The following is a 72,089-nucleotide window of genomic DNA, read 5'->3' on the forward strand; positions in this document are numbered from 1 at the left end:
ACAAATCAAATTACTGATTAGACTATTAAAATTTAATCCTCGTGAAATTTATTTATATATTTTCAAATAATATATATTAGTTAATAATAATTTAATGAATTCTAAGGATGTAATATTAGTTAGTAATTATTTAAATATATGAATTAATATTAATAAATTAAAATTTTATCTACCAAGGTATGGTTAAAAGATAAAGGGGTATCGTTAAAAGATAAATAAATTATATTAATTATAAAAATAATAATGAACAATTTAAAAAATACTCACTCCGATATTAGTTAATGATAATTTAATGAATTCTAAGGATGTAGTATTAGTTAATAATTATTTAAATATATGAATTAATATTAATAATTTAAAATTTTATCTATTGGGGATATGGTTAAAAGATAAACGGGTATAGTTAAAAGATAAATAAATAATATTAATTATAAAAATAATAATGAATAATTTAAAAAATACTCAATTCGCGGATTCAATCCGATCCGTTATCACACGGATCTAATCTGATCTATAAGATAATGGATCGGTGACGGATTATGATTTGTCTAATTCGTTGGAAGCGGATCAAATTAGGATTGATACCTAATCTGATCCAATCCATGGCGATCTCTAAGTAAAACTATCCGTCTGCTAGTCAGTGTGATTGATTTTAGTAAGAGATTCATTACACATACTATATAAATTTTAAAAATAATATAACTGACGACCTTTTCTACTCGACTCTATCTGATGTGGTAATTAATTGTTGACCTAAATACACTACTAGAAATTATGTTATGGGCACAATGCAATAAATTTTTTTGAGGTAGGGCAATTTTAATTTTTTTGAAGAATTATACATATATAAGTGACTTTTTTTTTTTTTTTTTTTTTTTTTTTAAGTTGAGGGGGTAATTTTAAAAGTTTAAAGAATTATACATAAAAAGTGAAAATTTTTGAAGTTGGGGTTGGGGCAATTTTAAAACTTTAAAGAATTATGCATACAAAAATAATTTTTTTTAAAGTTGAGGAGGAGCAATTTTAAAATATGAAAAAATAATATATACAAAAATACAATATCTAAAAAGTTAAGGGGGCACATGCCCCTCTTAGCCTTAACCGGCTCCGTCCTTGCCTAAATATTGAGGAAAGAGTTTCTATTTTTTTTTCCTTAAAGCTAACAATAATTTTTTTGTTTTTTTTTTAATCTATATCACTATAAAAATATTAATTGTATTTTATAATATTATTCATATAAATATGTACATATTTGATGTAATTTTAGTGGAAAGTATATTTTCAATTACCGACGCTTCTGGATTCCTAAAACCTTGCAATGATTTACTAGCTCTAGAATCTATACACCAAGTATCCATAAATTCAACCACGCTCAATTATGAATATACATATTTCTTTGCCATGTGTTTGCTTAAAGAGCTATTGCTTCAGTGCCTTGATTGATATACATATTTCTTTGACATGTGTTGGCTTAAACAGTTCTTCCTTCAGTGCTTTGATTGGCGGCAAAGAAAGTAAAGAAAACAGTTTCCTCCGTCCTCAAAATTACAAATAGTTTTCTTCACCCTCAAAATACATTGTCCATGTTGATACAACCATCGACCAAATATTATTGTCAATCTAAACGAATCAATTTACTCTCTCTGAAGTTTTACTGTTGATGTTTTTGTTTTCCTTCTTCGATCTGTCATTTCTAGGACACTTTTTTTGTTTTTTGTTTTTGTTTTGTGATTCGCTTCGTATTTGTCTTCATTTGTGTATGACAATTGAAAAAGTATCAACAAATTATTTGAACAACGAGAAGCTGATTTTGCATTCAAATTCCTAAGCACTCCTTAAATTGTGAAAAGATATAGAGTTACAAGAAGAATCCATAATTACTGATCGAGAGAAGGGAAAAAAAAAAAAGTTGCAGAGCTTTGCGATGGAACATGAAAGAGCAAGAGAGAAGTTGGATAAGAATGGGAGTACGAGGTGATAGAAATCCATTAAAACACAACAATGATCTTATTGAGTAACGAAATTTACACCGTTTATTTTAATTTATTTGTCTAACTAAAATGTTTTTTTATCTATTTGATAGTGTAAATAAGTTTAAACACGAGTTCCATTCAATTCATCAAAAGAATAGAAACCTGTTTGATTAGATAAATAGGTTTGAAATTTTGGTGCAAGAATCATGAGTATTTGTTGTTATATGGTGGAAGTAGAGGGAGGAATTATTTGTTTGTCTTTTTTGTGAGTTCTACCGACAACATAAAATAGAAAGCAAGGTGAGTAATTACTGAGAGTTTTGTTTGGTAACTGTTCAAATTTTCATTTAATTAACTTTTGACTGGGAGAATTATTTTATAAAAACTAAGGAATCATTTGGGCTTATTCTATTCGGGTTGCCTCTATGTTTCTTTCTAATGTGGTTTTTTGCAGAAGTTGCAGAGGCAATGATTGTTAGAGAAAGTAAGTAGTTGTTGAGACAATGGGGCTATGATGTGCATGTGAAAAAAAATTTCTTTGCTCTTGTTGCACTGAGCAACAGACACATTCAATCGTTCCTTGTCATATATAATATATGCGCAAGCATGTTATTACATGAATGATTCAATCACTGGTTATGTTTCAACGTGTTCATTTTCTTTTTATCCCAATTTTGGAAGATGTGAAAATGTTGCTAATGGATAATTGAGGGTTTCTAAAACTAGAAATAAGGTTGCTCATAGAAGATCTCTAATGGGATGCTTGGCCCGTGTGGTTATTGAATGTATTTCAGGTGGATTATTCTTCTATTTTTTGATTACTGAAATTTTGTTTTGGTAAAAAAAAAATAATAATGAGGAGGTTAAATGTCTTTATTTTTTGTTTTAATATATTTTTTTATACAATATTTCTCTTAAAACTAAAATAGACATTAATGTCATTTTACCACTACTGACAAAAGAGGGTAATGTGCCATTGTTTTGGTTATTCAAAAATTATTTGGCAGAGTTATGTGTCACAAAATGATAACGCGGAGGATTAAGTGTAATTAATCCTAATCATTCCGTAAAGTTGAATTCCAAATCTTAAAGTGTTACTTGCTCTGTTTAAAAAAGAATGTTATAATTGGAGTATTTTGAAACAGAGGTAGTAGTATATATGAGTGTCAATTTAGTAAATTCACACTCATATATACTGCTACTGTACTGCCTCTTTTCCACATTTATGGGGGATGGGCAAATTGACAAGCCTAGTCAGAGTAGCCCAGCCCAATTGAGAGGGCTTTTTCCCAAGGCAAAGTGACAGCCAGAGTGGGCCCAGCCCAATCTGATTTGGTCGCCCACTTTGTTTATTTGATTAGTTTATGCTGCGTTGGATTATTATAGAATATTGTAAGGGTATAAAACAAACAATATTTGAGAATAATGTAGAGTTGTAGATATTTTAAAATAGATATTAAACTCTTGATTATAATGTATGATAGCCATTCATTCAAGAGGAGGGTGTCTATAAATAAAGTGATAAGTTAGGAACTTAATTCATGAAAAACAAGTATTTCTTGTTATGTGGGCAATGATAGAAAAATAAAATTAGTGGAAACAATGAGATAATGGAAGATTCACAATTACAAATCATATTATAGAGAGTCAAATACGTAGAAATGTTCAATAGAAATTGGTTTTTAGTAAATTCTAGTTGGGTTTGGGAATTAGGGTTAGGTTTTAGGATAAATTACACTCACACCCCTTGATGTTAGGTCATATTTCAGTTAGATGAAAATTTTGGTTTTAACTTTCACTTACGCTCAAATTTATTTTTTTGCCTGTGAATTGACACTTTTACCCTGAATTTTTTAATACAAAATATATATAATCTTAAATGACAAAAAGACCTCTCCGTGTGTATATATATACAGTATATTATTTGTACACATAATCCCAAGACCACCACATCATTTATGGTCCCTAGCAATCCTAATCGTTCAAACACACACATTAGCACCCCTCTCCCTGCATGCCAATCCTCTTCAGATTCCTCATCAACGATTTCACCCACCCACATTTTGGATTGAAATTTTGGTAAAATTCAATCAATGAATTATACAAAACATATAATTAAATCTATTTTTGTGAGATTCAAAGGACAGTACTGCTGATGGCCAGTCATTTTGATAGCCATTTGATTTCATTTCATCTTTATCTGAGTTATCTCTAAATTATCATGTTATGTCCTCACTTTCACACCGACCGCATCCCTACCTCACTATCTGAATGGTGGCAGGGAAGCGGCGGCGGCGGCATAGAGCTCTGAAGAAACCACCGGCGATGATAATGAACTTGGAAGACGCCGGTGAGTTGGGCGAATTTTTCGTGTTTGGGCTAATTTTCCGGCAATAATGAACTTACCGCCTATGGACAAAGAGCTGACGGGCTACTACCCGGTGAGCCGTCGGAGGACTTAGCGAAGTCAACGATTTTGCGGAGAGAAATCAAGCAATCATCGGCATGGTTGTTGATTTTTCTGATCGATTGAACTACTGTTTGCATTGAGATTGGAAGAGGTAGTTTGGAGGGAGGAGAGGTCAGATTCCGGCGGCTGATCGGATCAGAGGTGGATGAGACGGCGGAGGGTGAGGTTGGGGACGAAGTCGGCGGTGTTGAGGATCTGCATGGTGGCGAGACAGGTGTTGTGGCCGGAGTTTGGTTGATGGGTTGGGTTCGTAGGTGACGCCGGTAACGATGAAGAATTTGGTTAATGGGTTGGCTTCTTTGGATATCTGTAGTTTGGCTGATAGGTTGGGTTCTTTGGAGCTGTTGATGGACAGGTGTTGTGGCCGGAGTTTGGTTAATGAGAGCTTGCTGCCGGAATTTGGTTGATGGGTTAGGTCTGCAGGTAACGTCGGTAAGGATGAAGAAGTTTGGTTGATGGGTTGGGTCTGTAGGTGACGCTGGTTAGGATGCGATCTAAGGAGTCTGGGTTGTTGTTGTTGTTGATGTGGGTTTTCTTGGGTTTGTGGTTGTTGTCTCTGGTTTGCTAGGCTAGAGGTGAAGAAAATGGTGCCGATCATAACGTTGATGGTGACAAAGGGTGATCGGTAACACCGGATGGGTCTGTGTAGAGAGAGATTGGAGGAGAGAGAAGATGGCTTATGTGTAAAGTATTTAGCTGATATGGATATTGCTTTGTATGTTGGGGGTAGTTTGGTCACAAAAATAGTCAACACCTGATCAAATGATAATATAGTCATTTAAAAGTACTCTCACCCAACCAAAAATTGACATTTGGAATGTGAGTGAAATGCTAAACCACTGATTCAAATATAAGTGAAATTTAAATTTAAAATTTTTATTTAGCTAAAATATGACCTAACCTTAAAAGGTGTGGGTGTAATTTACCTAGATTTTATTAAATACATTAAACTTTTCACAACCCACCAACCAGTCATTGGAATTATTATTATTATTATTTTCCTAAATATCATTGGAATTATTTAATTTGTTTAAAATAGAAGAAAAGCAAAATTAAAAGAGATATGTACTTATATTCATGTAAACAAACATAAATATTAAATAATGAAAAATTAACAGATACAATCCATAAATTCCTCCCAAATTCTTAGCCATGTGTTTGCTTAAAGAGCCATTGCTTGAGTGCCTTGATTGAATATACATATTTCTTGGACAGGTGTTTGCTTAAACAGTTCTTCCTTCAGTGCCTTGATTGGCGGCAAAGAAAACAGTTTCTTTCGCCCTCAAAATTGCAAAGAAAACAGTTTCCGGTTTCCTTCCCTTCCTGGCTCCTTGCTTTCTCAACTCAACGACGAATTCTCAAAATCATCCACCAAGACATATAGACAATTAACCTGATGAACAAGAAAGGTTTGCAACATAACTATATATACCAAATGGTCTATCCATTGAACCCAAATTGAAGACGTTGTCTTTGTTGATACAACCATTAACCAAATATTATTGTCAATCTAAACAAATCAATTTATTCTCTCTAAAGTTTTAGTGTTGATGTTTTTGTTTTTCTTCTCCAATTTGTCATTTCTAGGACCCTTTTTTTTTTTTCTTTTTTTTTTTTTAATGTTTTGTGATTGGCTTCGTATTTGTCTTCATTTGTGTATGACAATTGAAAATGTATCAATCAGCATTCAAATTTATAAGCACTCCTTAAGATATGGAGTTATAGGAAGAATCCATAATTACTAATCTCGAAAAAAAAAAAAAAAAAGAAGGAAGAAAGATTGCATAAGAATGGAAGTATGAGATGATAGAAACCCATTAAAACACAACAATGGTGGTCATTCTTTTATTTTATTTTATTGATAATGGTAGTTGAACATTAGAATAATATTTTATTGAGTAATGATAATTACACCGATTATTTTAATTTATTTGTCTAATTGAAGTGGTTTTTATTTATTTGATGATGTAGATACGGTTAAACAAAGGTTCCATTCACCATCAAATGGATAGAAATCGGAAAAACTTAAAAACAGATTCCCACATGTAATACTCAGAGAAGCTGAAGAAAAAAGAAATGATTGTCTTTTTTGTGAGTTCTACCGATAACACATAAATTCGTTTGTTATGAAAAAATAGAAAACAAGATGAGTAATTAGTGAGGGTTTTGTTTGGTAAATGTTCAAATTTTCTTTTAATTAACTTTTGACTGGGAGAATTATTTTCTAAAAAAAAAAAAAAAACAAGGGAGGAGGAGGAAGGTTAAGATATTTTTTTGCTATTTATCGAAATATATTTTGGCAATAATTTTCCTGGGTGAACATTTGGGTTGCAACAAATTATTCAGTTATATTATATACATTTCAATTTCTTTTCTTGCATATAATTATAGTTATCTTTTATAATGATTTTCAAGTAACGCTGTCATGTTCCACAGCCGACGATGGACAATTTTAATCACTATATCATAAAATAAAAAAATAAAAAACTCAATTGTTATTTTGTCATTAGTTGTCCTTTAAATAAGGAGGTGAATACGCTTAAACTCAATTGTGATGCATCATTTTGTTCTTCTTCCAACAGTTGTGGTGGGGCTTTTATTTTAAGGAATCATTTGGGCTATTCTATTCAGGTTGTATGTTTCTTTCTAATGTGGTTTGTGCCGAAGTTGCAGAAGCATTGATTGTTAGAGAAAGTATGTAGTTCTTGAGACAATGGGGCTATCACGTTGGAGAAAAATTTATCTACGCTCATTGCATCGTGCAACAGGTATATTCATTGTTCATTATCTTAGGCGTTATTACATTTACACTTACTTTACGGTGCAACGAGTATAAAAAAAAAAAAAATTCTCATCAATGTGGAGACTGACTTGTCAATCACTGGTCAAGTTTCAACCTGCTCATTTTCTTTCCATCCCGATTTTGGAAGATGTGAAACGGCTGCTAAAGAATAATTAAGGGTTTCTAAAAATAGAAATAGCAGGTTGCTCATAAGGTGAGTAAATTTGCTTTGGCAAGAAAAACTGGAGATCTCTAATGGGATGTTTGGCCTGTGTGGTTATTGAATGTATTTTAGGAGCTATTTCTTGATTAATGAAATTATATTTTGGTCAAAAAATAATAATAATAGGGAGAAGGAGGTGAAATGTCTTTATTATTTGTTTTAACATTTTTTTTTTTAGGGTAAAGTACATAAAACCCCTCCTGAATTTTACTCTCTTTCTCTAGAAACCCTCCTGAACTTTTATTTTGACAGAAAATCCCCTAAATTATTTTATTTTTTTGCAAAAAACACCAAGTGACACTATTCCGATTGGAAATTGGCATGTGACCTATGCTACACTTTCAAAATGACAATTTTGCCCTTATTACCCATACCCTATAAAACCCCAATTGAAAACCCAATATGTCAGTTGTTAACCCTAACTCGTATTATAGCTTCATTCTCTCTTTACTCTATGGAGGTCATTCTCTGCAAATCTTTTTTTTCTTCTTAATTGCCATTCTTGCAAATCACTAAATCAAGATAAAGTTTTACAATTTAAGAGCTAACATATGATGGATATGTATATATACATATATATGTATGTATCATATATGAATATGTTGGGCATAATGTAAAAAAAAAAAACCCTCAAATTTGTTGCTCAATAACAAACCATCTTTTTTTGGAATGGTAATAACAAACCATCTTGCTGGATATATATATAAACAAACAATACAATTTCTTTAAAAAACTGAAGCCGATGGATATATAGTAATAAGCAATAAAATTTCTTTCAATTATTCTTTTACTCATTTTTTAGAAGATGAGAATGGCCAAATCACTAATTATTGGAGAAAAAAAAAAAAATCTAACATTTTTAGGCTACCAAGAGCATAATCTTACACAAAATAGAGCAAACCAAAACCTGAAAATTGTCGTCAAGTCAATGAACAACTCTGGCGGATGGAATATCCCGAACCAACAAATGTGCAAACTCATCAACATACAAAGAAAAGTAAAATGTAGACCACACCAACCCATCATCACTACCCATTCTCCTAACAAAGGTTTTTTTTTGCCTAAATTTTTAAACCCAAAAACGGTTGACAGCTCAATCATGGCCGGCGTCAGATTCCGAAGATTCCTACAAAAAAAATAAAATAAAATAGCCATGGCAACCGAGAGAGGACAAGCAACAACGACAACAGCAAAATCCAAAGCTTCACTTCGTCTCCGTTAATTAGTTAATTGAGTAATTTCATGATTAATTTGGGTTGATTAGCCAAATTGGGTCCCTAATCAAAATATCAGGAATCAAGCGGGGTTGTCGTCGGTGGTAGTCGTGGATTGAAATGCGGTGCCTGAGGTTGCTATTGATCGGCGATGTTGTTGGCCGCTGGAGAACGAGAGCGTGGAGAGAGAGTGTTCTGCTAGGGTTTGGCGGGTTTTGTACAGACAGTTTTGGTACTAAAAATAAGGAAGGTAAAGTGGTGTTTAGCAGTTGGTGGATTGTGATAAGGTGAGAGCTGTGACAATCCTATTGGCTGCTAAGATTGTATTTAACACATCAGTAAGAACATGTACTAAAATGATACAACGGCGTCGTTCCACTAAAGGACAATATGGTAATCTTCTAACTCCGGCTATTTCCCGTGCCGGCCACTTTTGGTTTTGTCCTCAAAGTTCACTTTTTAAAAAGTTCAGGGGGACAATTGTTAGTTTAGAGGGTTTTCTGAAATTGGCTGATAATCCAAGGGGGTTTTATGCCCTTTACACTATTTTTTTATACAATATTTCTCCTAAAATAGACATTAGTGTCATTTTACCTCATTTAAGGCGACAACTAATGACAAAAGAGGGTAATGTGCAATTGTTTTGGTTATTTATCTGGCAGAATTATGTGTCACAAAATGATAATGAGGATTAAGTGCCAATTAATCCTAATCACACTACGATAAGGTTGAATTCCAAATCCTAAAATGTTACTATTTCTGTCTCAAAAAAATGTCCTTTTGGGACCGGGGGATTAGTGTTTTTTTATTATTTTTTTCTTCTTATAGCACTTGTATCGGTCCCATAACATATTTACCATCTAAATTAAGAGTGTGATTTGAAAGCGTGAATTCAAAAACTTACCTGAATCTTACCAACACCGCTATACCCCGGGACCGAGTGTGATTGTGGACTGAAATTTAGTTACGGTGTCTTTAACTATTAAATGACCCGATCATAATTCTCTTCTATTTCTCACATTGATGGGATAGGCAAATTGACAAGCCTAACCAGGGTAGCCCAGCCCAATTGATAGGGCTTTTTCCAAAGCAAAGTGACAGCCAGAGTGGGCCCAGCCCGGCTGAGAGGGCCTTTCCTCTACATGACCCATATGTTGATAGATGGAGGCTGACAAAAAAATTTTCTGGGGTCCAATGAATTTTAAGGCTCATCACAGATGTAGTATTTGATCTGATTTGGTCGCCCACTTTGTTTTTTTGATTTGTTTAAGCTGAGTTGGATTATTATAGAATATTGTAGGTGTGTAAAACAAAGAATATTTGACAATAATGTAGAGTTGTAGATATTTTAAAATAGATGTTAACTCTTGATTATAATGTATCCTAGCCCTCCATTCAAGAGGAGGGTGTCTATAAATAAAGTAACAATGAAATAATGGAAGATTCACAATTATAAATAAAATTATAGAGTCAAATATGAAGAAATGTTCAATAGAAAAAAATTATTATTTTTTCTTAAATTTGGATTGTGAATGTTGACTGACTTCAGTCTCTTATACTCACTTGAATACAAGTAAAATATGAAAATCATTAACTTTTTCCTTTTATTGATTGAAAAATAAAAAATAAAAAAGATAAAACAAACGAAATATATTAAAATTATGATCTCTTACTTACTACCCAAACACATATCTAATATTTAATAATTAAGTCATTTTAATATAAACTTTAATTATGTTTTATGATTTTTACTTAAACATTTGCATTCTATTAAAAAAAAAAAATGAAATATATCAAAATTATGATCTCTTACTTAGTAGCCCAAACACATATATAATATTTAATAATTAAGTCATTTTAATATAAACTTTAATTATGTTTTATGATTTTTACTTAAACATTTGTATTCTATCTACTTGGCTATGAGGTGTTTGATGTTTTTCGTGTTATTTGAATATTTGAATTAATTGAAGGGAATTGATATTGACGCTCCAAAATCTCTCTCTCTCTGAATAAAATTTTAAAAAAGTTTTTATAACACACTATGTTTGGTTATTATAATTTTAATATCAAATTTGTCCTTCCCTAGTAAGGTTAGGATTCTATCACCAAATGCAAATTACTTCCTAACCTCTCTTTCACATTCACCCTCTCTCTCTCTAAAAAAGGACTAACAGGATAAGTATAGATAAACAAAAAAAATTAATTATATAAAAAAAATTAATTAACATTTTACAATTGCTTGTTTATGAATACACACCTTTTTACTCACTCACAACCATACCCAACTATTAAAATAAGTATGTAAAAAGATTATATATACATTTGAATCTTTATCCGAGCGAATGGATGCTAAAATATTAAAATGAAACCTTAAGATAAGCTTTTACATCAAATTGTTATAATGTGAGAGAAAACATTAATCATTCTATGATAGGAAAAAAAAGAGTTGAAATTCTAAAAGACTCTCACAGAGAGAATAATATAAAATTCTGGAACAAATTAGAATCTTGGAAAGGTTAAAAAGAATTAGACAGTCATATAATGAGGGTAATTACAGTATTGAAAGTATAAGAACTAGACATGATGTGATGTAAGGATTCTTTTATAATTTCAATGCAAGAAGAAATGGGATGGAGCCCAGAGAAGAATTGTGGAACACGAATATCAACTCCCTAATTGCAACTTATATATATATATATATATTTTACTATTTATTGATCGATTGATTATTAAATTTCTTATACATGATTATTAAATGGATCGTATTTGTGTTTACTTATTTAATAGAATACTCATAAATCGACACGACATAATTATGACTTTCGAATACAAATTGCAACCCTATTTCTAATAGGTATTTTACATGACCTGTATCTCGCCATTGGGATTATAAATAACAAATATTTTTTAGGGTACAAAAAAAAAAAAAAAAAAAAAAAGCCCTAAACTTTACTCTCCCTAAATTAAGAACTGCTCCCTAGATTATAAAAAAAATTGCATTCTAAGGATAAAAGATCACCGGAGTTGCTTAAGTACCAAATTACCCTTTAATGGAACCACATAGGTTTTGGACATTACCCGTAGCCTAGTTGATAAAGTGCCCAACTTCTCAAGTGGGTGAGTTTGTATTCGAGCACCCCTCCCATTAATTTGTCCGAATAAAATATATATATATATATATATATATATATATATATATATATATATATTGAAGGCTTCAGCTGTGTTTTATTTATTTATTTTTTTAATCAATCTAACAGTCTCAACTTTGAGTTTAAGAATGTGTTGAAGGACTAAAATGAGTCAAGCTTGAAGACCAATTTTTTTTTACTCAACTAAAGATTTTGATTAAACAAGTCAAATGAGTTGACCTTGAATACCAATATTTTGAATCGACTCAATTATAAGTTAAATAAGTTGAATGTGAATGCCAATATTTTGAATCGACTTAGGCTCAAGTCAAACTAAAATTATCACAAACTTTTTTCTCGTTGAATTTACAGAAATAACTCCAACTACTTTGCTAGACTAAGTTCAATTAACAAGTGCAAGACATGGCTAAAGCATACTTTGTAGATGGGTTGTCGAATTTAACGATATTTAGGTTGTGAGTTATTAGAAACTTAGGATACGTTAGTGAATTAATGAGTGAGATTATTGAGCACTGGGGCTCCAATATATAATATAGTATCTCATCCGATAAAAATGATTAAATTTTTTTTTTTTTTTTCCTGAATAAAAAAATGATTAATTTCTATAAACAAGCCAAAATGGTGGATGGCTATGGGTTATTGAGAAGGCTTGGACAATGTGAGGTTGTTCCAAATTGGGTAAGGGGCTTTTTTTTGATTGAGAATAGATACAAAAATACAGGTAGATTCTGGTTGGACTTGGCTTTGCATCAAATTTAGAAAATTAGGTTTGCAGATTTGGCCACCACCCAAACAAACCAGCAATATGTGTGTGTGTGACTCTGTGTGAAATGAGTATTGCAAAGACCTGCATGGCATGTTATGATGAGCTGACACATTGATTGAATCGTGCTGGGGTGTCAGATGGTTGATATGGTCACCACTATTACTCGTGTGGGGGACCCAAATCAAGTAATTGTGGTTTCTGTTGCCGTCAAATTTATATATATATTCACAATAAAACACAACCAACATGGTCTAACCGTGTTTGGGTTGTGACGCGTCACATCATTTCCACCTGTAATCACCCACTCTCATATCTACAACTTTCACCCTCTCCTCTACCTGTAAGCTCATATTCATTTTATTTATTTTTTTATAAAATTTGGACCATTTAAATGAAGATAAGTTTTTTAAAAAAGAAAGAGAAAAAAGAGAGGTAAATTTAGTGGCCTTTTGAGGTAAAGTATAATAATAAAATTGTACGAGTTCAGGTGTAAAGCGGATAATATCATAACATATAGTGGAATGGACAAAAAAATTTAACACGATTTACAATTTTTTTTTTTTTTTCGTCTGTGCATTGGACCATTAATGCATAAGAAATGATTCGATTTCTAAATAATAGTAATTCAAATTCAGTTTTAAACAAAATTTCAACTAACAATAGGTTAATGTCAGTTTAACCTACTTAAATTGACTTTAAAAAAATTACTAGTTTACACTAGTCAACTTTTTTTTTAAAAAAATAAAATCTAAATGGTTTCATTTTAACTATTTTGCCAAAATATAACTTCAAATTACATAAATGAATTAGTAATTTATAGCGCGTGTAACACACAGCGCGTGATGTTTGCACATATGACATCTCTGACACTATTTAGCAACTCTCGGTTCCACACACATTAATAACGCACTTGCCTAACCCCCTCTTTCTTCTCCTCCTCCTCTTCTGCTCTGTGTCTGTACCTTTTGCGTTACTAAACTTGCTGAATCTGGAGATTCGATCATCAGAAAGAAAGTCTTTTTCTCTCTATATATCTATACATATATATATATATATATGGATTCGGATGAAGAAGGAGAGGAGTACCTTTTCAAGGTGGTGATAATCGGAGATTCAGCAGTGGGAAAGTCGAATCTGTTGTCACGGTACGCTCGGAACGAGTTCAACATGCACTCCAAGGCCACGATCGGAGTTGAATTTCAGACGCAGAGCATGGACATCGACGGCAAGGAGGTCAAGGCCCAGATTTGGGACACCGCCGGACAAGAACGCTTCCGCGCCGTCACCTCCGCCTACTACCGCGGCGCCGTCGGTGCGCTCATTGTCTACGACATCAGCCGTCGCACCACCTTCGATAGCGTCTCCCGCTGGCTTGATGAGCTCAACAGTAACCATTTTTACTCTTAATTAACTACTCCATTTTACTACTACTAATTTTTTTTTTACTGTTTGGTTGCTGAGGAAATGCAGGAAAATAGAATGAAAGTCCAGATTTTAATTCCATGTTTGTGTTGCTTTTACTCGTTGAAATGAGAAAAATCAAGGCAAATAGGTCAATGAATTGCTTGCTTAGGTTTGAAAAGAATGAATTAGTACAATTTAAGATTGAACTAAATTTGCTATGTGTTCTTTCATAATATAGACATATTCGATTCTGCAATATATATATATATATATATATAAGAGCTTTAAATTGATTCTGTATAACTTTATGGGATTCGGCATTATTTGATTACTTTGGCCTTTGAATTTTGGATCTGATTGGGTATTTTTAATGCTCTGGTCTGTTGTTTGATTGATTGATAGGGATGAATTTAATGATTTCTGGTAGGTAGATCTACATTTGTTTTTAGAACATTAGAATTGGAAATTTATTTATTTATTAAATAATAATTAAGGCAAAAAAGATTTAAGCTATAATTACCTCTTCTTTTTCTCTTTCTTTTTGAATGTGCTTTGGAGAAAAAAGCACTTTTGGATGAATTATCGAGACCACTTTTAAGCTTAATTAAATGCAACTTTTGACCCTGGTCCAACTCTGGATTTCAATGAACTAATGAATTATAGAGATCACTATTGGAAAAAAGTTGATTTATTAAAATATTTATGTATAGTATATAAAGTTGTACAATGTAATAAAGATGGGATCTTAATATAGATCAATCTACAATATTCTCCATATAAGTAGTGGATGCCAATCCCACGTATGGAATTGGAATGTACCCATTGCTTGGAGTACATTTTCCGAAAGATCATTTATAGGCATTATAAAATTCATGTGAACTGATTTTTCCGAAAACGGGAAGAATTGGAAACCTTTTCCTGCAAAAAAGGTCAGAATTGACTTGACAGTTACCTTGAAACCGTGCTTACTTTGAGCGAAACCTGGTCTAAAACCCGCGCATCAGATAAAGAGACAGTCGCATTTGAGTCATCTTCCCCCATCTCCATCCCTATTGGAACCGCTTCTCAAAGCAAATCTTCTTCTGTGAGCCATTCTTGCGTCGATGATCCGGTAAAGCTTTCGTTAGCATTTATCACAGAGAACAAGGTTGGCCAGATCTTCTACAATGTGTTTGAACTTTACATAATGAACCAAGTTTTCGGAATTATTTTTTGATTCTATTTCTTTCGAATTGATCTGGTTTTTCTGTATGGGATCTTAATTGACTCCCTTAGTAGATTTCGGGAAATGGATGGAAGTTTTGCCATATGTTAAACCTAATTCATTTGCAGTCTTTTGTTTCTAATGATTATTTAAAATGCTCCTTTTCTTATGGAATTTGCAAGATTATACATGTAGCCCGTGTTATGTATGTACAGTGTGTTGTATTCTGTGTTTTCTGCTAAATTCAGCGATTACAACCAAATTTTGAGATCATATGACGAGTTTGTTCAGGGTCCGGGTTGAGGCATGAGTGGACTTCGTTTGTAAGTTTTTCTTTAAAGAAGAGAGAATGAGAGATGTATAATATGATATATCCTTAAGCATTATGTCCTTATTGTGACTATATTGTTTCCATTAGAGATACTCTGATATGAATTTAACATGATCATTATTGTATTTTCTTTGTTTGGAGAGATTTAAAGCTATGATGAACAATACTGCAGCTCATTCCGACACAACCGTGGCACGGATGTTGGTGGGGAACAAATGTGATTTGGAGAACATCAGGGATGTGAGTATAGAAGAAGGCAAGAACCTTGCAGAAGCAGAAGGATTGTTCTTTATGGAGACATCTGCCCTGGATTCTACAAATGTTAAAAAGGCTTTCGAGATCGTTATTCAGGAGATCTATAACAACGTGAGCCGGAAAGTCTTGAATTCCGATTCATACAAAGCTGAATTGTCTGTCAATAGGGTAAGCCTAGTGAACAATGGGGCTGACAAGTCGAAGCAAAGTTGGAGCAGTTATTCATGTTGTTCAAGGTGAGTGTTTTTCTACTAATTTTACAAGTGGTTGCTATGGTCTTTTACTCGCCAAATAAGATTATTCGAGTCTTTTTAGTTAGAGATCAAATTTTTTGTGTTGTGTAATAAACTTATGTATAATAAACTGATATAGTGAAAGCTTGTGAATGCCCATTATTTAGTGAAATCACCCTTTTTGGTGTTCCTTGTCTAGTATTTTCTTTCAAAGGTAGCTATAAGCCTATAATGTACTCAGCATCGAACATTTGCTGACATGGTGTTGTCCCCCAAATGTAATGAAGGGGGTTTATCCTAATGCGGCAATGGTTAACTTGCACAATACTTTGGGCTTGTTTGGTTTGTAATTCTAAAAATAACAATTATTAAGAACTTAAAATAGAAATATGTGTAAACCGAATTAAACGGTGTGTTTTTTTATGGTATAAAAATAAAAAAACTGCTCTTAGAATGACAAACTAAGTATGCCTTTTTAAAACATTAATAAAAAACACAAACAATGCATGTACTTTTTAAAATATTAGTGAAAAACACATAAAATACATATGATTAAAAATATTATTGTCCATTGATTGCTATTCTAATCAAATGTACAAAACCATGTAAATTTTTTAACTGAACCAGAGAGTAACAAAATCAGCTAAAATTATGTCCCTATATCTTTTGTGTGACCAAACATGAAAAGCTTCATCCCCAAGGGCATAGCAGAGTTGACAGGGATCTAGGAAGTAAGTTTTTTAAGTCTCGCTTTTGAATCGCACTCTTAATTTGAATGATGCGTATGTTGTGAGATCGATACACATGCTCTAAGAAATATATATATATATATATATATATATATATGAAAAACATCCACCAATGATTTTAATTCATAGATTTCAAGAACAGATCGGATAGATTGTTGTGAAAATTGCAATTGTCCAATACATTTCAGTCACGATATTAATTAAAAAGGTTAGTAACGATAATTGTATTACATTAATAAATAATAATATATTTAAGAATAAAATAAATCAAATTTGACACTGTATATATAGAAGAAAAATAATATAATACAAGCCAAAAGTAAAAGATGTATATGTTCAAATATAATATATATTTTTTGTTTAAAAATTTGAATCAACATATACTATTCATTTTAATATATATACGTGTGTGTGTATATATATATACATATATAGTTTTATCATTCATTTCAATAATATAAAAGACTAAATAATAAGTTAAGTATGGAGTATTGCAAGGATGAGGATTCTAAAATATTGAAGACCGAGTCGAATTTGATAAATCAGATTCTAGAAGCATTCAGATTTTGTATATATTTATATATTTAGGTGGAGTGATCTGGAAAACTAAATATTAATGTGAAAGGATGTCTATATATATAAGTAGGAGTAAAATTTATAATGGCATATCCCAAACACCTGGTAAAAGTGAGAAGTTTAAGAGATGGAAACTAGATATGTTTGTTTGAGAGAGAGTGTACCTAGATAACTAGATATATTTTTGTACCTAGATAACTAGATATATTTTTCACCTACAAACTTTATCCACATGTGGTGCAAAACAACTTTCGAGGTTTTCATCTGATAGGGAGTCCCTCACTTTATTGATGGGACATTTGGATCCCCTTTTCCGATCACCCTCCCCCGGTTATGGTTCAGGAAAGGCGGTCCGAGATGGTACCATAAAAAGTGGTTTGCCAGGTCATGACACACTGTTATAATAACAAATATAAAAGTAAGGGTAAACACAAAGAAGTGAAATTTTAATTTGGAAAATCCACGTGAGATTACAATGTAATAGTGCGTGGTCGAACTCAAATCAATCTTCTAGGCACTAATCGATTATGACTAATTGATAATTTTCTTCGTCTTCGGATTGTAAAAAGTATGACTAATTGATAATTTTCCCTTTGAAAATTCACATATCTTTTGTTAAAATTGATTAACAAGAGCTCACCCACCCAGTTCCAAAAAAATGGCAAATAAAGTCATTCAAAGTAGGCAGAATGGCAAGTTCCACATCTTGAAAAGCCAAATGTATAGGAGTAAAAATTTTACATTTCAAAAATCTCGGAAACTCATTTTCGGGTCTTCCAATTTCCTGCCACCTCGTCCCCTTCCTCTTCCCCTTCCCCTCCCTCTGCCTCCCATGCGTTTGAAAAACGATTTTCCATGCTTCATCTCTACAAGTGAATGTAGCAGATCATCGCAAAGAACGCATCCAACATGCAACGTAGCTCCATCCTTCAAAGGAGTAGTTTTCTTGTTGAAGTCCACTTCTATTATGGTAGAATCACATTCTGGACACCGTTCTTTAGTTGTCGAAATCTTGTGAGCACCTTGAGGAAGGAAAACAAGGCAGTTGCACATGTTGCAATAAAGCCTCCATTTGGGAGCACTGACAGGGTCAAGGACAAGTGTCCCGTTGCATTCTGGGCAGGCGCAAACTCCTTGGGCTATCAGAGAATGCCGGCATGTGGGGTGTGGACAGAGGAAGCATGGCATGCCAGCTCCCTTTCCCAACTTGCCAGAACTGGTGGTCTTGTTAGCACCGAAGAGTGTGTCTATACCTTCAAATGGAGGACTATTATAGCAGTAAGGGCAGAGAGGAAACGACTTGCCTTCTGGGCCAGCCAAGGAGAAGATCAACAGCTCAAAGTTGTCCAAGGGGCAAGTCAGTTCCTTGTACAGCTGCAAGAGGATAAACTCGGTTATCATTCTTAAAAACAAGAGCAACAGTCATGGGTTATTTGGCACCAAAGCCAAACAACTTCTTAAATGGGAAAATGAGAGCACATCGCTATGCAAGTAGTGAAGACTGATGCACTTTGTACAAATAACTTCAAACTAACTCTCTTTTCAGGTAACAAAAGTAACATTTATTCACCATAAAAATTAAATATCACTCAATGAGAAGAATAGCAAAATCTAACAATCCCTTTTCTTTTTCTTTTTTGCTCAGTTTAACATTCATACTACTAAATTTGGTTCATGGCAACAACTTTTCAAACCTTAAACCCTGTGAAGACCAAGAAAACCCCATAAATTTCAGGCATAACTTGAAATGATAGTAGATACAGGCTACCCTTATACTAGATTAGTTAGTGCATAGATTCCATGTGTTTGTTCGTGACAATAGATTTTCAACACATGCAAACCAGATTGCTGAACATGTACGTTTACCCAAGAATTACTTGGATCTTGTATCATATTATATCTTAGCATCTCTTTAAGACTGAATAAGAGCAAAATTTTAATTGATACGGTTGCATCAGCATTTTTGTGCAAAAAAACCTTGACTTCGTTTGCATTGGAAAACAGAGGAAGAAAAATATTCTAGAAAAAATCATTAAAGTCCAGCTGATTGTTTTACTTAAAATTTATTACTCAAGTTTAAAAAAACAAAACCCTTATCCCAGCTATTTGGGGTAGACTTTTCACTTAAAAATTTCCAACACAATCATTTGTATGATATAAGCACACACACCATAACTAAAATACAGGGCAACCAAACATAACTAACAACTAAGTCCAGTACAATAGGCACTAATATGTGTCAGAAAAAAGAAGGCTATCTCGATTAAAATGACATCTCAAAGCTACAGCATCCCCCATATCTGACTACATATAATAAAGACCTATTAAAAGAATCTATGTCTAACTTACCAAACAATATAAACACTCTAAGAATGAAAAAACTTATATAACAATATAAAAGCTCAGTTTACAAGTATACAGACTTCATAATCTTTTGGGAATAAAGTCACAGAAAGAGTAAGAAAAATTACTGAAATAGGTCCAGATGTATTGTTGCATGAGGAGACTCATGGTATTTTGGTAGAGAGCACCATTTGGGTCTGAAATAGAAAATGCAAACCCCACAGGGACAAAGAGTGCCAGGTATGGGGGAGGGAGGGATGAGAGTAATGAAGTAAAAACATCTGTAACTTCCAAGATTCAACCGAACAGCCAATACAAGTTTCTTTGTCTTGAAGAGAAAATAGATCAAAATTGCATTGAACCTTCTTTCAATGGCTCATGTCACCAGAGAGAGAATGGTTAGCTTCAGCTTAAAGAAAAGATCCTAATAAATCAAAATCAAAATCAATATGCTCTTGCAGTTGTTCTCATCAAGATATGTCTAGGGTCAAGGTTATAGGGATACAAGCAAGAGATGAGAGCACAAGAATGATGCGATGCAGAAGAGAAATCTCACACCACTGCATTTTATTCAACTACTAGGTTTGACTAAAACATCAGTACAAGCAAAAACTATGGCATAACAATTAAACATGCTTTAAATTCTAGATATTCGTCACAATAAACAGGATAAGACAGTATAAGCATGCTGAAGATTATGCTGCAATGCACATTCAAAGTGCATGATGTACATTTTGACTTCGGTACCAATTCATGCCATGATATTATAAGCAAGATACCAATATAATCTTGTAAAAGAATAAAAGCTGACATGCATTGTTGGTTTACATTACCTTGATTGTGCCCTTCTGAGGAACGTAATAAACTTCCTCACATGTACCACAATACAACCGTGAGGGCTGCATAGAGATGTATTTCATGTACCGCAGGCATTTGCCGCATTTACTAAGCAAACGTCCAGAATCTGAAAGTGGAGAAAATTGTGCCTCAAACAATGCATCCATGTTATCAATCTGCACCGAAGAAAGCAGATCGATAAGTGAAAGAAAGCTTCATTTTGTGCATATCTTAGTCTAGATGTGATGATAAACACAAATAACAATATCAATTTAGTCTGGAGCATACGTGGAAGGAATATAGTGCAGTGCAAGAAATTACACACTTTTCCATTTTATTTATTATTATTTTTATTATTTGTGAACCCCCAAAAGACTGCAAATCCATGAGCCGGCAGGATTGAACCAATTGTCACCTGCAACCAAATGATCTTACAAACAATAAACAAAAACTCTTGCCTTTCCATTTCACAAGTCCTTCAAATGACATGCCCTCATACTTACAGTATGATGACAGCTGCAATGACAGGGTGGACACACATGAATTAAAGCTATCATGACTATATATGAAATAAGAAAACAAAGCCAAGTTTGAGCATTTTCTAATTTAAGTATGAAACAATTTCATTTAAGTTTTTCTGTGTCTAACTTGAAGACATCACAACCCTGCTCTATGCTTGTAAGCTTTTCAACCTCTAATCTATCTTGATCTTTAACCTTTTCTATTATTTTCAATTTTGCTCTTTACTTTCTTTCTTTCTTTTTCTCTTTAAGAAAATCACTAATTTTTTTAATCTCAACTCATCAAGTTCTGAATCAGTGTCACAGTAGCATTGTCACAATTAGTATTAATATGTCACAAGTTTTTAGATTTTGAACTAACAGAACTACTGTCAGATCCAACAGGGTGAGTGACAATTCAGATTTAGAACACATAGATTCATCAAATATATGTGCAAGGCCCTAAATAGATCTAGAGGGAGGGGAATATATCTTTTCAAATTTTAATTAACAATAACTAATTTTCAATTTCTAACAATTGTTGACTTTAAGATATAATCAAAACAAGAGTAAAGTAGAAGAAAATGAAGAAGAGAAGGTAGAGCAGAAGAGAAAAAGAGAGAGATGGGGAAAAGAGAGAAATGATGAAAGAATAGTTTCATCCTTCCACCACATTCTATTTAGAATGAATTAGTTAAAATATAGAGAGCAGTAATAGGTAAGCAAGCAATCACGCAAGAATACACGATTTTAATGTGAAAACCCCCAACAGAAAAAACAATGGGACCTAGTTCAGGCGGATCAAAATTCACTATCTGAGAAAGAGGTTACACACTAAGTTACTAGACTCTAACCCAAGAATCCCTTAGTCCTTCCTGACCAGCCTTGCACATCAACCCAGATCCTCCAACTGGTGATCAATACACAAATTAGTTCCTCGTGCAATTTGCTTCTTCATGAACTTTTGATCTCCAATGACGTCGGGTTGTCTTTTGTTTGTGTGATTTGGTGTTGATGACAATTTAAGTCCCACAAGCTAATTACGCGTTGAATAATAACTCAATGATAAAAAGAAAAAATATGCTCTAACTAAAAATAAAAAAAAAAAACTATATTATCTCTCTATATGCTCTCAATAATGTGTGTAGAGATCTTTGTAGATATGTATGTGTATTATGAGAGCCTATAAGTGGTGCTTATATAGTGCTTCTAAGTACAAAGAAATTAGGGCTTCTTAGTTAAAATAAAAAATAGGGTAAAGTGCATTAAACCCCCCTGAACTATTGGGGTATGTGCAAGAAACCCCCCTGAACTATAAAAATTGCAAAAAAAACCCCTGAACTATTGGGGTATGTGCAAGAAACCCCCCTGAACTATAAAAGTTGCAAAAAACCCCCATGAACTATATATTTTTTTGCAATTTACCCCATCCACGCGAATTGATTAACTGAAAGGGACGATGAAGCCGAAGAATTTGTTGCTAGGATCGGTGGGTCTCCTGTCATAGCTCCATCATAGCCGCTGCACCACTCGCCAGATCCGTCGGCCAAATATATCGCACTTCTCTGCACCATTGCGTCAGCCCATCGCCGTCACCGCCTTGCTCGCCGTTCAGCTCACCTTGCTCACCGGTCCATTCCACCGTCCATTCCAATCTCGCCGGCCCATTCCACCATCTCCATAGCCGAGCACATCGCCGTCCGTGTTTTGAGCACACAGCTGTCCACAATTCACCACCGATCCCCCTTGAGCTCGCCGCCGCCGCCTCCACAGTTCACGGTCGAGTCAACCGAGCTCTCATCACAGCCGAGTCCTCCGCGCACAAGCCGCCATCATCCGAGACCGAGCCATCCCGCCGACCTCGGATTTCTTTGGTCTCTTCTCTCTCTCTGTAGCTCTCAGTTTTGGGTTGTGTTGGGTGAAAGGCATCTTTTGGCAGAAAAAAAAGTAAGAAGTGTATAAGTTAAAACGACGCAGTGTACGTGTTATAAGGGTAAACTGGTCTTTCAAAATTTTCGGTACCGGAAACTGATGTCATGGGGGTAAATTGCAACAAAATCATAGTTCAGGGGGTAAATTGCAACAAAATCATAGTTCAGGGGGGTTTTTTGTAGTTCAGGGAGGTTTCTTGCAAATGACCAATAGTTCAAGGGGGTAAATTGCAACAAAATCATAGTTCAGGGGGGTTTTTTGTAGTTCAGGGGGGTTTCTTGCAAATGACCAATAGTTCACGGGAGTTTAATGCACTTTACCCTAAAAAATAAAATAAAAAAGTGTCCTAAACCTTCTTAAAATTTTGATTCAAAGTAGTATCCAAATCTGTTCATGCACAAGTATATTGATCGAGCCATCAATCGGTATCTACTGGCACTGCTTATTAGACCAATTAAGGCTTCAATGGAAGCATTCTGGACTGTGATAAACCTTTTATGGAGATTGTCAATCAATCGGCACATCAATTGAGCCATTCTATTATTGTAAAAAAATTCTGTTAAAAATATATTTATTCTAAAACAAGTTCATGCATTCATGACATCATTTCATCAATCAAAACATGTAAGTATTGTGCCCTAAAATGAATCATGATAAGACCACATGATTAGGAACTGAATTGGTGAAATTGTTATTCAAGAGGTGATTTCACTTTTTTGCCTTTTGATGTGCCTTCAAATTCTCTGATTCTGCTGTCCTTGAACCACCACTAACTCAATGAAGCTGAATTTTGAAAATTAATAAAAAAAAAAAAAAGAAGATAAAGATTCCAACTTTTGTCACAAAATTTGGCAACACTGAGTTCTAATCTTAACGATTGACCAAGAGAACTAACACCTAATTACCTAATGTGCAAATAAGATAAAAGTTTCAAGTCCTACTTTTTCCCAAAAAATTAAAATAAAAGCAAGCTTAAGGAACAAGTTAATATACGAAAAGTGATCAGGTATTATCACCTGCTTAACAAAGTAAATGAACTTCCGCTTGAATTGATCTAGTACATGTTGTAAAACATAAGAATGATCTGCTTGCCCCTTGGCAACAAGAGTGATCTGTTGCTCAATGAAACTCCGAATATCAGGCAAACAAAGATCTGGATCAATACATTGATAACCTCTTATAAGGCTAATGCCTAAAGCAGTTGGAACCAACCTTCTTCCAGCCTGTACCTGCAGTTTAAAGGCATGGTCAAAACCCGTATAATGAACAGCACTCTTATAGAGATTCTGCAGAACACTAAAAGGTGCTACGATTAAAACTGAAAATTCTAAGACTTGAAAGTTAAAAACTAAAATTTTTAGTGTTAATCATACATTGAGAATTTCTTTTGATAAAATTTTGAATTGTAAGTGTTAAAGTCTCACTCACATGAAATTTTACTCTATTTGAAGAGAAACTTATACTTTCAAATAGTATTCATATTGTTTTCATTAATCACATTTAATAGATTTAAGTACTGAATTGTAAAATCAAACAACGTGTAATAAGTGGACAAAATGCCACAAAAAGAAATTAGATTATCACAAACCTGCACATAGTTGCGCTCACATATGTTGTTTATATGTACAGAAATTGATGCATCTGTGCCTATTCCATTCTTCTCCATTAGAGAAATCAGCTCACTTTCACTGAGATAATCTGGGGGCATGGTGTTTCCCTGAACATTTCAAGAACTAAGTTATCTACTTGCAAAGATATCCACTAAACATTTATACAGCACAACCCCCTTTTTTTTTTTTCCCCTTTTTGAACACCAAAGTGGTAGCAGTAGCCATCCCCATGGCTGCATAACAATGCAATGTGATTGGCTGGCCATTCCTGACTCCATTCCATTTAATTGTTTGGTTTAAGCAAATGGCAAGAACTGCTATTCCCTCAAATGTGAGATTAGTCAAGTCCTTTGCTCACTTGGAGGAAAGGCCATTACATTTCCACAGGAATTAGCCACAAAAAAGATAAGTAAAAATAATCATCATCATCATCCGTATCCAATGATGTCCACATGAAATTTCTATTTAATATATATTTACAATAAAAACATCACAGAAATACGTCAAAATAAAATAATAACACAGTTCAGGAAATATTATATAACATAATACAGTATAAATATATAGTATGTGAATTATCATATAACACACACACACATATATATATGAAGAGTGTCTATAAAAATAGGGTAAAATAAATAAATAAAATCTTGTTGGAATGGAATAATCTCTCCCCAAAGAACTTTTTCTACTGAAACCAAGAATGGCGATTTCTATTTTATACTCGTCTCTCTCAATCCAGCTTTCAGGCTATTCAATTCTTATATACTATGGGGATGTTAAGGGTATGCCATCTAATTAACTCACAGTACCGCACCACAGGCCTATCAAGTAGGAGATGCTAATAAAGGATAGTTCTTATTCATGAAATTGTCTCGTGACATGACACGCCATTGTCTATGTCGCTTTTTCCTTTTTTAATGACCAAATGAAACATGAATCACTAAAATCTAAAAACAATGAAAATTATGAAACCTTGAAATTCCTCAAATAAAATTCTAGAAACCATTATAACAGAAGTTGCAGAAAAGCCAAAAATAAAATTCATGGGTTTGATACAATACCTCATAAAGCTCAACTTTTGAAGTTTCTATTTTCTCCCCTTTTGTGAACTGAGGAAGCATTTTCTCATTTACTGCCAACCATGGCATGATTGATGTATATCCCTTTACTGTAACATGCTGCCCCACACAATGGAAAATTTCTCCACCAACTGAAAATTCAACCTTCGTCCTGGAGTTGGCATCAAATAGTACATGTCAGTCATGAATTAATTTTATGGAACTTAATAAAGAGTAATTCAAAAATGTTCTTTTTATCTTAACCATAGTAGGTAGGAATCGTTAACAATACTTATCAAACTGAATCAGGTACTAGAATTCCCTAATACAATGAGTGATCTACGCAACAAATAATGTCAGTGCTTTGATCAAATTGAAATCGTGGCAGCTATAAAAAAAAAATTGAATGAGTTGTAATAAAATCATGCTTGTGCATTGAACGGCAACAAACATAAAATAAAATCAATTGGTCGCAGGACACAGCTAATACAGGCATTATTACTAAAATCCCATATTCCTTTTGCTATGGCTACTCAAGGGAAGAATTCTTTGTTCAATCAAACCTAGAATTTGTAGTCCAAATTATACACGGTTTTATTTGTCACTCCTCTCACTCTTTCAGACAGTTCAATGGGATCCAGGGAGACCATGTCTTCATATATGCTCAGCATTTAATGATACACTCATGGTTGGTATTATAATAAATTTCCTTCCACTTGGTACGTAGGCTGTCTCTTTTTCATAAATTGAACAGATACATTGTTCTGTTTGTCAGAAAGAACCCAACAACCAAGCATAGAATACAACAGAGATTCTCACACTAAAGAGCCTAAACAAAATGAATGTAAGAATCAAATTAGTTTCACCATTTCAGTCAGTTAGAAAAGGAAACATTTAGGCAACTTACTGAATACAACAAATTTGTGGAATTCATGGAAAAGCTTGGAAACAGAAGGTTTAAACTACCAGTGAATATAAATTAAATCTTTGACAAATTATGTAAGTTCAGGCCCACACATTTATCCATACAAGACACATGATGGAATGCAGGAGTATAGGGAAATTTGAGTAAGTCATCCGATAATGTCAAGCAATTATTTATTAGAAAAAGAACGTACAAAAGAATCTAAAACTAATTTTCTCATGTAAATATTGAATTATTATTATTATCAAGTATAACATTATAGGGTACAGGCCTTGTCATAACGGTAAGGTTGATCCATTGTGACCTAGAGGTCAAGAGTACGAAACAGGAAATAGCCTCCCATGCTGAGGTAAGGTTGTGTACATCTGATCCTCCCCAGGCTCCGCAATGGTGAAAGCCTCATGACATTGTGGCCATCAACTATAAAAAAATCAGCTAGTAGACATTTTAACACTAGCTACAACTAAATTAACAATTTAACTCAACTCTATGTCACGATAAGCTTTTCCGACCTCCTGTTCTTCTAGTTCTTTTGCATCTGCTATGTCTCAGAAAAAATCAGGTATATCTGTACTGTTTTTGGTTTCAGTCCTTTAATTTTCTATTCTTTCAGGAGAGAAATAGATACCTCTTCCTATCCATATTTGTAAAAACTGTCAACATGGAGGAAAATTTCCGCATATTGTGAAGATTTTCCTAGTACAGCTCCATTATCTTAGAGATTTTGAAGTTTTAGGGTACTGAGAATAACTCCAATTCCAAGCGCTCCATAAGATAACTCTAACCTCGCTCCCAACAAATTCTTGCTAGTCGGCTCTAAAAGACTAAAGAATCTAATACAGAAAAGGACACCAACACACCATGAAACTAAGTATGGGTTACCCTCAACCCTACCTGCCCTCACAGGGAAACCTTCCCACCATACCGTCCCAAACCATGACCAGTTGCAGACTTATTCCCATTCTCCATTCAAACCAGAGATCCTTGGCATCTCACCTCACCTAAACTAAACCAGCATCCCCCACCCTCTTCATAGACCTGAACACAACCAGATTCAACCCCAACTGCTTCACATCAGTTTGACAAACAGGGTACCGTGTTTGACCCAAAAAAAAATACCGAGTTTCCAAAATAAATAATAATAATAATAATAAACTAATGCAATCACATGTCATCTAGGAAATAAAGGTGTCAGCAAGCCTAACTAGTAACATCTTAGAGAGTCCTACCAGAAAAGTGGGATTGATTCTACTTTCACCCCCGTCTGGAAGGGGGGTTATGAGTTGGGGGAAGGCTACTGCCGCCTTAATTCACAACTGCAACATCAGTCAAACTACAAACACACACATATATATATTTATATGTTTAGTGTACATGTTTAGCATTTCAATAAGGCTCAGACGCGGCTATTTTTTCAAGAAATATACCGTTCAAATGAACTAAGAGGAAATCTTAGACATAAGGAGAAATAATAGAGGTTTTACCTTACATATTTGCAGTCAGGAGACACAGTCCCTAGAAAATGTTGACCAACATACTGATAGAGTCTCCAAGCATCACTACCTAGCATATCCTCAGTAGCTGAACGCATTGGAGTTATGGGAGGGTGATCACCTGCATCTGTTCCTGACCGTGGCTTTAGATAACCATCAGCTAGCAGTGTCTGTACGTAACTACCCCATGCTGGATTATTTACTAAGGCTTCAAGTGTGCCTCTGAAGTCAAACGAAGAAGGGTATGCCGTGCTCTCTGTACGTGGATAGCTAAAAGAAAACCACGAGGGAAAACATATAAGAAGAAGAAAAAGAAATTCAATTAGTAGATTTCACAAGACCAAAAAGAAACAAGAGAAAGGAATCATTTTTTTTCTATATAAAAATATATTTTTTGGTTGAGAATGGGTAAGCTTAGTCACACTCTCACACACATGCCCCTGCTGGGGCTTGAACTCAACCTCCCCTTTAGGGAGGTGGAGGGCATACTACTCAAGGCAAGGCTTTGTCAGTGCAAAAGGATCCAAAAATGCTAAAATACACATCTTTCCAATCTGTCAAGGTAACTCGGATGGCAAGATCTCAGGGTTACTACCTGAAGGTCTCAAGTTCAAGTCCTAGATAAAGCAATATCAGTGGTATGCGGGTGATTGCAGATATCTGGAATTTATGTTATAACCATGTGTCAAAAGGGCAACTTGTTGGAATGGTTCCTCATTGTTAAATATATATATATATATATATATATTCACTGCTGTGCTGCACATCTTGTCACAAAGCTGGGCTTGAAATAAAAAGGAAGAATTTCTTTCTAGAAACCACAAAATTTACTTTACTAATCAATATTTGGTGCAGAATCAAAATAACATACGATCTCAATTGCACCTACCACAATTTATAATATTGTTAAATTCCTGATCAAAATCAATATAATATGCGATTAAATGGAAAAGATAGCATCGATGCCAGTTTGCCAACAATTCCAATAATAGTTTACCTGCTTACGTAGAAAAATGAACATAAAAAATAATTATACTCTTGTTTCGATACATCAGACATCCTCAAAAACCAATATCAAAATTAAAAGGGACTTTTTTTTTTTTTTTTTTGCTCTGGAGATCAAAAAATATAATCAAAATTATTACATTATTTGTGATACCTATATACGAGTAAATTCATTATCTTTTTCTGAAGAACACAAAATTCATTCAGATGGATGAAGCATATTGCATGGCGAGATGATGTTACTCGGAAGGTGGATCATTGGGTATATGATGTTATAAGATGGGGTTAAGGTTTATATAGCTTCAATAGAATTCTTCTTCATATAATAAAACATGATAAGACAGATTAAATACACGCTTAAAGTGCACGAATTATCCATTTACTAACAAAACCATGTTTAATATTAGTTAACCATATATGTTTGACATAAGCATTAAATATGTGCCTGACATATCTGGTTAGATATGGCACCTAACAAGCATATTCACCATTTATAAATTTATAATGTATTGTGCATTAAACTCTCTTATAATGTTTCCTTCGTTAAATTATTATTTTAAAGTGATGGAAGTGTTTATTTTGAACACCGTATCAAATAAAAATCTCATCTTACTGTAAGGGTAAAAAATGAAGAAGAAGAATATTAAAGAATAGAAGAATATTTAGCCATGTCCTTGTGTCCTCAGGTTGGAAATTTGCCAAATCCAAAGCTGAGTCAGCAGACACACATTCCAGAACCAGGCAGACGTATCTGAATCCATGTAATATTGATTCTACAACATCATATGAACATGAAGACATTTCATTTCACAGGTTCCCTATCCAAGTTACAAATTGAGCTAAATAGGATCACTTAAAATACTACGACACAACAACAATGGGATTCAGCCAATCTGAATCTGGCACAGCAGAAGGCCATTACCAAATGTTGATCCCACCTATGCTGGAAGACAGCCCTAACATCAGTTACTCTCTCAAGCTCGAATTCTTGTTCACATTCTTGTCAGCCCAAGTTTTTACCATTGCACCAAGTTCAACACCCAAAAAGAATAATAAATCTTATTTGAAATTTGAAATTCATTGAGTGATTATGTACATGAGCTTCAAAACAAAATTCCTACATCCCTCTCTCTTCTACAGGTAAAATATTTACTGAGATATATAAATAATATAAATGGCATCACTCTACAATAGACTATGTCACCTGGACTCGGGTGCAAGTGTCAGGTACATGTGTGCATCCACGCGTCAAATGTGTGAAATCCTCAAATAGAAGGACATATGGACACTGTTAAATATTCATATTATTTAATATTTTCATTTTGTTTCCTAGAGTAAAATAATGGCTTTATATAACATAGGGTCTAATACAAGTATTTCACTCATTTTGAAGCAATAAAATAATAAAATTAAATTATTTGTCCAACCATAAGTGTCCGACACATATCCCATAACACGGACTCGGGGTACGGGTGTTGGACACGGGTGTGTGTTTAGGAGTTGGATTCATCAATCTATCAATTTTCAGGATACGTGGACTCGGATTAAAAGTGTCCAAATATTGGACAGGGGTACTTGGACATTTTGGAAAGAGAGAAATTTGTAATATTTTTTTTTATGTTTGAGACATTAATCATAAAACTGAAAAAATATATATCAATTGTACTTTTTTTATAGGAATTTTATAATTATTACTTCATTTGTTTGCCTCATTTGATTGGTGGCATGTCATGGCTATGCATTTCCCTGTCATATCTATTTTTGGAATGGGACATGTATTTTGGGACATCCCAAAATAGAAAGATGGACATGAATTTTGGGACGGAGGGAGTATTAAAATCCCATCAGCCAGTCTTAGTACCTATTCAATCAAGGGTGCTGGTAGGAGGGACCACTGCAAACTGATGTGGTAAAGCTCAGCTAGTCAAGCGTGAGAATGCCGGTTTGAATCTGGGCTAAAATACTAAAAGTGCATTCTCTTGTATGCATTAAATCAAATTGGAAACTTCAATGGAGAGCAGTCAGAACGGAAGAAGCACGGGTAGTACACAAAAAGAAACATATCGAAATCTTCACCAGCAGACAAACAATATTTACTAGACACTGAAGTAGCAATTCATACACCACTACAATCTGGAAGATTGAGAAAAGAAGTAGCAAGTATAACATCATAAGATTAGATAACAGGAGATATAGCAAGGAAAACCTGATGAAACCTTGAGTATACAAGCGTTCAGCCAGTTGCATAGCCATTTGAGGTCCAAACCCCAATGCACTGGAAGCAACCTGAATTAGTTAAGAAAAATCTTTGATTAGAACCTTACACCTAAGCCAAATAATATAAGTGTCCAGGTTGGTGACTCTAGTCCTCTTTTAGGCTACCACACTCCATATTCAGTATGCAACAGAAAATCCTAGAGAGACTGCATCCATCCAAGAGGGTAAGGGCCTGATACCGTTAGGCCACTGGCCCGTTGGTAGCTCTGAACACTTTTATTTTGCTAAACTATGGTATGTTGCTAAACAAATACTGTAATAAATAAACATATTACTTAAAATTTTGCCATGGGGACGGCCGATTTTTTTAATATTTTGAGCTCTCACATCTCTAAAAACAGTTCTTACATGCCTAAGAAATAATAACCACCTTAACTAGGATTTCCCTCTGAATTCCATGTCATGTCAAAAGCTTAAAAATGACCAATACATAGAAAATTGATATCAACAACTCCACTATGCCTGTATATGGTTTTTCAAATACAACTTCCAAAATCAACTTTCACCAGTAAAACTCGAAGTCACAAATTTTTACAGCTTTCATGCTAGAAAAAACAAGCTTTTGCAGGAGTTTGAAAATTTTTCACTGAGACAAAAACATTTTATCCCAAGTTCTGACATTCCCTTCTTGGCAAGACATCGTGATCTTTCCAATAGTATGAATTTATTTCTATAAATGCATAGTCATTAAAAACCAAAAATTAATTTAATGGCTGACAGAAACAAACAGCATGTTCTTAGCACTCCAATCTTGGTAATCATGGGTATAGCTACAGCATTTCTTGTAACTACATCAGTTGGAAATATAACTGTCTAGTCTTTCAAAGACCAACATATAACTGCACTTGACAGAAGAAAACATGCAAATAAAAGAAAAGGAGAAATAGCAAACCAAAATACAAGATGAAAATTGCTAGCTAGATTATTATAGATTGCAATAGTATTGTTCTGACCTTCAGAAGGTTCACCGTATTAAGACCAGAAGGTCGAGCTTTGGAATCCTGTTTCTCTGATGTGCCTGTTACTTCCACAATTCCATCATCCATTATCAAATTTTGGAACATCCTAGCAACCTGGAAATAGTAAAAGTCTAAGCAACATATGCGTGCAAACAAAGGCGTAACTAAGAACAATTTCAAAAAATTTAAAGCTCAGAAGGCCTCACATCTATGTCAAACAGCTTATTACGTTCCCATTCTAATTTAAGTTCGTAGCCATGTTGAAATATGTAAGGATGCAAAGTCCAAAACTTTTCTGGCTTAAAAGTAGTAATCTGCAGGTAGCGTTGTACACAAAATCCAAGGGTAGGAGTTTGACATGGCCCATAGCTGAAAACAAGCAACAAAGAAGAATTTATTGATTCCATCCAACAAGACAGACGGATGAGAGAGAGAGAGATGCCAAAATGCTTGGTTACTACTGAAATTTATGAAATGGCGTGGTTGAAACGAAATAATATAACATTAGAAGGGATGTTATTTTATAATTGTTTCCAAAACGATAGAGCATTTGCAAAATATGATGTTTGGAGTAAAAAAAATCAATTAACAAACAGGGGCTGCCACCCCTATAGGGTTTCTTTCTCCAGATGTTCTTCATGCCAAAAAAAATTGGCCCAAAATATAATAATGTAACAACTAATAGGGAGGAAACATCTAGAGATATTTTGATGGATGATCATCATAATGTTTCTTCTTTTTTTCTGGCAATAGGATGCCTTTAAGCCCAGATGGAGAGTTAAACCAAGGTGAGTAACAGCCATGACCCGTGACTGGCCTTCAAGTCGGCTACTAGCACTATTGTGATCAAAGTGTTGCATTGATTATTAAATCATTTTTCCACTGATACTCTTGGCATATAAACAAAAAAAAATTCAAAAACACAATGTGCATCTTTGCAATTTTATCGACCTTTCATCTATTCCAAGTTCCAGTTAAAATATTTCACTACACTTGGAATTTGCATGAAATAATAAAATAATAGCTCATATTAGATCAAAAGAGAAAAACAACATAAGTTCTCATCAAAGTAAATGGCAACAAGATACTATAAACAAAGCATAGCCACAAGAGAGAACCAACGAGATAACTCTGGAATCAAGATTCCCGTATTTTCCTTGGAAAAAACTAGTCTGGAATCGTGTGAATGCAACTCCAACTTTCAAATCAATCTCTTGGCGAACATCTACAGCCAATGCCTCATCTCTATTGGGTTCAACAAGGTTATTGATCGCCTTTAAAAGATCCTTCTCAGTGACAGAAGAAAACCGTGCACGATGAACTCTTCTGCCCTTGTTCACATGATTAAATCCAGTGCAATCAATAACTGCAATGAATAATAAATAATAGATACAATTTAACAGAGTACAACATCTAGAAAACGTTACTCATATTACACATGAACTCGACAATAGAATGCCTATAGATTAACTCACCATATTAAAGTATATGCGCTCGCATGCTCTTTCGCGCATGTATCATGCATATAGCCATTAATAATTAATTACACTTTCCCAAGAAACAGAAATATTAAGAACAATGCTCATTTTTTTTTTTTATCTGCAATCAATAATTGCTATGAAATAAAAAAAATGAAACATTAGTTTGTCGTTTAAGATCCTTAGTTCAAGTAAAAGAACACCACCACAATAATTAATTTGCTCGAAATCTGCTCTTTGCAGGAAACATAATAAAAAGCAGTTCAAACAATGAATATTTAATAACTTTTTTCACAAAAAACTGCAGAAATTATATCCATAGATAAAGATGAACTGGTCAAATATTTAAATCTCTGTAAAGATATTGAGTCGAAACTTGGATTGTGAATTGTGTTGAATGTCTTGAGTCGTTTGTCTGCAACCGAAAGAAGATGATGGAGATCAAGAATAGAGGAAAATACGCTGAAAATTTCTCAAGCTCAACCACATACATAGGTTAAGGTATGTTTAGACCATTTATGACCTAGGCATAATCTTTAAAAAGGGGCTCAAAATTTTGTTGTAAGCACATTTTCCAAAATTAGGGTCATGATCACATAATTTTTAAAGAGATAAATTAAATTTTCAACCAAATAATTTCCGCAAAACAGAAAAAGTCTTGATCTAACAAAAATTTACTGAAATCCAGCAAGCTTCATTCGAATTCTCAGTCGTGGAAACTTGGACACTGGTGCTCAATCGAAGTGTCATCGGTCGAAGTATTATCAATCATAGTGCCCTTCAATCGAAACAATGCCAGTGGATCTTGATTGATCAATCGACGATATATATTTTTGGAAACTCTATTAAAACAGAAATTTACAAAGGATTACTCTTCCTTTATTTACATAGGACTCTTATATTGACTATGAATATGCAGTTACAATCTAGTGACAGAATTTAAATCTTTTAGAGAGAGGAAGCCTTGAGATTCAATCTAATGTTTACCATAGACCACTCCTTTTTTTTTTTTTTGATAAGTATTACCATAGACCACTCCATATATGTGATTGTTAGAGATTTTACACAAGGAGCATATCAAAGACAATCAAACAAAGCATCAACCACGCAAATTTGAAGATCAAGGATTGAACAACCATGGAGAGAAAGCTTGTGGGAGATCAAGTTTGTTAACTGGCAGCAGCAGAAATCGTAAAAACATATTTTGGTGTGACTCTAGGTCAAAGGTAACTTGAGAATTCTTACGTAAAGTCGATTCAACCTAGTATGTAACAGTAGATTGTTCATGGCTAGACTAGGCTCCATGGTTTTCCCCTCTCTAAGGTTTCAACATAAAAAGCTTGTGTATCTGTTTCATTTTATTTAATGCTTTATGCATTTGTGATTGATGTTGACAACTTGACACAAGTCAATAACTAATCAAACAGAAAATTGATTAAAGCATTAATGGAAATTTAAAATGTTAGTTATTCACAAATTAATATCCATAAGACCTATTTACCCCCTCTAGGTCAAACCAAACCTTATGTATCTTGACACATCAAGGCCTTGGGTCTGATCTCACACCTTTCAATCTCTTTTTTGTAGATAATAAATAGATTTTGGAGGATAGAAAATGAACTATAAAGGAGAAGGGCGACTAAGTGAGCACTAAAACAAAAGGAGAAAGAAAAACAAACATATACCAACAACCTACAGGAATGGAGTCCACCCATTTATTCCATTCTCAAAAACTCTATTCAAGGAGGATGAAATGGCCCTAACTGACTCCATTGTTGAAGCTCCCAACTTAGCCAAAGAATCAACTTGATCATTTGCGGACCTCAGGATCCATCCATCGTCATCAATCAAGCAGTGAACCAGGAATGAGACAGTAGAGCGGCTGTTTGATATCTCTCTCTCTCCAACAGGTTAGTATTATGAGGTGTAGCTTCAAATAATTTTCTATGCTCAGTTTGTGGCTTTTTTTTCCCTGTTGGTGTATGAATATTGCTAATAACCTTATTCCTTCTTTATTTTTCCTTTGTGCTTCCTTTCTTCTTTGTTTCTTCATCAACAGTGTCTTCTTAATGAACAGTGTCCTATTTCTCTGTTTTTCCATCGGTCTTCTTTCTTCCCCTTTCTAGTTTTCTCTCTTTATCAACAGTGCTCTGTTCCTCATATTTCTCTCTTCTTCATGAAGAGGGTTGTTCTGATTTCCCTCCTCATGAGCAATGTCTTCTTCTTTATCTCTTCTTTCATTAAGTTCTCTCCCTCCATGAACAATTTCTCTTCCTCCCTTCTTACGAAGAGTGTTCAGTTTCTTTTTTTTCTTCAAAAACAGTGTCTTCTTCATCTTCCCTTTCCTTTTCCTCCTCCTCCCCTTCCTTTCTTCTGTTTCCCACGGACAACGTTACAGTTCCAAATACTTCAATGTTTGGTGTAAGGGCTCTACCTTTCAAACTACATTCCCCAATTGCTTGGTAAACTTGTGCATATATAAATGTTCCATATGTTTGTAATATTTAATTTATTTTAGTCTTGTCCTGTGGATTTTACGAATTCTTTATTTTAAATATTGTTTTAGTATTTCTCCTCTCATTTTGTAGAATCTTCTGTTCATATAATCTGATACTATGCACCACCTATCGATTGTAGAATCCCAGTCCTAATAACTTTGTTCTTAACAAATTCCAATTTGTCAACCATAATCAATCAATAATCAGGCTCTCACTGTGTAATACAGATGCAGAAGATAACACAAGCTCTCACTCCCCTATTGCTAAGATGTGTGCTACAAATCTCAAGCAGACCAATGGCAAGCACCACCAGTTTGATTAGCCCCCAACTCTAGCCAATGCAGTATCAATCTCTGGGATTCATGGTGTGACATACGAACACACTGCCAACAAGTACCAAGGTCTAACAGCTACCTCAACCTACTCCTGCCTAGGTAGTTATCAAGGATCTAAAAATCCCTTTAAGAGGTGTATTTGGCCCCCAGTCTCAATATCCACCATCTTTGTGGACTTCATAGCCTCAAACCATTAACCTACCTACCCCTTGTATTAATATCAGCAGCTCAGGATCCAGGTGATATGCATGCTTGTAGATTCACATGGGCCCCTAGGAATCAACGTGGCATCCTGATGAAGTCCAGGGGTCATTTAGTGCCTTTGTAGGTTCATGCACAAGGTGCCTGGAGGACATATCCTACCTTCTTATGGATTTAATTATCGAACAAATTAAATTTTAGCTGGGCATAAGATATATTAAGATAATTACAGAAGAGAGAAAAAAAGAAAGTACCTTCAAAGCATATATTTTCTCCTTCACGGTCACAATCTAACCATAATACCAGATGATCACAACCACGAGCTTCTTGGCTTAAATGCCTACAGATATGAGCCTTATTACCAAAGATACAGTCAGTAAATATCGAATTAAAAATTATAAGGGAAAAAAAACACTTTAGAGATCATGTACATGCTATTCAAGAAATCAAAAATAATCCAACAAATACAATAATGTTATGCCTAATTCCATATGAAGGAAAGATTTCCTGGAAGACCAGAATATGCTTGAAAGGCAGATAGAATAAATTTGACTTAATTACCGTATTAAGCTCACATCAGACTAGTTTGGTTGTTCCTTTAACAAGCCATACTAGATTCCCTTGCTTTTTCAAAGTTATTGCAACCTATTAGCATATTGAAAAGATGCTAGTACCCTCGTTTTTAAGTATAGTAATTTATATATATTTAGTTTTAAAGGCATATGAGTAAAATAATAGACCATTCCTTTGCTTCCCTTCCTTTCAAGTTTCAACCTAAAAAAAAGGAAGGATGCACACCCTCCGGATGCCTTTTCCATCCCCGCTCTCCTCACTTCCATCCATTTCTGCATCCCCCCTACCGAACAGAGCATAAAATAGGAACTAATTCAACCAACTACCCAGCAGCCCAAGTAATTATTTACATATGCCCAAACACCCATATGCACATGTGGATATTGATTATTAAAAAAAATATATTGTTTTTCATTGAAATACAACACAATACAGCAGTAAGAAAATTGATATGGTACTACATGACATGTGCACAACATTTCCTTTTCAATCTACATGGGTTTCAATTGTCACACAAGTATGTTCAACAATTAAAAAATTTCAGCCACCTCATCACACAAATATTTTCTCATCATTGTGTATTCAACTTGAATGATACCTAAAAGAAAACTAAAAACAAGGCCGGATTTAAGAACATAGAAAAGATGGAAGGTAGAAACAAAGTTGCACCTTTGGATTTGATTCCGCCTTAAGAGTCGGAGCTTGGAAAAGATCGAGAGGATCTGTCGCCACCCAATCTTGATAAGCTGACGGAAAATCTACACTAGACTTGCAAGAAGAGAAAATTTCCATATTCAGAATTCCAACCCATTCAATTATTGGCATTAAGCATGCAATGTAACAACTACTATACCAGTTAAGCTCTGCATTTCAACAGAACCCTACCCAAAGCACTTCAGTATTAAGGTAATTAAAAGTTTGATGCCGCCTGACTTACTTTTCATCAATGATAGCCCACTAATTTTGCATCAATAGATGAAAGGCATTGTTGTCTTGCATTAAGACTAAAATGGCTAAATCTAATTTCAAGGAAACGAAAAGATATATGCAATACAAACCTCAAACAAAAAGATATAAGGAGCACAATTACAAGTCAGGAAATGTTAACATAGACAATCTCCCTTGATCAATTATGAACCAAAATGTAGGAAGCATTCTGTGATTTATGAACCCAAAATGCATTCTGTGATCAATTTGGAGTAGTTTTGCATTCACAATTAAGCATTCTGTGATAATTATGTAATCAATATCACATCACACATTACAACACACCACAAATCCAATTTAGAGTAGCTCGTTGTTCACAACTCACCTAAGTAAAAAGTCCAACAACCATCATCTAATGGAGTGAACAAATTGCACGTCTGGTTTTGTATAGAACTGACTTCAGATACACATCACAGTATAATCTGTCTGATTAATATGCCCTATTGCCCGGTGAAAAGGAAAATGAGCAGAAAACAGAGAACACATGGATGGATATGCGCCTAAAAGAACAAGAACAATGAAGTAGCTAATCTAGGACTAAATTATTTATGACACAAACACATTACAAGAAACAGACAAATTTTTTTTTTTTTGATAAGTATTCTTTTTTTAAATTTATTTATTTATTTTTTTTTTTTTTCTCCTTAGTTGGTACTCACACATACTTGTCTCTTCTGAGACTTGAACCCTGACCTCCCTTTGAGAGGTAAGAGGCTGATACCACTAAGCCACTCGCCGGTTGGTCACAAGAAATTGAGGCATTATAAATTAGCTGGAAAGGCATTTAATCATGGTCTTTGATAAAGTTGAGAAAGAAACCTGAAAACATGTCCAATGACCGATGTCACTTTATAATGCACCCGTAATCCCAAAAATATTCCGTCAAATTCATGGACTTCAGTACTAGCCCTCCGTGTTGACATCTGCAGCAAAATGTGCCTTTAAGTCACACTTACCTTAAAATTCATCAGTAAAATACAGCATTTTAACAAATAGAAAATAGAGCTCGAAATTTTTCTAGGGGAAATTACTGAAAAGAAAATTCCGTCAAAAAATATAATAGAGGATGGGCAAACATAAGGCATGAGTATGCACCAAAAATTTCAAAATTTTCAAATGACGCAAGTACGGATTAAATGACTTAGAGATGAATAAAAGTTAAACAATGTCACTGCTTACAAAATGAAGGGCCACTGTGGTCCAAGTCCAGAAACTCACAAAGCATCAGATATATAGGACACCTCCTACGTCGAAAGTACTCAATACCCCCACCCCCCAAAAAAAAAACTCACACACACACATACAAAGAGAGCTCATCACAGTGACAAATGATGGTTCTTAAAAAAGTTCAACATAAAAGTCAAAATCAACCGAAACCACTATGATGAACCCCACTGTTCAAAATTTCCACCAAAAATGAAATTGAACATCTTCAAACATGCCCTTTTGTTTTTTTAAAATAAATGGGAACTTCCAATGTTTTCCCGACATAACTCCAGTCTCCATCCATCCCAGTAAATTAAATAACGTACAACAAATACTAGCACTAAAACCAGTGAACTATCAGCATCCGACATTAAAGCTCTGACTGGTAATTGAACAAATTTGGAAGTGCCCACTTTGATGCACATTCTCAAATAGAATACCATAACTGAAATCAAATGCATGCAATAATTCTAACACTAATGATAACAGGATCCAAACTGTTGATTCACAATTAGAATACCAGAAGTGAAAATCAAATACAATGTTCAAAGTTAGCAGAGACTTAAATTCCATTTAAATTCACTAGACAATTAAAACCCTAAAATGGCCGCACCAAAATAACACTGAGTAGGGTCTCAAAACGGAAAGGAAAAAAAAAAAATCAAAAAAAGAAAAGAAATGAGAGAATACCTGATTACTGGAAAGAACAGAGGCAATAGAGAGAGCAATACTGGGCTTCTCTGCTACCTGAAATATATGTATACATACATACATACATATATATATATATGAAATATGGGATAGTTTTAGAGAGTAAAAACAGAGGAAGATGACAGTGTTAAAACCAAGAACAACTAGGGAAGTTGGAGGAATTCTCACCATGAGAACTATGGGAGCCATCGTTGCTTGCTTCTGTGTCTACGGAGCGCCAAACCATATGAGAGTGAGAGTGAGAGAGAGAGAGAGAAGAGAGAGAGGCCTTGGCCCTTCACCGTTTTTTCTGTCTCAGTCAACCCGTCCAGACCTTTTCGGACGGTGGGTAGGGCCCTTTGAATTAAGCTTGAGTTATGCAAACTGTTTTAGGCCCGTGGATTGAGTTGGTTTTCAATTTTGTTTTAGGCCCGACTAGTTGGGTCCATCATAGGATCAATGGACTGGAGAGCCCATCATTGGACTCTAAAATATTGGACTGGGTCAGCCCAACCTCTTTTAAACACTTGGTTTACCAGTCCACCACCAAAGCACCGTTATGGGCCTCTGGTAGGCCCAACAAAATAAGAATTCAAGCAGCAGGATGGAAAAATGTGCATTTTTCAACTATAGAGTTAATTAGAGAATATAATAGCCTCCCAAAAGATAATATGAAGAAAGAGATATTCGATTTTTAATTTTTTATATTTTTAGAGCATAAAACTATTAATCAAACATGTATGAAACAATTCAAAACTATTTCCACAAATTTAGAGTTAATTGAAGTTTCCACACATCCACTGATTTTGAAAATATGTGTATGTATGTATGTATGTGTGTGCATATTCTGTATAGTCTGTATATAATATTATTATTAATCAAAAGGTCAACACGTCCAATGAAAATGGGAACCTGAAGGGACTCCACTCATTCAAAATTCAACATATATATAATTATTTATTTTTGTTTACCTAAGTGATGATGAATGGTGACTTTATGGTAATGTCACTTTAATATATATATATAATAAGGTTTTATGCGGGAAAAATGGGAGGTTTGCCGGTTACATGCTTCAATGTAACAATGTCAATAAGAAATTAACTTATCTGGAGCCCAGAATATTCCCATGCAAAGTACCTTCTTTTCCACTCTTTTTCTTTCGTTATTTTACAGTGACACACAATCCATGTCCCCTACTTTTACTTTGCTCAAATTCGACATATATAATAGAAAATTATGTTATCTTGAATTTCAAGGATGCAAAATATATTCACACCAAGATATATTACTAATAAAGCTGATATTATCATTATTATTAACAATAATAACTTGAGTTATATATAAAGAAACAAATGCTTAATTAGAATTTTAGAATATAGTGGGTGATGTCAATGGTTCAAGTTCTCATATAGAGATAGAGATAAAGTTTCTGTGTTATAAATAGAAAGACATACTAAGCTTGTGTGTTTTAAATTGAAAGTCATACTAGATGCCAAGTGAACAATTGTATAAGCTCTTCAAAAGAGAGAAGTTAAGTGCTTGAGCTCCAATTGTTGTAAAAATACATAGATGGCCGGTGTGTGTTTGTTTGAACTTTGAACCAAAATATATATATATATATATATATATATATATTTTCTTTTAGAGAAAACATAGATAATAAAAAAATTACCTCATTTCAATGTTGTAAAACCTTTTCACTATTATATAAAATTTTGATAGGCAAATCTGCATCCATTATTGTCTCATGAGATTCAAACCCTCCAACTTTTATTTGAAAGGATGAGGCGGCTTGGTTTAAAATTTTTAGAACAATTTTATATTTTTTGAGAATTGAAAATTGAAAAGCTATACAAAAATTTAGTTAAAAAAAGTCTTGATTTCAAAGAACTTCTCTGAAAATAGTTTTTTCTTTTCTAAGTTCTTCATAACTTTTTTCTAAAGACTGTCCTAATGCTTTGAATTAGTTTTCTGCCCTATTACAAAATAACGATCAAAAAAAAAATTAACATTTACATCCAATTATTTTCAAAATAATAATAAGTAATAATTAAGAGGAAAAAAAAACAAAAAAAATTATTGAAAATAGGTTTGAGATCGATACAACTGGTATGATGTGGAGTTGGTAGAGAGATGGTAGAGTTTGGTGATAGCGATGTGGTTGAAGCGATAAATGACAATGTGAAAGAAACAGTTTTGTAATAAAATATATATGATTGGCCTTTTTGTGGCTATAAATAAGAAAAATGCGTACAAATGTAAGTATATAGCAAGTGAATGACACTTTTATATAGCTACAAATTACAACTGTTACTTCTTGTACACTTGTATGACACTACAATTAAAGAAATTTTAGTTTATGCGTGTGAAAGAGAATCTCCAGCAAGCTTGAGTCTCTTGGCCTATGGCATTTGTCTTTTTAGTTATTCAAAATATTGTTATTGACGGATAGTATATTTTTACACAAAATGTATAAAATAATGATTGGAGTTAAAAATGAGTAGTTCAAAATTTTTGTATAAATCTACCATGACATGTCATATTTACAAATATATATATATATACAAACAACCGTTTTAGGCTTTACATTAATTTATCAAAAAAAAAAAATTATAATAAGGATAATGATTTCGAGTCCGATAGTCTAATATATCCGACTAATTTATATGAATGATGAATGATATCATCATAATGTTATTAATATTGTTAATGTCATAATGACATCAGTTCTTACATATCATTCGTGCAAATTACATATATATCATTTAAATTTGAGTATTTTGTGTTGTGTGAGAGTTAAATGTACGTAAGACGTCCAAATTTATTGTTGGCTCCTTAAAATCCCTTAACAACTGAGTCCACCCATGTTTTTTTAACCAAAGTTTTAAAGAAAGAAAGTTAAAGGGTGTGAGGGCCATGACAATGCCTTCATTCTCATCTTTCTTAGCATCATAGTTTTCAACCCTTTCTATGGGCCGGACAAAGAATAAGATAAAGGTAATATATTAAAGCTTCCTTTACCATACAAAAATACAAAGTAAACTTGGCTCTAAGTTTCATATTCATTATTTTTTTTTTTTTTTTTGAAATATAAGACAACTAGACTAAGTTTTATATTCTTTACAAAATTTGTCATTTTTCAACTATCCCGCGCTTGGAAGAGAAGCAAACACAAGAACAACTTCTATAAATAAACCCCTAAAATAAGATACAGAAAATATTGAATTAAATAAATATATATATATAAAAAAATAAAAATAAAAACAATAAAAATCTGACACAAAAATAATTATTGAGAAATAAATAATCGAATGTCGATTTTAAAAAAAGGGTTTACCTAAATGATTAACCTCTGGAGTATATGATTCCTTCCAAGCTTTGATTGGAAGAGAGTTATACTTTGTTATAAAATGTTAAAAGAACTGCAACAGTCAGTGGTCATTTTTAAAATTTGACTAATTGGAAAGCAACACGTGTCCTTAGGCACATAAATAAATGGTCAAACACATATATGTGTGTTTCAAATGATTGATCGTCACGTTATGTGAAGACGGATTGTAGTATTTATTGAACCTTCTTCTCGTAGGTGTAATTTATTTATTGAGCCTTCACTGCCGACATTGTAGCATCTTTGAAGTTTGAAACCAGAAAAATAATTAATTTAAGAGAGAGAGAGAGGGAGAGAGTTGTCAGTGTTATTTAATTTTTGCTGTTTACTTCTATGGAATAGAGAAAAAAATACAGATTTATATTATATATATGTATGTATGTGTAAATGTAGAGAGAGAAAGAGATGGGTAGCAGTAAGAAGGAAAATGGTGGGCGGTGGAGGTGGCTGGTGAGGAAAGGAAGTGATGGAGTACAGTAAGTGGTAGTTGTCGGATCTTGACTCTATATATTCCAAGTTCATGCATGCAATGCAATTTTCTAACTCCTACATATATACACGTTATATCGAGTCTTCTGACATATGAATTGCATGTAATATATATATATGCATGTGTGTGTGTGTGAAAATTTCAAAACTTTGTGACACCAGGCGGCAGAGAGAGAAAATGGGCCTAACTATGGAGAAATTATTGGGTACCTCAGGGGTGCCACGTCAAAGCCACTAACTGGTACCCCCATCCAATAGAATAATGCTATATGTCATATTAGAGAAACATTCCATGTCAGCTTTAACTAAGCCAAAACAGGAAACAAATAGACAGAAAGTTAACACCGTTTAAAATCAATTGAGTCAAAATTTTCAATTTTCAAATTTCAAATTTCACATTATAATATTTTTTTTCCTCAAATGCCACAAAAGAAAAATTTTTGGTGGAAAAATGAATAAAGCTGTTTCTTACTCCACATCTCACAAATGGACATCAAAATCTAGTAGAACTTGCCTCCATTGCCGGATGAACACCACCACAGATCTCTCTCAGTATGAATTCTTTCATCACTATTTTGTATTTCTTTCATTTTCTCGCAATTTTTGAGATCCATTGTTTCCAATGGGTTTGTTGAATTTTTTAATTTGAATTCATATTTTGATATTCAGCTTTAAATGTGTCAATAATTATTTTCTTGTTGATCAATGTTTTGTTTGAACACAGGTAACTTCGAAAAAAACGTAGGGGTTTCCTTTTGTTTGTGATGATGTAAACCCAGCCGAACTGTGGAGATCCATCCAAACAAACCTATTCTTGGAGGTTCTAAAGAAAAAATACTGGTCAAACCCTTGGTCTCAATGGGGAAAAAGAGGCAACAAGGAGAAGTAGGGAAGGGCCAGTATGACCTTGAACGAGAGGAGAGACAGGGAGCACCTAGTAGAGCCCAGTACTTGTATGGACTCATAATGCACTTTTTGCTGAGCCAAGCTTGGCTTGAGGAGAGATGCACAAAAGCTCTCTATCAGAGATCCTACATTTGGTTTTTGCACATCCCAGTGGTGGTTTGGAAACTCATTAAAATGCTGTATTCGCTGGTGTACATCTGAATGTTTGCTTTGCAGTTCAATTAGTAATCCAAGGATGCCCATTATTTGTATATTGATTGGATTATCAACCACTAAGTTTTACTATTATTTTTATTAACAAACAAATTCTCTCACAAGAATACCTATTATTTTTATTGATTGAGCCTTTTTCATGAAAAAAACATCTACCAAGAATAATCTAAATTCATTATTTGCTTGAATAAAGAAAAAAAGATTTTTTTTTTTTTTTGACAAGTACATCACTGGACTTGTATCTTCTTGTCAAAAGCTTCAGATACCTCTATCCTTAAAACCTTACAAAAAAACATTTGGTTTACCCTTTTAAATTGGTTTCAGGGTTTAAGTACTGATACAAGAACTTCAAACTACGGATCATGGAATAAAGACAACAAATTTACTAAAAGTAAAGGCAAGGCAATCACTCGTTACAATCCAAACATTACATAGTATCCTTAATATGATAAAAGTGCAATTCTTGGAAGAAAGTAGCACTCTCTAAAACAAAATAAAACAATTTCAGACTATTGATCTTCATAAGTCATCCAACTTCAACTTTCATGTTGGCCAATTGGTAGAAATCCTACAAAAAATATTTATATGTGTGTGGTTAGTTAAGAATAGTGTTGTTTAGAATGAATTATAGAAAAAAAATCTACAAAGTTGTACCAATTAAACCATCATCTTTTAGGGAATCAACAGGATTTAACGACTCTTGAGATATTAGCATTTGTCGGCTTCTTTCACAATCACCGGGGTTGTTTGAGATGACATCCTACAAAAACGTGTTGAAAAATGTCATGCACAAATGAATATATAACCTATAAATTATTTATTTACTATATGAAGACGGGTTATTAATGTATTTTGAGTTATTAAAGTAAAATGAAATGTACCTCATGGGAAAGACTTGGATTGTAAAAATTAGCATGCATTGGTGTACCAAATGAACGACCATTCGTCATATGAACATGGCCAACTGTAGTGTCTGAGCTACCAAAGGTGCTAACTGAATGCTTTACACTTGTTTGTGCTTTTGGTGCTGCAATAAATAATTATAACTCATAAGTTTGGATAGGTAAATTCAATATGAAAAACAAATTGAGTAAATGTAGAGAAAATTGTGTTACCTCCTGCCTTTTTACGTTTTTTCTTTTCCATATGGCTTTTTAACCGTGCATTGGTTATTCCCTTTTCCCTTACACGTAAAGGATCCAATATGGACATATCATTAAACTGTACACAACTTTCCGCGGTATGATCACAACTAGAATCAGCACTTCTTTTATTGAGATTGCAAGCCTCCATTAGTTTTTGAGTTTCATCCCACATTGATTGCACATGGCTTTTTGCCACATTTTTTCCTTCATCACTCAAAACCAAGTAATTGATAGCACGATAAGCCTGTTGAAGTAAGAAGTTCCTTTCTACAGTTAGTGATGTTTTTTTTTGCGTGGATAACTCACCTTGGTCAAAAACAACATTTCTATCTTTTGCACATTTCTTCCATCTATCAATAATATATTGAGATGGTATCTCGGTGATATTCCACAAATTGAGAACCTTAAGTGCATGCCGACACAACCATCCCGCGGACTCAAACATTTTACAAGAGCACGTGACGTTATAATTTGAGGAGTCGTACTCTATAATGTGGCACTCTTTGTGACGCTCCTGAAACGCACGATAATTGTGAAGTTTATTAAGACTACCAAGTTGTTCTAGATGCACCTTCAAACTAGAAAGAAACTCATCTTCAAATAAGTAATAAATACTAGTTGTATAAACACTAGCTGTTTGTTCCAATATTTCACTCTCTCTTATTTTTGGTTGCACCATTCTATGTTTACAACGAAAATCTTCATGAGTCTCTGCCAAACGCATCTTCTCACATTTTTCTTCATAATGTAGCACAAATTCCATTAAGGCCATGGTCTTGCAAGATATCTTCTTTAAAACATTATTCATACTTTCACTCCTTTGAGTGGATTTAATACGAAGAGTGAAGGTGTCTAGGCTAAAAGCGGGACACCACTTTTCTTTTAATCCATAAAGTGTTTTAAGCCATTTGTTGCCTCCATCACAAAATCTTCTAATCATCTCATCCCAAGTTGCTTCAAATTCATCCTTTTTTTCACAATGTAGACATTTGTTAAACAAACATTTGAACTCATAATTAGCATACAAGCTCCCAATGTTTTGAGTTGCATTCTTCGAAATGTGCCATGAGCAAAGACGATGACAAGTATTTGGAAAAACTTTCTTAATGGCATTTGCCATTGCTTGACACTGATCGGTAAATATAGTCTTCGGTGCTTTATTCTCCATTGCCTCTAAAAAAGTTTCAAATAACCAAACAAATGAATCGGTAGTTTCATCTAACAAAAATGCACAACCAAATAAAATATTTTTTAAGTGATGATTGACCCCGACGAATGGAGCGAATATCATGTTATATTTGTTTGTTCGATATGTGGTGTCAAACACCACAACATCTCCGAAACAATCATAATCAAATTTTGATCTCCCGTCTCTCCAAAAGAAATTTGCCAAACGACCTTCCTCGTCTAATTCTTCATCGTGATAGAACATATGGTCTTCAATTCGACAACACCTAAAATGTTTCATTATACTTTATGCATCTCCTCTTTTAATCAGATTTTGCTTCTTTTCATTGGTAAAATTGTGACAATCTCTTTGAGTAAATCCAACATGTTCAGACCCACCAACTTCCTTTGAAATATATGAGTAGGCTTTTGTCCCTTTTATACCAGCATCAACCATAGAATTAATAATGCTAGCACTGGCAGAATCTATATTTCTATTTATTCTTAAAAATTGTCTCTCTTCTGGAGCAACAAAATCATGGTTGTGATCATCACTGAAATGACTTACCTTCCACATTCCATTTATAATGGAAAACCTAATTGAAGCCTTACAACCCATTCGTGTCACCAATCTTCTAACCTTTTTCAGATCGGAAGGATCACCATATCGATATTGTCCTGAAAATGCACACAAATATTCACGTTGCCTGATTACTCCACCACTCCCATGTCGATAATTTCCTTTTCGAACACTAAAACCCTTCTTCAAAGCATACTCACAGTACAATCTATATGCTTCATCTTCACTAGAAACTTCCATTCCAATTTTAAGTACGTTAAAATCCCCATTTTCATTTCTCAACGACTCTGAATCTGATGACTCCATTTTGATGAGTTGCCTATTAAAACCACAAAATCTATTTACAATAAGAAAACCTATCAAACTACTTTTAGAATTAGAAGGACAAAAAGAAAACGAAAAAAGAGAGAGTACTTAATTTTGACACACATTAATGATATCCATGACACATAGAACAGTAGTTGATTTATCAAATTGATATGACTTGCAAATACTATTACCTTTTTAACACTTCAATTAATTCTCATTATTATTATTATTTAAGCAACAATCAATACATAAATCAACAAACAATGACTGGTGTCTAGGATGACAATGTAGAACAAGGAGAATAAAAGCAGTCCATTAGAAAATAATATAGCAGAAATTTTAGATTTTCACAAGATTAAAAAAAAGTGATGGGAGAAGATAGAATAATAATTGGTAAAGTCATACCTCTTCCGGTAACTTCTTCGTTGTAGGCTTTGTCGACCAGAGAGAAAATTTTGGACTGAATTGTTTATTGCCACTCTCCGGGATGGAGTGAAATAAAAAAATATTTTTTCAGAAGTACTTTATGGGTTTGGGGAAAAGAATTTTAGGCGGGATTTTGGGTTTGGGGAAAATAATTTTGGGCGGGATTTTTGTTTTCAGCGACTGTTTAGATGGTGTTAACTTTCTGTCTTTTTGTTTCCCTGTTTTGGCTGAGTTGAAGCTGACATGGAATGTTTCTCTAATATGACATATGGCATTATTCTATTGGATGGGGGTACCAGTTAGTGGCTTTGACGTGGCACCCCTGAGGTACCCAATAATTTCTCCTAACTATGTGGTAGGAATTCGACTTTGTGAGACAACCAACTAGTCTCGATCACGATGTCTATCATTGTTCATACTAGGCTCGATCAAAAATAATGCAATGATATATTGTTCAAAATCAAAATACTTGTAACACACAACAAATTGGGAGTCAAGTGTGAAACAAAATTAAGCGCTTCCAATTGAAGGACTCCATCTCACACTTATTACACTACATAATGATTCGTTGAGACACCAAAAATTCGTCATACTAGCCAAATGTATTACACCCGCAGGGCTATTTTTTGAATTCTTGATTTGTTTGGGTTATCCATTTTCATAAAAAGAAATACTCTGGTGTTAATTGACACAATTCTATTTATGCATTACATATAATAAATGATAGAATGAGGTACTTCAGATTCATTTAAAAGATGAGCCATCATTTCTTTTTGAATAAAAATCTTAAATGCATCACATTCTTGAGCAATTTTAATCAAATGATAGAACGAGATACTTCGGATTCATTTAATCTCATTAAATATCTAAAACTTAATTGCTAGTCAAATTAGTTCTTAATTATCTATTTTAATATTATAAAATTATATAATTTAAAAAAAACATTTTGGTATTTTGAAATAAGAGTTTAGAGGACATATTAGACCTTAATAATAGTTCTTGATACATTTGTAATTTGTAATTATTATTTTTAATTCAATCAAAGTGAAAAATAACCTTTTTAAAAATAGATCGACTTGTTATTTATGACTATTAACTTTATCTATGTATAGTTTTCCCAAACAAAATTAAGCACCTCTAATTGAAGGACTCCCTATCCATACCAGTAGCTTCATGACACCAATGAGATGTAAGCAAAAAATTAATAGTCTAACAATAATTAATTAATATTTAGTTTTCCATATATTTGAATGAATAGTCACCTATATATTTAAGAGTTGTGTTGTTTTGTTAAAGAGTCACATATGAAGAGTTGTGTTAGTTGATGGAACCAACACACCTCTTAATTAACATCTATTGGAACGGTCCCAATCCTCATTTTATATATATGCGTAGAAGTCTGGAGTCCATCATCTTGTATGCAATGAAAGATAAGAGGGTTGAAGGTCGTCTCTTATATGATATAAGTAAGGTTTTCGCTCTAATTCCCTTAAATAGATTTTCATATCGGGTATGTCTTGTTTATCAAATTTATGCATTGGAACCATGTTTCTATTTATGTTAGAATTTTCTTACATGTGGTATCAGAGCCAACATAGACTTTGATGCATAAATTTGATTTATTTGTTAATAATATATTGTTAATAGTATAGTATGAAATTTATATGCATTACATGTTTGAGATGGAAAAGGACATAGATATATATGTGTATATATACTCTGTTTTCATCACGCATATATACACACTATGTATGCATGAAAGTATCAAATATTTTAGTACAATTATATTGTATTACAAACATGTATGCATCTTCAAAATTTGTGTATGCAAAGATATATATATATATATATATAATTGATATTCATGTATATATATAATTGATATTCATGTATGTATCTTCAAAATTTATACCAATGTTATCATAGTTGTTTTAACGTGAATGTGTTGGACAACAACGTGAATGTAATTTTGGGTATTTATGTCTCCATAAGAGTGTGACAAGAACTGTGACATTTATAGAGACATGAACACATTCTTGAAAGAACTGTCGTTTCTTTGGGTGTCATACATCACGTTAGGCTGTAAAATAAATTTCTAATATTCATGTACCAATGTTACGTTGGATCAATAATATCAAATGGTCGCGATTGTTTATGACAGTTGTAAGTGAAACAGTACCACTCATACAACAACGTACCTACCTTGTCATGTATGTTACATGCACCGGTACGTAGCCTTTGTGGTCTGTGCACCAAGAGTTATGCGAATAGTATTTTAGAGATGTTTTGTTAAAAACTCAATTGTATTGCTATAAACTCAATTGGAGTGTGCATGACAACAACAACATGCAGTTAATATGCTGATGGTGAAGGGTTATATGTTTCAAAGTACCATTACATGTTTTAGTTTGGGTTACTAACGTTGATTCGTTATATATATACATATATAACATGTCTTTTGAATTGCAATCAATAGTCATGTCTTTTGGGATTAAACCAACAGACATGTCTTTTGAATTTAAACCAATAGTCATGTCTCTCCACCCAGAGTCGTGTTGCATGCACCCCTACTTACTCGATCAATAAGGTCGCTAATTTAATATATTAATTGGTGAAATTTTTATTATATAACATGTATAAATTTTGAAAATTTTGGATCTTATTTTGTCTCTTAAATATTAATTTTCATAAAAATGCCATTTTTCTTAAGTTATCATCACTGGTTGAATGTTTTATATATTTGATGATATGCATGGCATAGTCAATGATTAATTTAAAGTTTCATAGCATATATGAATTGTGTAATTATACATGTTATTGAAATTATATACATAATTAAGCATGTGCCTCATGTTTCATATTATTGCATAATATGTATATAGTATTTTGATTTATTCGGGAAAATTAAATCATTTTGCAATCCTAAGCACAATGCTGTTAAGTTTGATTGAGTGTTTAGTCACCAAAGTGGTACACTCATAAAAAATTTAATGATATTTGTAGTTAGTGGTAAAATTATTATTTTGCTAAAGTTAGAGGATTGTGTTGGCGTTTAGTAAAAACAAGCAATGATCAAGCCCAAAGGTGGGTCATTGATTATTAATGTGGAATACATAATTGATGACTTATTACACCCAAAGGAGTATAAGTTGTTATTGTGTTTTTTTATGATTAATTAGCTTCAAAGGTGAAAGTTATTTCATCGGTGGGAGACTAATATATGATAATTTTGGCCCAAAGGAAAGATAATTATATGTTATGTTGATCCCATTCAAAGTGAATTGTTTTGAAGTATTATTTAATTAACTTTGGAAAGTTTAGTTGACCTTCCCATCTATTAAACTGTAAATGTGTGGCTTTAGTTATTCTCAAAGTCAGTAGGAGTAAAATTCATCTTTGTGTTAAATGTAAAATGATAGTTGTGGCATTATTTATATGAGATTAAACAATTTGTCTCAAACATTTGAGATGACTATGTTGGTGAAGACTCTTTATTGGCATTAAGTTTCATCTAAATAAATCTCGTGAAATTTTAGATTGTCACAAAGAACCTATTTAGATAAAGTTCTGAAAGTATTTGACATATAACACGATAGAGGTAGAATTGCACTCATTGTAAAAGTTGAGAAATTTGGTAATCCAATTACCAAGAAAATATTTATAGCAGTATTAGGTAAAAGGCATTTTCTATGCCTTTGGGAACCTAATGTATGGTTAGGTTTTGCATATGGTTAACTATAATATAACATTTGCTAGTTAAACAGATATCACAGCGATCCTGATTTGGATCTATAGTACGTGGTAAAGAAATTTATAAAATATCTGCAAATAGTTAAGAACCATATCTTTATAGGAGTGGTGAAAACCGACTTTGCTGGTTATCAGGACAATATATAAATCCACTTCAAGTATTGTTTTACTATTATGATAAGTGATAGAAACGGAGTTTATTTGCATGTTATAAGGCCACATTTCATACTTTATAAAAAATTAGTTTTGGACTTTAGGTCAATACAGCTACAGTATTATATTACAGAAACAACAAGAGTTCTAGTTGGTCTAAAATATGACCGTTAATACCTTGTTGTGAAATAGAGGATACAAAACCAGCTAGTGTCTGATTGAGCACATTGATACCCAACAAAAGATTGTTGATTCCATAACTAAGGATTTGTCGCTAATGCTATATAGTAAGCATGCAAATTTCTCTTTGACAACATTAATTTAATTAGTTAGTGGGAGGTTATATTTGGCTTAGGTAAAGACAATTTTATTTTATGATCACATTTATTATCCTCATTTACTAGATATTTTCTATATTGGTGCACATGTGTATGGAAAATTGTGATTTAAGTGTCCTGTTTTGAGACACGATGTGTCCTTATTGAGATACGGTAGGACCGATGCATTACATAAATATTGTGTTGAATATATGCATGTGCGGTATATATGTGACTTTGGAGTTGAGTTTGTTAATATCAGTGACCATTGGTGTCTTATATCATTGATGATATAATGACGCCCTTGATCCCATATTAGTAGACTCTAAGGCATTCCAAATTGATGACAGATGTGTTTCTTATATATATGGATTAACTTTTGGAGTGCACTCAATGATCATTTTGATCTTGACGTAATCAGAATTAATTATCGTTAGACTAAGTGGGAGAATGTAAGTAAAAAATTAATAATCTAACAATAATTAATTAATATTTAGTCATTCATATATTTGAATGAATAGTCACCTATATATTTAAGAGTTGTGTTGTTTTGTTGAAGAGTCACATATGAAGAGTTGTATTGGTTGATGGAACCAACACACCTCTTAACATCTACTGGAACGGTCTCAACCCTCATCTATATATATGCGTAGAAGTCTGGAGTCCATTATCTTGTATGTAATGAAAGATAAGGGGTTGAAGGTCGTCTACTATATGATATAAGTAAGGTTTTCGCTTTAATTCCCTTAAATAGATTTTCATATCGGGTATGTCTTGTTTATCAAATTTATGAATTGGAACCATATTTTTATTTATATTAGAATTTTCTTAAATGAGATTTAAGTTGCAGACTTGGTTAGTGAAGTAAATTTGATCTCACTTAATACACTACATAATGATTCGTTTAGACATCAAAAATCAGTCCTACCATCCAAATGTACTATGCCCGCAGAGCTGTTTTTCAAATTCTTGATTTGTGTGTGTTATCCATTTTCATAAAAAGAAATACTCTAGCGTCAATTGACTTGATTCTATTTATGCATTAGATATAATTAATGATACCAAAAAGTTTGTTAAAAACTCCAATTTCTTGGAGTGATAGTATGACCATGTACGTACGCATGTCTTACTTTAATGTACAAGACATCACACCAAGGCCAAATATATCTATATATATAGATAAATCACATCATGGTAGAAAATTAATGATGAATTTAGGTAGAGGGTGATGTTTAAGTACATAGTGAGACACTTCCCTAACTAGGCAGATGTATTCGGATTGCAGCAAGATGGTGCATACATAATTTAAGAAAGCGTGTTCACCACAGTAATGCAAATTAGTGACAAATTTGTCCTTGATACGACATGTGGAGTAGAATGCAACATCACTAATCATTTAAGAAAAGTGATAGGTCTTCTGACCTCAATTGCCGACTCTTTCTCTGAATATAACATGGTTAGGAATGAGTCGGAGAAAAAGAGATGTTGACGAGATTTTTTTTAAAAGTTTCAATGTGATCCAACCACGTTGTATTCAGAGAAGGAGTCGGCAATTAAAATCGAAAGATTTACTATTTTTCATAATTTAATAATGCAATATTTAGAATTTTATTTGAAAGATACAAATAATTAAAGAGTGCGACACTTATTACTTTGAAAATAAAAATGTGTCACATTCTTGAAATAATATATGTTACATTTGTTACATTTTTTTAAAATGATGTTATTTTAATACACCATAAAATATAGTTTAACAAATAGGATTCGTATCTCAATAAAGATTTGCTATTCTAGAGGTAGGAGATAGACCAGCACATCAAAATTTGATTTAGGGATGTTGAAAGTCTAAGAAATATTTTAGTAAATGTGAACACAACATAAATCTATTTGTCTTTTGGTATTAAGAATAATTGGACTGAACAAGTAATATAGTAGCTATTATATATCTTATTGGAATCATAGACACCTGTTACTGTACTTTTTTAAATGAAATATTAACAGGAAATTAAAGGGAAATTGTATAAAAAGAAGAAAGTATTGGGTTTTCCAAGAGTGTAATAATTCTTCATTTATTTAATTTCATGGTCAAAGATATAGGTTGGCTAAATATGAAAAGATGCTTATATAACCTCAATATATGTATAATATATAAAATGAGTGTGTGCTGGCTAGATATGTAGGCGCAGTTGTTGATATGACCTAAATTGTTTTACTGGAAAGCCGCGTCTCAACTTTATAGGAATGAGGATTAGAGGGGTTATTGGACCTACTTGCTCACAATCTGTCATGCCTAATTTTCACCATAGTCACTACATTGCCTCTATGGTCAAGTGATGTTATTATTAAGTTAAAAAAAAAAAAAACCAACTACGTGATATAATTATTAAAGTAAATTACACTTATTTAGATTTTGTCGGCATACATGATCTCTCCTTTATTTATCAAATTATAATTATTTCTCTTAAAATTTGTATGAAAATAATACATACCTTTCAATCCCTTCATTAACGGTCAACACGGTCTTCAATAAAAAATACCCATGTTACTAATTTTTTAAGTTTTAAATAATACAATCCCAACAAGTACATGAGAGGTCAGTGTATATTTTATTTTTATTTTTATTTTTATTTTTTTATGACAAGAATGTTAGGAGAGAAGGACAATGCTAGACCTTAACACAAGCTCTAAGACACCAAAGTAACCTAACCATTTGTACAATATGACACTTGTAGAGTTTCAGTGTATATTAACGAATCCTTAAGGAAGGTTAGTGTAATTTATCTTAATTATTAATATATATATATATATATATATATATGGGTGGACCCCTTTTAGCTGGTTCATTAGCATAACTAACTATATAATATGAGTACCCTCTCTCTATATACATTGGGGCATGTACCTATCAGGAGCAATCAGGAGGCATTAACTAATAAAGAAACCTAACGATTACTGTTAAATGGAGCCTACTATTATTAATCAGTATTAAAACAAAAACCCAGAATTATAATAATCCAGCAGAAGACAATAAAACCCATCCTTGGTTTGGTCTTTTTCAATTGAGGAGTTTGTCCTTCATATTCTACAAGTCTTGCACTCTTTCCCTAAAGCCTTTGTTTGGGCAACCTAAATGGACCACAAGCATTCATCATTTATTTTTACAGTACTGTTCTCAATTATCCTATTTTTAGCTTAAGTTAACCTTATCTATGGTTTTTCTCCTGCCCAATATATATATATATGTGTGTGTGTGTGTGTGTGTAGACACACAATGGTGTTAACATATGAAATTATTGAAATGGTACATGGTGAAGATATTATTTTTCCTACTATGAGCTCATTTTTTTAAAATTGGAACCGAACCCTTCACGTACACCAAGTAAAGTATTGCTTGATAAAAACTGAAAATTTTGAGTTGAATTTTAATTGCTGATTAAGAATTTAAGAATTTTTTGGATAATTTTTTCAATATTAAGCATTCAGTAATAAGTAAAGTCTCATTTATTTCAAAATTTATTAAACACATTTAATTAAATAAATATTTATTTATTCAAAATTAAGTACTTAATTAATTATCAAATACCTAAATTTAAGAATGAATCCAACCTAAAGTGGTTTGCCTCTTAATCATTGAGAAGGGCTTCAACATGTAAAAGTGGTCCAGTTGGGCCAAGTTGGGTTTAGTGTTTAAAGGTGCTGATCATTTATTGGGATCACATATATTGTGATTATTGATGAAAATGTTGATTTATTATACCAGACATAAAAATAAAATAAAAAATAAAAAATTGATTAATTCATTGTTTATTTAAACTTTATATTAGAGCCACCTTCACTTGATCAGTTATTTGACTATTCTTTTCTGTCTCTTTCTTTCACCTCCCAAAGATTATCAATTACAAAAAAATTATAAAAGTGGAAAAAACAATGGCCACACAGGTGAAAAAAAAAAAAAAAAAACCCTCATTTTTGTATCTACACAGTATTTCCCAAACAAGTCCAAACATCAACCAACTGCAAAAGTAAAATAGTCCTTTAAACATTAACACACTGCAAACACCTCTCTCTCTCTCTCTCTCTCTCTCTCTCTCTCTCTCACACACACACACACACACACACACACAAAGTAATTAAAATATAAAATATAAAAATAAATAAAAATTCGCTCCATCCCTTTTTTACTGTGCATTAATCATTGAGGACATCCACCATATGAAAAACAGTGCCCACCCAGTGTTATTTTTATGTGTCGCTGCCAATAGAAGCAAAGCTATCTATCACCTTCTCATCTCTGTCCTCCATTACAAGAAAGAGAGAAAATGGAGTATGAAAAATATAAATAAAAAAAATAAAATAAAGAGAGAGTAATGTGCATATAAATGCAACTCAAATATAATATATTGTTGTAACGTTATTACATAAGCAATATAAAATTATTACGTAATCAATATAAAAACATTACGATTGACACATAACATCATGTCTCACAGGAGTGCCTCTTTCATTGGCTTCTATGGCTCAAACACACACTAACAGACTTGAATGACAAGGAGGAGACTTCAGCTGGTTTGACGTTTAAGGGCTGGCACACACAAACACACACACCGTCTGTTACGGAGTTTTAGGCTCAGATTTTTGTATTAATTAAAAATAACATATTATACATGTAAATACAAATACATGTATATATTATACAAATACTGTATTTAGAAAAGGTCAAACAGACAGAGGTTTCTTTCCTTTCATCTTTCTCTCTTGCTTCCTCTCCACTTTCCTCCATTTCTCTCTCACTTTATCTTTCCTTTTTCTCTCTCTGCTTTTCTACTCACCCTCAATCTCTTTCTCTCTCTCTCTCAAACACAACTTTTTCTTTCTCTCATTTGAGTGAACTACAAGTACAAATATATACTTACATTTAGTTTCAACTCCAACCTTAGCTTCACTTTTGGCTTCTCTATTGGTCCTTATCTTCATTGATTCTTGGTCGTAGCTGCAAATCCTCTGTTGGGTCATTATCATTTCTCAAATTCCACATTGCATTTTGAATAAAAATTTCTTGTTTAATCCATTCTTATGGAAAAAGAGAACTTTTCATACAATCTGTCCAGTTTCGGAATGGAAATTCAACCCAATGACCTGAATTGTAGTTCAGAACAACTACCCAATTGCTTTTTCAATCCCAATTGGGAGAATTCAATGGATCAGAGTGACCCTTTTGAGTCTGCCTTGAGCTCCATGGTCTCATCTCCGGTGGCCTCCACTGCCGGAATCACCACCGGCAACGGCAGCGGCGGTGGCGAGAGTGTTGTCCTCAGAGAACTGATTGGTAGATTGGGAAGCATTTGCAATTCTGAGGAAGTGTCACCTCAGTCATACATTGCAGGCAACAACAGTACTAACACTTCATGTTATAGCACTCCTTTGAATTCCCCACCAAAGCTCAATCTCTCAATGATGGATCATCATCATCAGATCAGAGGGAATTTGCCAAATAATGGAAATCAATTGCCCAACCATCCTAGTTTGGCGCCTTTTTCCACTGATCCCGGATTCGCGGAGAGGGCTGCAAGATTTTCCTGCTTTGGTAGCAGGACTTTTGGTGGCCTAAGTGGCCAATTTGGTGTGTGTGAATCTGAAATGCCTCATAGATTGACACCAAGAATGGAGTCTGTGAAGGTCTCGAGAGTTTCGAGTAATAACCAGTCTGTCAAGGTTGCTGGATCTCAAATGGGTGTTCAGGAGGAAGGAATTGCAGCTTCTGATAAGAAATTCAGTAGGCTATCGTCGTCTTCAACCCCGGAAAACGGAGAATTGGGTGATTCCAGGGAGGGATCTTCAGTTTCTGAGCAGATCCCAGGTGGGGAAACTGGGATGAAAGGTCAGAATGATGGCAATGGGAGGAAAAGAAAGTCAATTCCCAGAGGAAAAGCAAAGGAAAACCAATCTTCTTCCCCTGCTAAAGATGTCAAGGTAATTCAACTTTCTTCCAAATTCTTGGACTTATCGAATTTTGATTTTCAATTTCCAATTCTCGAGTGGAAGTTAAGGAAAGGAAGTGTCACTAGCAGGTTGCAGCAGAGAGTGATGAATCCAATCCGAAGAGAAGCAAGTCAGATGAAGCTACTGGGAATGGAAAGGATGATGGAAATGGAAAGGCAGGGGATGGAAATCAGAAACAATCTAAGGATAGTGCAAAGCCTCCAGAGCCTCCTAAGGACTATATCCATGTCAGAGCCAGGAGGGGTCAGGCTACTGATAGCCACAGTCTAGCTGAAAGAGTATGAATCTTAGCAGTTCTTTGCATTTCATTATCTCACTATTGTCATTATTAGATTCCAATTAACATGTCCTTCTCTGTCAATCTATCTTGAGCAGGTTAGGCGAGAGAAAATCAGTGAAAGAATGAAATTTCTTCAAGATCTTGTACCGGGCTGCAATAAGGTGCTCATGGCATGCCACTTTTGCAGCTCTTTTACGCAAATATTTCAAACTTGAATTGTCTGAAGGAAAAAATAATTATGCCCAAAATTCTGAATTGTGCTTGAATTTTTTCCATAGGTGACTGGAAAAGCTGTTATGCTCGACGAAATCATAAACTATGTGCAGTCCCTGCAGCGCCAAGTTGAGGTAAATTCGGATAATCCCAAGTTAGGGCTTTCATTTACTAGTTGCAAAATGGATTGACATGACTAAAATTCATATTGTGTGCATCTGTCTTGCAGTTCCTTTCAATGAAACTAGCAACTGTCAATCCAAGGATGGATTTCAACATGGAAGCTCTTCTGTCAAAGGATGTAAGTCAATCAATCTTGATTTCTAGTTTCATGTGGTAGTAAAATTTGATTTCGATATAAATTTATTAATTTTGTGTAAATATTTATAGATCTGTCAATCTCGGGGAGCTATGCCACACAACATTTATCCATTGGAGGCATCATCAACGGCATTCCCTTATGGGTATCAATCTCAACAAGGGCAACAATTGCATAGTGGCATTTCTAATGGTACAGAGATCCCCTTCTCAATGAACCCTTTGAACGCTGCACTGCGTCGAAATCCAAGTATGCAGCTGCCTCAAATGGATGGATTTGGTGACATTGCCTCTCAGGTAATTACAGATTTCTAAGGCGTTCCATCCATTTTTCCAGAATTGTCACTAGAGCTCAATCTTAATGGTGCCTCTAAAACTAAATTACAGGTTTCCGCATTCTGGGAGGACGATCTTCAAAGCGTTGTTCAGATGGGTTTTGGCCAAAATCAGCCACCGAGCTTTCCTGGTAAGTATTTAGTTCAGTTTTCTGAAAATAGTTCTCGAAAACTTAAGAAAATTGTTTTCAGAAAACTATAAAAAGCTGTTATCTAAAAACGTGTCTATTAGACAAATTTTCTTACTGCTATTTTCTCTGAAAACATGACTGTTTGGTGCAGGAACAATGGCTACTAACCAGATGAAAGTTGAGCTATAAATCCATTGTCAACATTGTTGATTTCACTTGAGGCCCCAAGTGAGAGAGGCTTCTGTATATACAGAGACATGGGTTACAAACAAATTTGGACTTCAAGAAAGAGATCATTTTCTCTTTCATTCTTACTTTTCTTTTCTTTTTTAGCTATCGTTGCAACCGATTCTTTGGAGAACTCTTACGAGAAATCCATTGTAAAATCTTAGAACTAATTGCAATCAGTGGTGCAAAAAATTTTATAAAGCCACAAGTTAAGATGTTGTAACATGGAAAGAAGTGTGTTGTAGGGTTGATGAGAGAGACTATCACTCATGTAAGCTTTTATCCCACCCTTGTTTTGCATATTTCTCTACCATATATTCTGTAATGTTTATCATTAATTATTAATTGGGACACTTTGATGATAATGTTGCTTCTTTTTCCATGATTACTGCCTAAATTTTCTGTTAGAATCACTTTTGCTTTGTTTGGTTGATAGTTAGTAGGAAGGTGGATAAAAAATAAGGAGAGAGTGACATTGAGATTCTTACAACCACCATCATGAAAATTTTCTCATCTTTTCCTAAATCTTCTCGGCGGCCAAACAGAAAAATAATTATGATAGTGATATTCTTTCCAAAGCTGTCATATTCAGTAAGAAAGTTGATTGCAAGACTGGACAATGGAAAAAATTTATGATAAATCAATTTAGTATTGTTGAAATAATGCTTCTTACTTGTAACCAGCTGTTAGTGGGGACATATGGTCTCTTAAGTCTAAATGGCTGATTAAGAGTGATATGTATGCACATTGAGCTGGAAAGCAAAAGTTATACCGAAAATCTTTAGTTACTTGTATTGAGTGAAAGCAACTAGAATTTTCTTTCTTTTAACTTTTTTTTTTTTTTTTTTCAATTTTATAATGAGAATTGAGAAGGAACATCAAAAGCCCAGGTTGTCAATAGTAGTTAAGTTCTGAATTGGCTAAGGAATCAGAAAAACTTTACTGTCCCATCTATCTACTTTAGAAAATTATGAAAAGAAAATCTATGTGGATAAGTAGAAAAAGAAAAGAAAAAAGTAGTGGAGTTCAGATGTAGATAGATACCCCTTGAAGATGGACAAACTTTCCATGAAAGGTTATCAAGAAAATCCAGATTCCAAACAGTAACAAGAGAAATCTCTACCCTTACACATTAGGGATTCTTTCTCTCGGTGCAAATTGAAAAATCAAGATCCTCTCTTGTGTCATTTCATCCTATGTCGTGTTCTATGTTATTTAGATCGCTTATGCAATAACTTCACATCGTTTATTCAATAATTTTACATCTTTTATATAACAACTACATTACATCACTCATGCAACAACTTTTTAATGTATATGTTGCACTACGATGTAGTATGTTACAATAATGATCTACATCCGGAGCCCCAAATTGAAATCTACACCCTTACACATTTCTAAAGTTAATGTTAACATTAGGGATTCTTTCTCTCTTGGTCCAAATTGGAAAAACAAGATCATCTCCTGTGTCATTTCATCCTATGTCGCATTCTATGCTATTTAGATCGCTTATGCAATAATTTCACATCATTTATGCAATAATTTTATATCTTTTATACAACAATCACATTACATCGCTTATGTAACAATTTTTTTATGTATATGTAGCACTACAATGTATCCGGAATCCCAAGTTGAAACATCTTAATTGCAAAATTTAGAGTTCAGTTTGGCAACCTAACTCTTTTTGAAGGTTGAATAGTTTGGTAATCAAAACAGTTATAATATAAGGGTGTTGTATAGATATGGCATCTGAAAGAGAGGTGAGGTTAGAGGGCATAAGAAAAGATAGAAGAGACTTTCATAAAAGAAAAGGCCAGGAAAACCTAAGTTACGTGAATAGACTTGTGATAGACTTGGAAGTTGGAATGTACATTTTGTAATCAACTTTTTTTGGGAAGAATATTTTTGTTAATGACTTGTGGAGGACATTCTAAAGGCCATTTAAGTCACTTCATGACAACTATTTACTCATTGTCTTCCAAAAATAAATAAATAAATAAAAAGGAAATTCCTCCTAAATATAGTTTCTTGATATTATTATTATTATTATATATTTATTAATTTTTGGATTGTGAGGATGAATTGAACCGACATGTCAAATCACGGTTACAAGCCAATATATAATGTTTGGGACTGTAAATACAGGGAGTCCAGGACATAGTCCCATTGCTACAGGTGAGATGGACCCCTTTTAGTTATATTTACCTAATAGTAGTTGGTAACAACTTTTTTTAAAAATCACTTTGTCAGATACTTCAAAGCTAATTGTGTAGTAAACTAGTATCAGGATCACCAAACATATGCTGCCATTCACATGGGGCTATTAGAATTCAATTCTCTCTAAAACAGGGGGGAGTCAGAAATTTTATTTTTGGGACTGAAAAAAAAAATTAAATAAATAAATTAATAAATTTGTGTTAGCCAAGTGTATAAGACTCCTATCATTGTGAATAGGGAGTGAAACTACTTCTATGTAATTAAAAATTAATAATTTATAAATCAATAGTATTATAAATTTTTTTATAATATCATTTTTATTAGTATATATATATTGAAAAAAAAATTCAAAGAATAGACAAATGAGCCTATATAAGTAGGTATGAAAATTGACATGGAAAAAAAGAACATTTATTTATAAATTCGTAATCATTGAGACAACAAAAAAGTGTTAGAAATTTTTTTTTTTTATTTTTTATTTTTTTTGGGGGAGGGGGGGGGGGGGGGGGGGGGAAGGGTAGTGCTAATTAAAAATTTATATGAATTTTGGTGGTCACAATTAGGGTATTTATATAAAATAATTATATTTGCGAGGGTGTAAGAAGAATTTTTTAAAAAAAATTGGGGGGACCATGGCCTGCTGGCCCCCTCTAGCTTCACTGCTGCTCTCTAAGCACTCTCTTAGTAAAAACATCTATAACATGAGTTCGGATCCTCTATAGTGGATGACCACGATCACACGTGTGAATATTTCGACCATTTTACTGTTAGAACAATGAAAAAGCTGAAGAACTAGACGTACACAACAAATCATTTACATGTTCTTAAATGTCTTTATTCAACAAGCAAGAATGGGCAGTAAGTTAGTAACTGATTTCTTTTGCAAACACTACAGTCACGTGTTAAAACTTCTGTTAGGTCACTTTAATTTGTGATCAAGTCTATGTTTTTGTTAATCATTTTCAGATATTTTTAACTTTATAGAATACAGAGGTCTAATGCAGAATGATGGGTTTTGACTGCATTTTAGAGGGGCCCTAATAGTGGTTTTTCTTGGCAATTCTGGATGTCAAGCCAAGGGGTCCATTGATGGAGAATGGTTAGGAGTGATTGATGGAATATGTTTCTTTGTGGGGTAATTATTAATGATCATTAGAGGGGGTCCAATTACCAGGCTGTCACTCTCTCTATCATGGTTGATCATATCACACCTTCCTTCACTTTATGTCTCTTTCTTTCACCTAAGAAGCATCATTTGCTTTTACTTAGGTTGGTATGATCTTTGATTGGGTTGAGAGAAAAAACAGGCTGTGAGAACTAACATTTTGTTTCACCAACCAGGGCCATCCAACTCAAAATTATCATCACATCCTCTCCAACCTTAAGGGGGGTGTGAACATTTTTCGGGTTTACGGAAACCGAGAAATCTCTAGCCAGTCAAAAATAGCCCAGCCCGAATTTTTCAAAATCTGCTTTTGCCAAACACTAGAAGAAAAAAAAAAAAAAAAAAAAAAAAAAAAAAACCCTTTTCTTTTTTCAATATCATGAAGAAAAGGGTTGCCATATGTTTCGAACATGTCTACTTGTAGAGTATGTTTTTCCCACCTCATGCTAGTAGTCTCTACTATGTGGACCGCATAACATCTAGGGTTCCAAAACAACTCCTAATGGTTTCATAATGGACCAATTTCCCCCCTGTTATAATTGTTTTCTTGCCTCTACATAATAAATGGTTGATGCTGTATCTAGATGTCACTTTCAAACCCCATTTCCCCTTGTTTAATAGGGAGATAGAGTTGTTGTTTTGAAGCTTCCCAAAACTTTAAAAAAAATAAAAAATAAAAATAAAGGATATATTCCTTTCTCATTGGATAATGAATGGATGGGGTTGAGTTTTGCCCTAGTTGGCTCTCTATCTCCTATTTACAGTAAAATGCCATTGGAAGAGAAATGGTCCACAAGTAGGGAGAGATACATGTCACAGAAGACAATGTCACAAGCTCTTTGTCTTATGGTCTCCATGACTTGATAAAAACTCATTCTCTCTCTCTCTCTATATATATATATATCAAGAGGCTGCCAAAGTTAAGTACTCGTGGATTGTCTCCTTTTGCCATCCATATGACACAAATAAGCAATGGACATACTTCTCTGATCCATTTAAAGATTGCCCCCTATCCTCTTGACACCAAAACCAAACAAATAAATGATCTAAACTTGTAAGCATCATTATTTGTTTTTTTGAGAATTTATGCAAGTTCAATGTCTCTAACAAATGGGGACCACCCTATCCATACGATCCAAACTCTCTAAAGCCTTGTTTGGATGCAAACTCACTTTTCATTATCTTTCTTTCTGTGCCATACTTGGTACAGATAGCAGCTTAAAATAATAGTAGTAGTATAGTGAAAATGGGACATATAGTTGTTGCATGTATGACCATTGATTTGTTTGGCAACAAAATGGACAGCCAGGGGGAGTGGGGGGAAGAACATATCATTCTACACATGCCTAAAAAGGAAAAAGCTAGTAGTTGTAGGTTCTTGAAATCTTGTGATAAGTTAGGGTTTGGAAAAAGAATAGAAATATTCATTCATTCAACCCTTATGATGCAAGAATCCAAATTGAATACAAAGCACAATAAGAGAACCAATACATTGGTCCTCACAATTGGTGAGAACTCTTGGTATCACTACCAAAGTAGCATATAGACCTATTTGCCATAACAGGAACTGTTAGTATTACATACACTAGTAGTTTGCTATAAATTTTGTGTCTATATGTTGCATCGATCGTACCCAGAGAACCACGAAGAGGGTTCTGCGAGTTTTGATATTTCACCGTCTTCAACATTATAGAATGGCTCAAACTCCTCTCTCCATTGCTGATCACCCGTACTGTGGGGGGGCTCCACTGCATCATATTTAGTCATGTCCGAGTTATCATAAGGAGGTGGTCTAAATGCTTCTTTTGGCAAACGAGACTCCTCAAGTAACTGATTCAAAGTACTTAACTCCTTCTCATGTTTTTTCTTCAACTTATCAATCTGTTTGTAAGCCTTCTCAGTTTCTTGTTCAGCATCCATAGCTTGCTTCTGCAATAATTACAGAATTGGTAAGAACTATAGTATATAATTCAGTAAGTGTAGGAAATCAATCTTTAGGCAAATGATACAAACAGTCCACGTGTTTAGAAATCATCAACAGGACCGGATGATACAAATAGTTTCCCCCCTTGGATAAATATTGCAAAATTAGAACTCTCAATCAACAGAAGTGTGATAATATGATGATATTCAAAGCAAACTTACCAGTGCATTAATTCTACAGCAGCGTCAATTTATATAAATTATAACAACTTCGCATAAAATGCAATTGCCAAGTGCCACCAAACCTCAGCAATATCAAGTGAAAAGTATACACTGCTGCTATTTTATGTGGATCTACCAATACCAAGGGTTTAACCTTCCAAATATGGGAATTTCAATAGGTACAGTGAGCACTTAAAAACATTGGGACGAGCTAAAAAACTTCCAACAGAACTTCAGAAAATTGTTAGAAGAGACAGTAGCACCAATTTAGGACATTAGGAGAAATGACCTTGCATAACCGAGAGAATTCATTAGAATGTGATGGATGGGACTTAGGAGTGACTGCTAGTGTGAAGGGCTGAGGAAAACAAAAACAGTATCAGGAGATTCAGGAGGACATCAGAAAAAATTTAGGATGAGATAAGAGGTTGTCTGAATGATAATGGCTAATGATAGGATGTAAAGAAAAGATGGGACACAGGAATATCGAAAATGGTCAACATTTCAATTACATTGTTCATAGTATTAAATGATTTTTTTCCTACACATTGTGATACAAGAATTCAAAATCATATTCAATTTTTTTTAACTATCCATTACTGAGCTTGTAATCATTACTCAATCATGAAGAGACAATATCTACAAACTTTAAATCTGAAGGAGCATTCTGGTTCGCATATTTATGTATGTATGTATCAGTAAGCAAGCACATATTCAAGGCGATGGTGTGGGCACCAAAAACCGAACACAATCTTTGTTACCTTATGTTTTCAAATATTTTTAAACTTACCTATATGCATGAGCATTCTTGTTCACATATCAAAACTGAGCATATATATATATTTGTGTGTATTATCTATGTGTATCAGCAAGCAGGCACATATTCAAGGCGGTGGTGTGGGCACCAAAAACAAAACAGTGTTATCTCATTAAACAACATCTTTAAAAATGTTGACTGAATACTATGACAAAGCATTCACATGTAAATTCAAAAACACATGGGATGTGAATTGCTAAAAGCCTGTAGGAGGATTTTCAAGTACTTTTCATTGCATCATCTTTAGATTCAATGGTTAATACTAATATATGGTTATGTACTTAGATACTTATATATGGCTGTGTACATCTTGCCCCCAGACTCGAATGTTAGTGAAGAGATCCATGTTGTAGTCTAAAAGAAACAGTTAAACTAGTAAAATCACAGCAAGAAAACAAAACAATGCAAAAATTCAAAATTTTCTAAACCTTAGCCTTTAAGTTCACTTTTGAAATTGGGTTTATTTGGGAAACAAAGAATAGCTGATGATGGGGTCTCCAATGATTGTCCGCACTTTTCTAGAGAGATTAAAGAGTTTGACCATAGCCTGATAAAATCAAACACATAAAATATACATTATACTTATATATGGCAATGTACTTGTAAACTTATTATATATGGCCATGTATATGTTGACCCCAGACTCGAATGTTAGTGAAGAGATCCAGTTCTAGTCTAAAAGAAACACTTAAACTAGTAAAATCACAGCAAGAAAACAAAACAACACAAAAATTCAAAATTTTCTAAACCTTAGCCTTTAAGTTCACTTTTGAAATTGGGTTTTTTAGGAAAACAAAGAATAGCTGATCATGGGATCTCCAATGATTGTTCGCACTTTTCTAGAGAGATTGACCATAGCTTGATAAGCCATTGTTGCTCATCAACTCCACTGCTGCCACCATTCCACCACAAAATTGGCCACCGTCACGAACCAGCAACAGATTTACTCACACAAGCACCATCTACGTAAACCAAACATCCATATGCTACTCGAGAGACTGTCAACATTCAAGAGTTAAAACCAACCAGTCCGGATCAACATTATTGATTTTTCAACATCATTCCTCACCTCCAGTTGACTTGTTGTCTAGTAACTTACTAGACTCTTATCTGAGTCTGTATTATACGAGAATGGGAAGGAAGGACTGGAGAGTTCAAGAGACAATGTACGGGAAATGGAGAAATCCTATTGACATGGAATGATAATGAATATCGATTTACTAGTAAAACCCACCCCAACTTTTAAATTGTGAAAACGGAGAACCTCACGTAGCAATCAAAACCCCAAAGAAAAATCAAGGTGGGGTGGGATAAGACTATTACCACTTTAACCCACCAATTCTGCCCTGATTTCGCGTTGGTTTTCCCTACCGTTCCCAAATCCGTCCCATTAGGGGTGGGCCAAGTCGGAGTTGCCCGAAGAACCCATCCCATTGCCATTTCTTCCCATGACTTATCTTCAACAGTTTTCCTCCTTAAATAGAGATTTTAACAGTTTACTTATGCTTCATTTGGCAAGAGGGATTGACAAATAAAAGGAAGGGATAAGAGGAAGGATGGAAGAGGCATCCATAGAGAAGGGATGGAAGGAAAGGAAGAGGTGATATTATTGTATTACCATTATACCTTTTTATTTTATCTAGCAAATATTTATTTTTCTCTCTCCTCTTCCTCCCCTTTTTTGATGGAAGGAAAATGGTGGGCCAGAAAGATGCTTCATCCCTCCTCCCATCCTTCCTCTATTCCTCTCCCCTCTACCAAACAATGGAAGCTTGCTCCATCCCTACTTTCTTCCTTCCCTCCAACCAAACATAACATTAAAGTATATGAACCACCGGTAATGACATAAAAAGTAATAATTTTTTTCCAGTGCATGTGCAACTAAGTGTACTCCAAATATTGCCTGCCATCATTACATGCAATGAATTTCAAAAAAAGTTTCTTCTTTTAATTTTCGAGAATGCACATAGAAGCACAAGAATGCATGAGCATATGCACAATCAAAGAAATGCATGGACAAGAATAAAAAGATAATTAAAGCAAAACCTTTAATTAAGAATATCATGAAATAATGAACATCAATGGAACACAGGAGCAACACTCTAAAACAACCAATCATAAACTCACCTGGGCAGCAGCAATAGTTTCTTCTGCTTCTTTGAGCCTCACAAGTAATTCGCCAGCAGCCTGGACAGCTTCAGCAGTATCCCTCAGTTGGGCCTGAAGACCTTTATTCTCATCCCTAAGATACCGCCTCTCTTTTTCCCTTTCTACTTTTAGAGCTGAAATTTCTGCAGCAAGGGCATTTATGAACTTAGATTCAGCACCTCTAACTCCTGCCCTGGCAGCTGCTTTCTTCACATCATCTATCCCATCTTGAATCTTCCTATGTCTCATAAGCAAATGAATGTGTTTCTCCTCAAGATCAGCATACTGTTCAAGCATGCGTGCATGGCCCTCCATTGCCATCTGCATTGCTTCCTTTAACTCTTCTGAACATTTCTTCTCCAAATCCAATTCCTGCTTCCGCTTTTCTGCTACAGACCGGCTAGCTTCAAGTTCAGCTCTCAGTTCTTCTGCAAGAGAAATCCATTTACTCTCTGCTTCAGTCCATCTAATTCTCTCCTGTTCAAGTTTCTGCTCAGCACTCCCCTCAGCCGACTCCAGAATTGTGCACAAAGGTGAAGCCACACTTCGCTCACATGAATAAGTTAACTGCAGCAGAGGACCTCGTCTTCTGTCTGCAGGTGAAGAGTCTATATAATACTGCAGCTGGCTTCTTAAATCATGAATCTCTTCCAACAAAACATCCCTCTCACCCATATCAAAGAAGTTCCTATAACGTTCTAGCTCATCTTCAACTCTTTTCAACTCAATTTTTGTCCTCAAAACTTCCGGATGGTTTTCATATTTTTCCTTCAGAAGCTGTTAATACCAGGTGGAACATGCAAAATATAAGATGATAATATGAAAAGGAAAATTTTGAAAACAGCAATATAATTCTAGTCAAACAGAAAAATTGAATGCATACCTTATGCTCATTTGTAAGCGATACTAATTCATCCTCCATGAACTCCTCAGTAGGTAAAATGCCATCCATCAAGCTCTCAAGGCGAACAATTTTATCTTCTCGTGTCTGTCCAATTATGGCGTTGCATTCCCTCTCGTGTTTGTACTGTTGGACCTGCAATTAATGGCCAAAAAAGTTTAAATTGAGAGGAGGTTTCACATATTGTCGGCCGCTTAACTAAGTTGACAGGAACGTACCAAACGATTAAGTTGCACAACTTCAGAGGCCTGCTTGTTACAAACTTCTTCTAATGCCATCTCCCTTCTAATTGCTCCGGCCAACACCTTTTCTACTGCCTGCATAGTAATTGAAAAGTGTCAAATAAAAGTACATATGATCTCTTAAAGACCAAAAACGGTTACTGATGCCTTCAGACATACTTTGGGAACTTGCTTCTTGGGTTTTTCAGCACACTGTGACACATCAACAGGTACTAACTGCAGATCCGCACGGTCATTACCATCTTTGAGCTCGTGCTGGGAATTTCTACCCTTGCATTTACTACATAAGCGTATCATTAAATCCTCTTCCAGTAACTCATTCTCTTCAAAAGAAGTTTGAAGACCCACATCAACTTTGTCAACAGGCAAAATCGGCTTAATATCTGAAGGTTTGCAAGAAAATCTGAATGATGACCGCCTCAAAACAGAACTCTGGCGATGACCGTCAATGATCTCAAGACCACGATGGAGACTGGCAGCCAAATGTTCAGTTGGTTTGAAATAATTTTTACTTGTTTGAGTAGACAAAGCATTCGAATAGCTGCTTTTTGAGGGCTTTGCAAAAGATAAGGAAACAGCTTCTGAGCTTGGCTTATTAACATCTCCAAAATCCCTCTGGGAAGCAGTCAGCACTGATGAAGTCCTTAAACTTTTCCTGCTGTCATTAACTCTTGGTGAAACACTTGGAGTTGGTGACTTAAGAACTGGGGATACGTCACATGGAACTATGCTGAGGTTAGAAGGATCCATACCATCTCCCAAGCTAATTTGAGTCTTACTAGGTGTATCTTCTGGCACAATGTCTGCAGAAACTTGACTAGCTGATTGCAAACTTGGGGAAACATGACCATCCACCACTGGCATGCTCAAAGATTCATCATTCAACAAGGTATTGATAGAGGGTGTAAGACACTCTTCAGGGCACTGACCAGAATAATTTTTCTCACGAGTATTAACCAATGAATGAATCGAATTATCCCCATCATTTCCCTCAATGGAATCATGATGGTTCAGCACATTGGCCATTGAACAATCTGCTGTATTTGTAACAGGTTCTTCAAAATCAACACTAATGATTTCATGCTTGTCAACTTTTTCAGATATTTCTTCTTCCATATTAACATCTGTATCCTCTGAAACTTGTTCCTCAACACATGCACTTCCTGATATGTTTGGCTGAGGCTCCCCATCAGTTCCTTCTTTAGATGCTACTTTGCTCACATCCATGGTGTTATTTTCCTCACTGCCAGCTGACTGGAGACTAACTTGATCAGCTTCCTCAACGATTTCCATTTCTTCATCACTGTCATCATCTATGCGAGGTAATGTCATTGGACGATTTAGGCTGAATTTCAATAGATTCAAGCTTCTACGGGCATTCCATCCTGTTGAATAACCTCCATTTGGATCAGTTTCGTTGCCATTTGCCTTCATTCGAAGTAGTTCATCCTGTTGAAAGTATCCAGTTAGTGTAAATTGTTCACATGCTTAATGGTGTAGCTAAAAACATATGTGATTTATCATTATAGATTAGAAATAAATAAAGAAGGAAACAAGAATATACCTTTAGCTGCCGTATCACTTCACGTAAGAAATTCACATCATCTTGCATTACTTCATTAACAACTGCCTTGTTCTTAATAGCCTTTGCACGCTGAGCAAATCGTAGTGTGCTGAAAGTCTCACTCTTACAGCTGCAGATTAACTAATATGTTAGAGAAAAGAAGAAATATAGAAAGAAACAAAAAATGAAACACCAAAACACATGGTGAGAAAGCAAGATTGAGCAAGAAGAAACAAAACACAAAGAAATTGAAAAAGAAACACCAAAACAAATAGCAAGAAAGCAGGGCTCTGC

At 34.0% G+C, this 72,089-nt stretch overlaps 6 protein-coding genes across 7 annotated transcripts in view; 2 read left to right on the forward strand and 4 right to left on the reverse strand.

Annotated features, from left to right (window-relative positions):
- The first annotated feature begins 13,482 nt into the window (after positions 1-13,482).
- Positions 13,483-16,208, forward strand: LOC132274754 (ras-related protein RABA5c-like). The gene is made up of 2 exons (XM_059776087.1): positions 13,483-13,970; positions 15,695-16,208. The coding sequence occupies exons 1-2, from the start codon at positions 13,640-13,642 to the stop codon at positions 16,015-16,017; spliced, it is 654 nt and encodes a 217-aa protein (XP_059632070.1). The 5' UTR covers positions 13,483-13,639; the 3' UTR covers positions 16,018-16,208.
- A 1,686-nt stretch (positions 16,209-17,894) lies between these two features.
- On the reverse strand, positions 17,895-40,569 carry LOC132274755 (DNA topoisomerase 3-beta). Of its 2 annotated transcripts, XM_059776088.1 has the most exons (15): positions 40,435-40,569; positions 40,246-40,302; positions 39,169-39,272; positions 38,032-38,125; positions 37,044-37,143; positions 33,400-33,643; positions 32,484-32,646; positions 32,272-32,391; positions 31,248-31,327; positions 28,028-28,306; positions 25,622-25,790; positions 24,536-24,664; positions 23,964-24,176; positions 20,512-20,691; positions 17,895-18,709 (listed from the first exon to the last, which is right to left on the reverse strand). In XM_059776088.1, the coding sequence occupies exons 1-15, from the start codon at positions 40,453-40,455 to the stop codon at positions 18,080-18,082; spliced, it is 2,583 nt and encodes an 860-aa protein (XP_059632071.1). In that variant the 5' UTR covers positions 40,456-40,569; the 3' UTR covers positions 17,895-18,079. The 2 variants fall into 2 exon arrangements, with proteins under 2 accessions (XP_059632071.1, XP_059632072.1); XM_059776089.1 differs by lacking the exons at positions 40,246-40,302; positions 40,435-40,569 and having other exon boundaries at positions 38,032-38,120.
- A 5,312-nt stretch (positions 40,570-45,881) lies between these two features.
- LOC132273017 (protein FAR1-RELATED SEQUENCE 7-like) lies at positions 45,882-47,854 on the reverse strand. Its single transcript, XM_059774059.1, has 3 exons — positions 46,357-47,854; positions 46,123-46,268; positions 45,882-46,001 (listed from the first exon to the last, which is right to left on the reverse strand). Exons 1-3 carry the CDS (start codon positions 47,852-47,854, stop codon positions 45,882-45,884), a joined length of 1,764 nt encoding a protein of 587 aa, XP_059630042.1.
- A 6-nt stretch (positions 47,855-47,860) lies between these two features.
- On the reverse strand, positions 47,861-48,439 carry LOC132273018 (protein FAR1-RELATED SEQUENCE 5-like). The gene has a single exon (XM_059774060.1). It carries the CDS (start codon positions 48,437-48,439, stop codon positions 47,861-47,863), a length of 579 nt encoding a protein of 192 aa, XP_059630043.1.
- A 9,178-nt stretch (positions 48,440-57,617) lies between these two features.
- On the forward strand, positions 57,618-60,958 carry LOC132274756 (transcription factor bHLH62-like). The gene is made up of 8 exons (XM_059776091.1): positions 57,618-59,058; positions 59,157-59,366; positions 59,464-59,529; positions 59,647-59,715; positions 59,811-59,882; positions 59,972-60,196; positions 60,287-60,365; positions 60,517-60,958. The coding sequence occupies exons 1-8, from the start codon at positions 58,162-58,164 to the stop codon at positions 60,552-60,554; spliced, it is 1,656 nt and encodes a 551-aa protein (XP_059632074.1). The 5' UTR covers positions 57,618-58,161; the 3' UTR covers positions 60,555-60,958.
- A 4,422-nt stretch (positions 60,959-65,380) lies between these two features.
- Positions 65,381-72,089, reverse strand: part of LOC132274757 (kinesin-like protein KIN-12B) — a 12,715-nt gene continuing 6,006 nt past the window's right edge. The window contains exons 11-16 of the mRNA XM_059776092.1: positions 71,796-71,925; positions 70,391-71,680; positions 70,208-70,306; positions 69,972-70,124; positions 69,068-69,865; positions 65,381-65,907 (exon numbers count right to left, since the gene is read on the reverse strand). Of these exons, the coding sequence (XP_059632075.1) occupies positions 65,590-65,907; positions 69,068-69,865; positions 69,972-70,124; positions 70,208-70,306; positions 70,391-71,680; positions 71,796-71,925 (2,788 nt within the window). The 3' untranslated portion in view covers positions 65,381-65,589. The remainder of the gene's footprint in view (positions 65,908-69,067; positions 69,866-69,971; positions 70,125-70,207; positions 70,307-70,390; positions 71,681-71,795; positions 71,926-72,089) is intronic.

This window comes from Cornus florida, unplaced genomic scaffold, assembly GCF_030987335.1.
Source record: "Cornus florida cultivar Cherokee Brave unplaced genomic scaffold, ASM3098733v1 CherokeeBrave_3.0.0_Hap2_Chr09, whole genome shotgun sequence".
NCBI lineage: Eukaryota > Viridiplantae > Streptophyta > Magnoliopsida > Cornales > Cornaceae > Cornus > Cornus florida.

Bases quoted from the DNA above. Each gene is read 5' to 3' on its own strand.
- LOC132274754 (XM_059776087.1), top strand. From the start codon at position 13,640: ATGGATTCGGATGAAGAAGGAGAGGAGTACCTTTTCAAGGTGGTGATA. The intron at 13,971-15,694 runs GTAACCATTTTT...ACAATACTGCAG, and splicing joins CTGGCTTGATGAGCTCAACA to CTCATTCCGACACAACCGTG.
- LOC132274755 (XM_059776088.1), bottom strand. From the start codon at position 40,455: ATGGCTCCCATAGTTCTCATG. The intron at 25,791-28,027 runs GTAAAACCTCTA...TGCCAACTCCAG, and splicing joins CCTGACTGCAAATATGTAAG to GACGAAGGTTGAATTTTCAG. The intron at 18,710-20,511 runs GTAATGTAAACC...ATCCTCTTGCAG, and splicing joins CTCAGAAGGGCACAATCAAG to CTGTACAAGGAACTGACTTG.
- LOC132273017 (XM_059774059.1), bottom strand. From the start codon at position 47,854: ATGAAACATTTTAGGTGTTGTCGAATTGAAGACCATATGTTCTATCAC. The intron at 46,269-46,356 runs GTAACACAATTT...TATTTATTGCAG, and splicing joins AAAACGTAAAAAGGCAGGAG to CACCAAAAGCACAAACAAGT. The intron at 46,002-46,122 runs GTACATTTCATT...ACGTTTTTGTAG, and splicing joins ATCCAAGTCTTTCCCATGAG to GATGTCATCTCAAACAACCC.
- LOC132273018 (XM_059774060.1), bottom strand. From the start codon at position 48,439: ATGGAGTCATCAGATTCAGAGTCGTTGAGAAATGAAAATGGGGATTTT.
- LOC132274756 (XM_059776091.1), top strand. From the start codon at position 58,162: ATGGAAAAAGAGAACTTTTCATACAATCTGTCCAGTTTCGGAATGGAA. The intron at 59,883-59,971 runs GTAAGTCAATCA...AAATATTTATAG, and splicing joins AAGCTCTTCTGTCAAAGGAT to ATCTGTCAATCTCGGGGAGC. The intron at 60,197-60,286 runs GTAATTACAGAT...ACTAAATTACAG, and splicing joins TTGGTGACATTGCCTCTCAG to GTTTCCGCATTCTGGGAGGA.